The sequence below is a fragment of the Rhipicephalus microplus genome, chromosome 6, assembly GCF_043290135.1.
Source record: "Rhipicephalus microplus isolate Deutch F79 chromosome 6, USDA_Rmic, whole genome shotgun sequence".
Lineage (NCBI taxonomy): Eukaryota > Metazoa > Arthropoda > Arachnida > Ixodida > Ixodidae > Rhipicephalus > Rhipicephalus microplus.
Window position 1 is genome coordinate 145,728,520 of NC_134705.1, and position 72,089 is coordinate 145,800,608.

General features: G+C 46.9%; 1 protein-coding gene across 4 annotated transcripts; it reads right to left on the bottom strand.

Annotated features, from left to right (window-relative positions):
• Positions 1-6,676: 6,676 nt before the first annotated feature.
• LOC119168403 (glucoside xylosyltransferase 2) lies at positions 6,677-60,373 on the bottom strand. Of its 4 annotated transcripts, none has more exons than XM_075866810.1 (7): positions 60,048-60,373; positions 27,294-27,490; positions 21,779-21,926; positions 18,940-19,059; positions 15,646-15,838; positions 12,449-12,759; positions 6,677-7,393 (listed from the first exon to the last, which is right to left on the bottom strand). In XM_075866810.1, exons 1-7 carry the CDS (start codon positions 60,048-60,050, stop codon positions 7,211-7,213), a joined length of 1,155 nt encoding a protein of 384 aa, XP_075722925.1. In that variant the 5' UTR covers positions 60,051-60,373; the 3' UTR covers positions 6,677-7,210. The 4 variants fall into 4 exon arrangements, with proteins under 4 accessions (XP_075722925.1, XP_075722927.1, XP_075722928.1 ...); XM_075866812.1 differs by lacking the exon at positions 60,048-60,373 and adding an exon at positions 27,583-27,683; XM_075866813.1 differs by lacking the exon at positions 27,294-27,490 and having other exon boundaries at positions 60,048-60,372.
• Positions 60,374-72,089: the final 11,716 nt, after the last annotated feature.

Genomic DNA, 72,089 nt, shown 5'->3' on the forward strand with positions numbered 1-72,089 from the left:
GCTGGGCTTGAACGTATACACCTCTGAAGAGTGGACTTTGCTGGCAGTGTCACAAGCCCCGAAGTGCGCGCATGATTATAGCCTCTTTGTAACAGAAAGCGGCATACCACACAACCCTTACAAAATCGTCTGGGTACGCTGAGTGTTTTCTTCCGTCACATTCTTTTTGATGCAAAAGAAACACGGCCTTTTTCTCTCGTGTCTTTGCATCTGCTGCGACTTTGTTAACGCATGCGTGGTGCTTGCTTTCGCATTGAAATTGGGACGCATTTATTTTTATTTTTTCAGCCATCACTGCACTTCTTCGCATTTAGAACGATAGTGCGACACTTGGGAGCGCAATCGTCCTATCATAATCTGGTATCGATCCGACCGATGAGCCTCGCTGTCTAATGTTTGCGTGCAAAATATTGTTTCTTCTTGTTCAGTGAAAGCGTCTTGTGAAGTTGTAACATCCAGATCTGTTTCGTTGGCCCCGATTTTCGCTTCCTTGATTTACATAGGGGCCAAAGTCGTGAAGCAGGATCTTTTCCGGGCTTTTATGCACTTGAAAGCATGTAAAAAAGAGAGTTCTCGATAAGAGTAGACCGCGCGTGGTGACAGGAATAAGCTTTCTGATGTGGAACGCAGGCACATAGTCTTCATCGAGCAAGTGTCTGCTGCATACGACGGTCGATGGAGACTTGTCATTGATGATAAGGTTGTCTCTGGTAATATTCTTTTGTCACTTGCTTCACAGCTCAGTATTGTTTGGTAATCGGTGAGAAGGAAGACCGGGTGTCTTTCCCGAACGGGACTTGCAGTACGGAACCACGGCGATCGAGCGGCCGTGGCAGAACACAGCAATACACCTTGACGCAGCTGCGCGAACTGAAGGTTGCGCGACTGCCTTATCGACCCAAAAAATTGCTGTAGACTGAACACTTACAAAGCAACGAATGAAATGCAGCCGTAGTGGGTAAATACTAAAATAAAACAAGCCACACTAGTGATAAAGACCGATTCCCAACAACCTGCTTGTAGCTATAAGCCACAACACAATTTATACAGATTTTTTTCGGAAAAACAGCTGTATACTTGCCAAAAAGTAGTAATGTTGTCGATTTCTATTTTTAAACACGTTGTTCTACAAACTAGAAAAATAGCGCAGAACTCATTTGCACTACAGTTTTAGTTCTGGGGCAAGTGGCTTGCGAGCATAAACAGCTGCGTACTTCTTTCGCATTCTTCATGAACGAGGCTTGCAGTACAAAGGAATTCAAAATGGCTTGGGGTCTCCGGAATCAATATTTCCAGGTGGTGTTAACACCTTGACAATGCACACCACCACTCTTTGTGTGTGCCGTCTGTAAACGTTATTCAGCAGCAAGGGCCATCTCTTCCTTTTTTTTACTTTCTTTTTCGTTATACGCAGTTTTTTAGCCATTACGTATACAACACACGTACGTGTCCAAATTAGTTGTCAGGCTGCAGACAGCTGCTGTTAGCCCTGAAAACACTCCAAATGTATTCGGAAAATAAAAAAAATAGAAATAGCTAGAAAAGAGAAGGTGCGTTCGTCATTCCGTGAGCGACCTCTCTTAAAGGCGACTTCGTTGTCCGACGAGACCAAGGGCCAAAGGTGTTTAGTGCTCTATAATTGCAGAATAGGTGCAACATTCTTCTTCTATCTCTGTGATCGTTGCCAGTGCTTTATGCATTCTGGCTTATGCCTCTCATTAGCCGACTCTTCCGCATTTTCAGTGAGTTTCAGCTTGTATTATCCACGAGACCATACATACCTACATTAAGCGGCAAGCTGTCTGGTAAATTAGTTTTCTTTTGGTAGACGATCCGCCCTCTGTCCTAGATTTTTTTTTAATAATCGCCCCTTCCCTCTTCGTAGAGAATTCTTATTTAACGGTTTCACATCGACAAGCTCACTTGTGTCATGTGCTCGTGGCAGAAGATGCAATGTCAGGTTCGCTGCGCCCCTACCACCGACAGGTGGCGAAACATACTCCGAAAGTCTCCCATTATATTCGCAACACGTGAGAAGGCCGTAAGGAAAGAAGCGGGCACAGGGGCAGTCTAGCCCGATCGTGCTCAAGGTTAACGCAGACGAGGAACATCCAACTCATTGCACAATTAATGATTTCCCCAATTCTACTTTGTTCAATAACCATCCTTCGCGGGGACGGCCCTACTCACTCCGTGTCAGGAGGCTCGCTGAGGGAACAGCCGTGCCACTTGTAGAGCACTGTTAGATGGCTGCAGCAGTATATCTGCCACCGTGGCAATGGCAGGTTATCGACTGCGATGATCTATCTTGCGTGGAGGTCACTAAATACGCACCTACTGCACATATACGCACGCACTTTCTCGAACTCCAACACAAGTATACTGGCCCGCAATTCCTTACAGATGCTTCTAAGTCTCACACTGACGTGGCCTATGCAGCTGTCGGCCCATACTATTCGAATTTCGGTATTCTGCACTCCGAAGCAAGCATCTTCACCGCAGAGGCTCACGTGGTAACTGTGGCCGTCAAGCATATTAAGAAACTGCAACTACAACGCGCGGTAATATACAAAGATTCGCTGAGCGTAGTGATGGCTCTGAAAACTCTGCGTAAACATAAAAATCCTGTCCTTGTGTCCTTGTATCTCTGTTAAGCAAGATCTATACTCTCAAACGAGATGTTGTAGTGTGCTGGGTGCCAGGACACCGCGATATCACTGGAAACGTGTTGGCAGATAAGCTTGCCGCATCTGCTCAAGACAACGCTGCCGCCAATAAATCCGTAGCTGTCCCTGCGCTTGATCGGAAACCTTTCCTACAATGGGAGCTTAAGACGTGCTGACAGCACATATGGGATAGGCAAACAGAAAACAAACTACACGTTATCAAACCGAAAATCGAAAATTGGCCAACAGTATCCAGATCACGCTACACACGTCACATTTACAAGACTACAGATAGGACACACACACTCGACACATTCATACCTGTTATCTGGTGGCGATGCACGATTGTGTGAGAGATGTGGAGAACCCCTAATGGTTCTCCACATCCTCGTACAGTGCAGCGATTTAGATGCTCTCAGAAAAAAAGCACTTTTTATTGCCATACCGACAACAGATACCTTTGCACCCATCAATGTTCATCGGTAGAGGACCCCTTTTCACACATAAATCATTGCTGACATTTTTAACAGACGTACGTATTTTTAACGTCATATACCCAGGAGATCCGTAGTGCGAGCTCTGAAGAGAAGTCGCTGCCGCGGTGGCTACATCTCCATCACTGTCTATCACATTTTGCCATTCACACTCACTGCACATATTTCACGTCAATGTCAGGGTTTTAAAGCTTCTATGTTTTACCCACGTCAGCGCGAGGAATTTCAAGGCCTTTTACAGCCACCTATCATAATCATTGTTCACATCACTTGTCCATTGACCTGGACCTCTTTGGCCATTTCATGGCCTTTGTGCCATAGAACACCACACATCATCATGAATGCCTCAATCATGTCGCGATTTTCGCACACGTATGTCAACAACTCTTTATCGCCGTTTGGACATGTAAAATTACAGCAATAATTGTTATTTGTTTGTTTTAGTCCTCTTAAAAGTGTGCCAGCACTTCATTGTCACGAGAACGAGTGAAGGTAAGCGAACGCTCGTTTATAATTTCAGACAGTTAAGCTAGCTAGTGTGCACTTTATGTACTGCGTGTGGCGCAAGGCATCGTGCTTAAAAGCTTCTTTATCCAACAGTGGTTGCTAACACAAAGTGTGCCTATCCTCTGTTTCTGACTTTGAAAATGCTGTTCACACATGACTACCATATCTTTTGACATATACGTAGCCATAAGATATAGGTTGAACGACCCTTCTACAACACAGGCAGCGTGAAAATGATCGAAAGTGTCAAGGAATGCTACGGAGACGTTTCGATAAGTTTATGCGTGTTAGTAATTGAGTGATTGATTGGTTGATTGATATGTGAAGTTTAACGCCCCAAAACCACCATATGATTATGAGACAAGCCGTAGTGGAGGGCTCCAGAAATTTCGACAATCTGGGGTTCTTTAACGTGCACCCAAATCTGAGTACACGGGCCTACAACATTTCGCCCTCCATTGGAAATGCAGCCGCCGCAGCCGGGATTCGATCCCGCGACCTGCGGGTCAGCAGCTGAGTACCTAAGCCACTAGACTACTGCGGCGGGGCTATGCGTGTTAGTAATTTTAAATATTAGGTAATTAGTAAAATATGTAAGCTGTGGGTTAATCTGCCCTGATGTGGCTGGGTACTCGATAACTCTCTTATCCTCAGGAACGAAGACGATGCTAATGACAGAAAAGACTTACCTAAGAGAGAAAGATAAGAAGTTTGCGGCCATTTCTTACGTACGTGGCATATCGCCCAAATTGAGAAAGATAGGCAACAAAAGTGGGATGCATGGTCTTTTTGCAGTTCCTGACCACTTGTCAAGAGTTTACAAACCAGTCAATCAGGTGGCTGGTACAAATGTGGGCTGCGCCACAAATCATCGCGATCAGTTCATGCTATGTACTGAGGGAATCGTTTATTCTGTTCCCCTGTCTTGCGGAAGCTCCTACGTCGGCCAAACGGGCCGACGCCTTAGTAAAAGATTGTGAGAGCATAAGTACGATGTGACCGTGCGATTTTTAGGTCAACCGGGCGTCCACTGTCGAAATTGTGAATGGTTGTCTCAATTCAACAGCACGGGGGTACTACGCAGGCCTGGTAAAAAATTGACTCGAGAAATCGTAGAAGCCCCAAACATTGGGAACGTACACAACAGTTACATCAGTATCCCATCCAGGACCCTTATAAATTAAGAGCTAGCCTACCTGTCGGGAGCTAGATAATCACGGTTCCTCTTCGTAAACTGCTTTGAGTGTTCATCTATCAAGCCTTGCTCCTTTTTTAGGCTTTTTCGTTGTTGATACGTGCTATTTATCATAGCGTACAAACAAGAAAGCTTCAGATGTTAGTCAGCGCCTTCGATTCATCCTCATCAAGTGCGCGTTGTTTTTGCCTCGGTATGAACAATCAGTTATAGCTCGAAACTTGCTATTACAGACACATTCAGTCTCTCCAATCAATCGTTGCCCCAATCAGTTCAGTGATTAAAAACCTATTCGGGTGCTTGTCCTGCGGTGCGTACAAGTCAGATGCATGCCTCGACGGTGCCATTTGTCATGGCGGAACTGCTACCGATTTAGGGCACCACCTGCATTTTCTTTTACGACCAAGGTCTGAGAACAGCTGCAGATGCCGGAAATTGTGAGAGAAAGCCGCAATAGCAGGCGGCTTTGATGAAATATTGGGGCTAACTTGTTTCCATGGAAGGCTCATATATGTTGAACGATGTTGTGGGATAACGTAAACGAAATGCGGAAATATTGATGTTTTATAGGACGCGACTTGCCGAAGAGGCGTTAAAGTAAGCGCCATACGCCTGAAATGTGTTTTGTGTGCTATGCTGCTAGCACGTGTGCGTATTTATGTTCAAAGTTTAAAACAAGAGAATCGCAGACACGAGAACGTATAATAAAGCCGTGAGAAGCAATGCCTTACGCACAAGAATTTATTACACAAAAATAACATAATACAACATCAAATATAACCTTCTTCATCCCCGTCAACGCACTATGTATAACTACGTACATTACAAAACTACAAGCCTTGAAATCAGCAAATTATGGCATACACACACGCCTACAAAAAGACAGCCACGGCAGCACACAAGCATCCCTCAGCAGTCTGGTTTTTTCCGGCTTCGTTGGTGAGCGGACTAACAATGGAAAATTTGAGTAAATGTGGGATCATCACAGGCAACCAGCCACATCGACATTGACTTACTAAACACACACACACACAAGTGTGCACAGACACGCAGGCATGACGCTGAGCGGTTGTAATTTACTCTTACGATGATGCTATGACGATCATGCGTTGGCAATTAAGTATGTTTTTCGATTTATTAGAAGCGAAACTCCTGAGGCCCACACTCCGCCACCGCCGTCGAAGCTCCATGGGCGAGGCAAGAGCGCCGAGGAATAGTATAACAGGTGCGCTCTCACTGCAGCGCAACGGGAGCGCAGGCTCGGTGGAAGATGGCTCGCGCTGCGCTGCGCGCACCGTACACTCACTCGTTCAGTCGTTTCCTCCACCGAACACAGCAGACGCTCTCCCCACCCGCTCCCCACTCTCGCCTTGATTAAAGCCAGCAGCGAGATAAGTCACATCATATGCAGAGTGTCATGCCCCTCCGGACTGCATCATAAAAGACACAGCCCCCCCCCCTTCCTGGCGCTGGCCCGGGCTATACTTTTTAAGAGCTTGGCTAATGCTCTCATTCACCGCCTCTCATCCAATTCTCATTCAATGCTCTCCTCCCATCTTGCCGTCATTTCACTTAGAGTCTGTTTATGCCCGTTCCTGTTCCTTTCAGGCTTTTGATAGACAGGTCATGAGGCAGCGACAAGTCTGGCGCCGTGGTCACATCAAGAAAGAAGTCACAGGATGACGAAAATGACGGCGTTGTCGTTGGGACAGCTCTTAAGCAAAAGTATATATATATATATATATATATATATATATATATATATATATATATATATATATATATATATATATATATATATATATATATATATATATATATATATATATATATAAAGATGTACGGAGAGAGAAAGATGTGGAAGAGCAAGTCGGCCGCACCAGCACCACCCCGAATATCAAAACTTTCCTTCTATGAGTAGCATTGTTGTATGCATCCCATTTCTAAGGAGCTTCGCTCAGCGGTTCTATTCGTACGAGGAACATCTGCTAGTTTTTTTAGACAAAGAGTATAACTGCCTCTGGCGATGCGGCAGAATATTTGCTTCCTGCAGCACGATTTCTCTGCTAGGACCCATCCTGCGTCCTTTCGCGCTGCCAGGCTAAGGCACTTAGGCGGTCGCTGGATCGGCAATGGCTGCAAGCGCAAACTTGGTGCGACAAAACGACTGCCCGTGCCTCTCCCCTGCTTTGTGTCTGCGGACCGAACATTGCGAGGAAAATGAAAAGTTTTCTGAAGAAGGCCCCACTAGCAAATCATCAATCCTCCTAGTGACGGCGAGATGGCCCACGTAGGACCAGCCGCAGATCAATTACTCAATGTCATACTCGACCACCATTGCGGGCACTTCAGTGTGCAGGTCCTTGTAAATGGCTTGTTCTGTTGGACACCCTGTCGACACGATCAGCTGAAAGCCTCCAGTATTCCAGGTGCCTCACGAATTCCACGTGGCAACCATCCCAGTTCCGCATTGCGAGGTTCTTCTTCAGTGGTTTTATGAACCCTTGAAGGAGGCTGTTGCCGAGTTTATACTGTAACGAAAGAAAAAGAAACAGATGCAGGGAATGGGGAAGAAAAGTTTGTTCAGGAATGCCAGCGCCTTATATTCACGCACGCATTTTTGCTTTTCTTAAGTGCGAAGCATATCTTTATCTATCTATCTATCTATCTATCCATCTATCTATCTATCTATCTATCTATCTATCTATCTATCTATCTATCTATCTATCTATCTATCTATCTATCTATCTATCTATCTATCTATCTATCTATCTATCTATCTATCTATCTATCTATCTATCTATCTATCTATCTATCTATCTATCTATCTATCTATCTATCTATCTATCTATCTATCTATCTATCTATCTATCTATCTATCTGTCTATCTATCTGTCTGTCTGTCTGTCTGTCTGTCTGTCTGTCTGTCTGTCTGTCTGTCTGTCTGTCTGTCTGTCTGTCTGTCTGTCTGTCTGTCTGTCTGTCTGTCTGTCTGTCTGTCTGTCTGTCTGTCTGTCTGTCTGTCTGTCTGTCTGTCTGTCTGTCTGTCTGTCTGTCTGTCTGTCTGTCTGTCTGTCTGTCTGTCTGTCTGTCTGTCTGTCTGTCTGTCTGTCTGTCTGTCTGTCTGTCTGTCTGTCTGTCTGTCTGTACAGCTGGGCGCACTTGTCGCGTACATCGTAAGACCCTTCCCTTCAGTCACACATAGCACGCACTCGTGCATTACGGGCCATAGGATGGGCGTACGAGCCACAGGTGATTCGTCCTTTTAATCAGACGAGTGATGTGGAAAATACTTTTAAACATCATTGAGAAATTGCGTTGTGGCGTTACTGTTTCAAAAAATGTGGGGCAGGGGTCCACATTGTTGTCGGTGAGGGAAATATCTGAGGGTTGGAAAGATTCGAAATCACGGTTACAGTCACAATAAAATTTTACGTGGCAACCAAGTATTCATGCACAGACGCATGTGACGCGAGTGACTGAAACGGTTTACGAAATGAACTCTATGATAGCGTCATATAGCGGCCACGTCAACTGGCAGTGTTCGCAATTAGTGTTTTGTAACAATGTAACAAGCATTGTGTATTAACTTTTATGACTTAATCACCAGGTTACGGTCAATCATTGCTAACCAGGAGGAATACGCGAAAACCGCTTATCATGATGCGTTCACCGTCGTACCGTATAGCGAGCCGTTCTTTTTCTATAAAACTTGCACCTGTGTTCCAAGACGAGTACTGACACCGCGTTCCACCACAGCATGACCATTAGGCATTAAGGTAGTCTAACTGTAAAGCCAAGTCATGATTTCACATGTGACGCGAGGTGGAAGAGGCACTAGCCCGTCAGTCAGGTACAATGAGCGACCTTCCTAAAGTCTTGTTTTGTGTTTGTCATTGCGTCAATTACTAAACAAAAAGGGGTGGGTTAGATATGGTTACCATACTTCTTACGCACACTACTGGGAACTTAAGACTGAGCCAGTCACTGCCCATGCAGTGCTTATGTCACATTGCCTTTGTCCCTCGTGATTTCATGCTGACTCATGCTATCGCAATACTAATCTCATTTGTAATCCCCAACAAGGCAACAATCAAACTATTGCATTCTTTAACTGTTTCCTGATCGAAGACAGGTTTGACGTATTGGAGTTTGCACGCTATGTTTAACAGCGGCAGGTAAGTTTGGCCAGTAGTACTTATACTAGAGCCGTATCTCACTCCCCCGTGGCGTGCCTCCCTACTTAGACTACATTCACATCGTAGCACATTGTAGCACATGAAACGACACGACGGACACATAGAACGAACCACTACAAGCGCTTCTTTGTGTCCGTCGAGTCGTTCTTTGCTCTAAATTATAAATTTGATACGGCACCAACTATGGCCCAGGAACAAGTCCCTGCTTAGCTTCCAGCGCACTCGTAGGCACGAGAGACGACAAAAAGCAATAGAGGAGTTACTAAAATTTTTTTTGTAGCGCCATCTGTGCAGAAAACAGTCAACTGCCTCCATTGTGCACAAGCAGTGCCGCTGATTTTGCGTAAATGCATACCGCCTAAATAGCACAAAATGGTCACAACGAAACGAAACGTCCATCTCGCTTTTACACCTCCTTCATTCACTCCAACGCCGCGTTCTTGCGTGTTCTTATTTACGTTCTCATGCACAAGATTGCCTCCACCCACTGTTGCTTGATCATTTTGGGACGTTGTTACAATGTTACTGGTATATATGCAACTACAGTTTCCGCGCGTACTTGATCAATTTCGTTCTACAGCAAAAAACTGTTATGAGATCACAAAGCGGGTCTCGCTCAGTGCCGTAGTTGTCCGCCGCCACCGCCAGTGTCTGTAACCTCATCGCGTGAAATTACAAAAAAAAAATCGGCAGATCCCACGTACCTGGGAATGGACGTTAAGCGAAGCATGCGAAGGGAAGGTGACCATGTTACAGTTTTTTTATTGAGCAAGACGTCATGAAATGGCGCTAAATATGTGTACAAATGTTGCACGCACAGACATATGCTTAAGAGTTGCAGATGTTTATATAACCAGTAATTTGCACTTGCGCAACGATGCCAACTATAACATGCCTTATAGCAACACCAGAAGCTTATATTGATCGCAGATGCTCACGAAGATGCTGGTCCTGGACACTGCTACACAAATACACTGACGCGCATGGCACCTAACCGCAATTGACGTTAACTCAACGTGACGGCTGTACCAAAGGAGTACATAGGTAATATTTATAAACTTGGGTTGGCCGCACTGCAACCACTATTGACGTTTTATGGAGATTAGCGTCTATTTGAAAAGCAGTTTCGAGACCTGGCGTAGCTCTGTGGTAAAATGCTTGACTGCCACGCAGAATGCAAGGGTTCGATTTCTGTTGGGACCCTGAAATTTATTATTTGCATTCATCGGGGGGTTAACGCTGCCTATGCCAAGTTTTTCTTGTCACTGACATTTATTCTATGCCTTCGTTGGGACGACGCCACCGATGTCGGGTATTGTTTAATGCTCACGTGCTAAAATTACCCACGTGTGTTCTCGTCGTTCCTCGGTAGATAGTAAGTGTCAATCACCTGTGGCACATACCCGCACACCAGTGGCACATACCCGCCAGTGGGAAAGTGCCACTGTCTGGTAAGTGCCGCTGTCTGGCGTGAAGCGTTTGACGACGTACGCGACGGAATTGTGACATTATTCATTTCTTGACAATCGCATCATATTCGTCAAACCATCTTACCCTCCCATGCTAATTTTGGTTCACGCCCAGTTAAGGAGGTGACCACGAGAACACCCAAACGTAAGCAGCTAGATATATATATAGATAGATAGGTCGCCGAAGGTCACTAAGAATTGCTTTGCATTAAAAAACAGTACCAATGATACAATGGGGCTCGAACCCTGGTTCTTTGGGTGCCCACCCAGTATTGTACAACGGAGCTACGCCGGTGCTCGGGACATTTCGCAAACTTGAGGCAGGTTTGATGTCTGGAAAGCAATCGCGTTAATCGACCTTCAAAGCATTTTAAAACAGCGAAAGAACAAGCAGTCATCGCACAATGCGAATAGCTTAACGACTAGGCCGTCCAATGCCTGAACCCATTGCAAAAGCTCGTTTTTGTGCAGCTAATAACTGCGGCGCATACCCACTTCAGGCATAATTCCTCGCCGTCGTCAGCCACTGCATGAACAATTGACACAAAATTCCTCGCAATAGCTTAGCGGATACCACGCTTCTCAGAAGAATGATGAAAAATAGCATAGCGAATGCCGGCCTACAACCCTAAAAAATTTGTTATTAATGCTGTAGTGGGCCTCAAGCTGCTTGCAGCAGTTGCCCAACGAGTGCTTAGAGAAGGCCATGAAAGGCCACTCTTCTAGCTTTTGCTGTGACTGTGCTGCGCCTTGCGCGCTGGCCTGTCGTTTTCTTTTAAATTACGTGATTGATTCATTAGGCAATTAACTCCTTTATAAAACACTCGGTGGTTAGATTAAAAAGCACAGCAGGGACCTTTTAAAAGCAGAATCACGGATACCATTGCATATATACTAAAATACGCATCATTTATCTGGTCACCTCACCAAGCCTATCTCATCGACTCACTAGAATCTGCGCGAAACCGCGCTGCACGTTTCATTGCACGTGACTACAATCGCTATTCCAGTGTGACTAATATGAAGGCTTCGTTATCACTGCCATCCCTGGAATTGCGCAAGAAGACAGCTACTCTACGTTTATTCCATAAAGTCATCTACAGCACGCACGTAAATACATTGCCACAAACAAAGCCCCATCGCAAATCTCGCAGGCTACATAATCAGCATAGTTTTGCTCATCATTTCGCCCGCACCAAAGAATCTAACGCATCCGCGCATGCACGTGCCATAGTACAATGGAATAACCTTCCTGATGATGTGGTATGCATTCGTGATCACGTGGCATTTAGAAATAAAATACTAACTATATATGACTGTGTTTCCTAAGCACGTATTTTATATTCGTGTTCATTCATTGTACATTGACATCTCGAAGCGTTCAAATAAGGTACTCGGCTGCTGACCCGCAGGTCGCGGGATCAAATCCCAGCTGCGGCGGCTGCATTTCCGATGGAGGCGGAAATGCAGCCGCCGCAATGGAGGCGGAAATATTGTAGGCCCATGTGCTCAGATTTGGGTGCACGTTAAAGAAGGCCACGTGGTCGAAATTTCCGGAGCCCTCCACTACGGCGTCTCTCATAGTCATATGGTGGTTTTGGGACGTTAAACCCCACATATCAATCGAACCGTTCAAAAATGTATAACGCATATTGTGTCATATTACTAAAGTGTATGTTATTGAACATTTTAGCAATTGTAAAATACGTGGCTTTTGAATTCTTTTTGTTTGTTTTCTGTTCTTTTCAAATAACTATTGTATAGTCCCCCTCACATAACGCTCCTACTTAGAGCCTGAGAGGTATTTGTAAATAAATAAATAAAATAAAGTGCAGTACAGCGCGGTATACACAGAAACTCCTTTAGGTCTCATTTTTCTGCTGACTAGCATTCTACGGTGATAAATATGGAAGCTCACCTGCCTCATGGAATTGTGTAGAGCCATAAATGCCGGGTTCCGATACATGAAATCATCGTATGCACCGTGGACTACGGCCACTGGCCCGTCCGTACATAACGCACTTTTGTAGCAGTGCTCGGGGCGGTAGTTCCAGCGGCATGTGAAGGTGAAGATGCCCTCGGGATTTCGCGCGAAGAAAATATTCAGCGCATCCTCGACTGGCGATATAGTTACATTTTTTAGCTCTCGTGCACTCTCGTTGAGGCTGCGCTCGAATCCGTTAGCTCGCATCCGTGTGAGGTTCATCAGCAGAAGATGAGAGTTGACACCTGGAAGAAGGTAGCATGGCTATTTAGCTGGTCAGGACAGGCGACCTACACGGCAACATCACAGTGACGTAGCGGAAACAATCTTGCAACTATTACCTGCGACCGAATCCGCTGGCGAGTTTATTGTTTGGCCGTGTTCTGCAAACTATAACTAAACGCATTAGACCTGTGATGGACTAAAGTTGGATTGTGATGGAATACTGTTGACCTACCAGGGCAGTAAATATAATTACTGAGATGACGGATTAACGGTATCACATTCCACGCATGACCTTTGACAGTTAAAAGAGCCGGATACGCAAACAGTTGAGTCATTCGCGCTCATAATTATTTATCATTTTAATCTTCACCCTTTAAAAGCATGAGGAGCTTCCAGTGTTCCAATAAAACAGGAGTATTTAAAGTTCACATTGTAATATTTCTAAATCATTGCTGCGTTGTTAGCAATGGTGTAACGCATACAATCGTATAGTAACACCTAACTTTATTTTCGCTCGAAAACGCGTTTATTTACGGGGCAGAGTTAAGGCAATTAGCTTAATATATTGCGACATTAAGGTTCGCAGCTGGCATAAATGCATGACGGTGCTTGTTTCAGGAGTATCACTGACCAATCTGCTAATTCGGTTCACTATTAGAGCCCCATGAACGTATTTATGAAATCTGCCGCCAAAAACGTGTAGTAACACCTGATTCGCCATAACGAGTTCTGAGATGGCTTCTTTGAATTTTGTCTGCACAGTGCGACGCAGCGTCGGTTCATTATAGCACCCACTCGCCGATTCGAAAAATTTTATAGTCCCCTTCTCGTTTGAACGAACGAGATTTTACTGCATGTAAGTACATAGCAAGCGCTCGCGCAGAGTGCGCGCAGCAAATGCAAATCATCGATAGGCGCTGACAATCGATCTGTCGCAGCGCACTGTGTGAGAATAAGCATTCAATTCTTTACAGATACAATAAACTAACAGTGGCGCCGCCATCTTGTTTCTTCTGTACGTGACAACCTTCAACGCTGACGTTTTCCTTCTCCTTTCTATCTCACGCGGCTTTCCTCCAAACAGTTGTGCGCAACCTAGCGAGGGGCGCCATACAGTCTTATTTGTTTTTCAAAGACGATAGTCTTTCATGGGGATCTTCGACGCAAAAATTTTGGTCTGTCTTTATATTGGTCTGTTTGTCCACCCTTAACGGTACCCCAAACGGCACCAAAGTGATCAAAGGATTCTCCGAACGACCGAGACCATCCGCAGCGCCCACCAATATTGCTCAAAGTTCAGTGTTCATACTTATGCGATTGTCAATTAAAAACAATAATTGCGCATATCTGAGGCAACATAACAACACGTCAATATAATGTACGTGTATCTTTTACTAGAAAAAGCATACATAAGAAATTTTAAGGATCGTATCTTTTATAACGCTGCGCTGGTCTTGCAACGCTTGCACGAAACGGCAAGTGTTTCCAACGCTCTGCTAAGACAACACGGTGGTGACACCTACCCATCACCTTCCGTTCTACACTTTGTCACCTCAGAAACAGGCGTGCACGGCGCGCGCCCCGTTTTCCAGAATAACTGACAGATAGCACTCATGTCTCACGTGTGACGTGACTTGATGAGCTCGTTCGTCTCCGCTGCAGGCTGGAGGCACACTATAACGGAGTGCCTCCAGAATACCGGTCACCAATTTTCTTGCACGAAACATCGAATAAACGGTTTGTTCACTCTCTCCAGACGCAAGACTATCGTCTTTCGACGGCATTTGCGCTGTAACATGCAGACGCGGGGCCGATTTTTTTCTTGCTTTTAGTCAGTGCCACAGTGATTTCGTTAATCAGCCAGAACAATATAGCGCTGCTACGCAAGTGTGTCTAACGGCATAAATATGGGAGGTGGGTATCTAGTTACACCGCAATATGATTGTGATTTATGGCGTACTGCATATCATGCCGCTGAAGCTAGGTTAGTTTCCCCAACAAAGTGCACCACAAGATTTCAAAAGGCTGTTTCTCCAGTTTTCGTTGCGACAATGCGACGCGTTCCACGCAGGTGTGTTGTTTCTTTTATTTTTTGTCTGATTTCGCTCAGTATAGTTACTAGGGGCAATGGCGGCAGTGGCAGCCGTCAAAATAATAACCTAAATCAGCTGTCGTGAGCTCCTAAGCACTCACGCTGTAGGACGCAAAAAACGTAACGCAAAAGAAATCATGAAGAGGGGGGCCACGACCGATTTTTACTAGAGGAGCCAGTTACGCAGTCTCTTTTAGTGCTACGTAGGGTGCATGCCCTCGGGGGCACTTAAAAAAAAAGAATGCGATCATCACGCGAACAATCTAGCAAAGGGGGAAATGGAAACCCTTGTATCTGCTGATGCAGTCACGCGCATATTCTCCTGCCCTTTTACAGATGATTTGCTGCGTGTGACAGAGGAAGTGGTCTGTCTGCTTCAGGCTTTACAATTACACCCACGATTTGTCAGGGTTTAGCATAACAAAGCTGGTTTCCACTTTTCGTAGTTTCCTTACTCCCAATCATTCACTTCCTAATCTTGGACATTCTCACTCGCATCTTCCTTTAGTGTGTTTTCATTGAAAATTACTAAACTCAGCTCAGTTGGTGCTTTATGCATCTGAGCACAACAGTACGTATAAAGCCACTTCTCGTAATTCATGCTGTGCTATTGATGCTAGTGTGTGATTGAAAATAACAATAGTGTACAGCGAGCGTCATCTACTGGAAGCTACGTGTCACGTAATGACCTCTCAAATATAGTATTTTGTCGATGATAACTTACAGCACTGCATAGTAATGGCGAAACTATCATGTAGCGCATGGTGTAAATACGTGATCACCTAACTACTGAATGATCACTTTCAAATCTTACCGAATGGTTCAACGAATGGCTGTAGGGACGTCGACAGGTACAAGTTACGGTCGATGCTCTCCATCTCCGGTGCCATGCCAACCATTTCCTGGTCGGTCATCGAGTAGAACATTCGCCAGATGTCTTCGACGGGATGAACGAAAACCATCTCTGTGCTCACGTAAAGGAGGGCGTCCACGTCAGGCAGCAGACTCTGAAAATGTTAAAATTACCCAGTAAAAACATGCTTAAGCTTCCCTTGCATTACTGAACGCCTATACAACAGCGACATTTTGGTTTGCCGTATTTTAAAACACCGTACAGATCCGCGCGTCAGGTCCACGAAAACTGTTAGCCCAACATTTCCATGAGTGTGATTTCGTCAACTTTTGGGTTTTGTGGTCTGGTCCAGTGCGCCAAATCAGCTCAATAAAAGACGATTGTTTATATGGAAGGTGTTTTTCAACTGGTTAGACTCGTTAGAGCTTATAAGACCATAGACACACAGGCGTCTTAGCGATTCACTATGCTCTGAATCTATTATTCGTTATTTAGCTTGACCTATACGCACTGAAGCCCTTTTTAACATATATTCGCTGTAAACAATATACCAATCAGTAAATTTCATTCTTTTATTGCGCCATAGTGAGGAGAGAAAAGACACTGCCTCCCCTCCCTACCCCACAACACAAGCTAACGTTGCTAGTCGGATACTGGCAACCTAACAGAACTATAGGGCAGGCATGTTCAATTTTTCAAGGCTATAGCTTTTTTTTCTTCACTCGAATACTCTGCACTTAAATGTTTGCTTGCACTTGTTTGAACTCTAAGTATGGTCCTGGACACTACATTTTGCAGAATTACACTAATGATGGCTGTTCAATAAGAGCTGCAGCCAAATGTCTGACTCTGTAAACATCGACGGTGACTCGGGATACACGGTATGACAAGAGCCTTAGTGTAACTAGCTACTATGCTTTGTGTTCTGATGTGTTTTAATTCTTGGTGTGTTCAAGAGTAAGGGCAAAGAAATTAATGCGATATCAACAAACTGGAACGTTATGCAAAATAAGAATAGCAGTTACCTCACTATCATTCTATCTCGCGAACTTCAACGAAATGCTATCTCGAGGAAACGCGGCCGCTGCAGTGAGCAAGGTGACCTTCCGTCTGTTTGTGCCTACAGAGCAAACACTGTGACGTTAAATGTATGAGCCCTATCTGATTCCCTCTAATGATACAGCTCGCGCGACCGCGGGCGACCACACCCGGCTGGTGGAAGCACGCATCATCTGCCGTGACCACGCAGACTCCCCCCACGCCCTCTGACACCCTTAAAAAGCTTCTCGCGTGACCCAGACCTCTGGCTCGTTTCACCACTCCTTAATCCGCGTTTGCCGGCAGCGCTTGCGCTATTACACTCGCAGAAAGAAAATGAGACACGAGTGGCGATGTTTTCGATTCGAACTTTGCACGGAACATGGCGGCAGCTGCGAAAATGGCTCTCGAGTGCCTATGTATACTGCTTTGATTCTGCTCGATTAGAGGACCTTACAACGGAATACACACTTGAAATATACTGAAATCGCCAATACTACTTCGGAAGAAGAGAATTTGCACCCCCTTAGCTTCAGAGTAAAGAAAGCACAAGTGGTCACATTTAGACAATTACGGACACACGCTTATTAGTCACCGGCACGGAGAAAACAATAATATAACATTTAAGATATGGATCCTGTTTGCAAGGCACGCAAGAGTGAAATATCTACGCTTGAACTCATGCTCTGGGAGTGTGGGACAGTTGGCCCGGGTATTTCCCGAGAACGGTTTACAACATTGCACGTATGATTAAACCACACGATGAAATCCCCTAAGTCCTGGCTCACCAGCACGCCCATGACAGAGCTAGGAGGCTTGACCTTTCCGTACCGAAGTGGGATTAGCCAGGGAGGTGGCGACCCCAGGTACAGGAGGATTTAAATAAAGCTCCTTCCATCCATCCATTATAATAAAAAACTACGCCTCTTTCTCAATCGAAGTATACTCTACGGCTGACGAGACCTTTCGATGGGCTCCAAAACGCCGAGATCATATCATTATATGTCTTCTGCTAGTTGAGCATCAAGCGTCGGGTTTAATATCTGGGACACTCGAACAACAGAGGATACATAACTTGTTTGTGACGTTAAGAATCAGATTGGTATGACAATTTCTCGCAGTCAGAGAACGCCGCAAGAGCTTGCAATGACTTCGGGGTTGATTGATGATTAATAGTATGATAAATGGGATTTAACGGTCCAAAACCACCGTATGATTATGTATTGGAGGGCTCCGGAAACTTCGACCACCTGGGGTTCATTAGCATGCACCCAAGTCTTGGCACACGGGCCTACAGCACTTTCGCCTCCATCGGAAATGCGGCCACCGCAGCCGTGATTCCATCCCGCGACCTGCGGATCAGCCACCGAGTACCTTAGCCACTAGACCACTGCGGCGGGGCACGCTGGCTTCATAGTTTCGGGGCCGTTGGAATATCCTAGATATAAACACTGCTCAAAGGGACACTACAGAGAAACAATCACTTACTTCAGAGTGACAAATTGCACTTTGAGAATTTTTATGACATTTGTTCCCCTCTTACAAGTTCATTATTACCGTAGAAAATAAAGGTTGAAGTTTCATTATTAAATTTCAGGTCCAATTTTCTGTACGTGACGTGACAAAATTCAAGGTATATTCAGGACAATGGCTGGACGCAATGTTATGAACCATCGTAGGCTAGGTCTACGGTACCCCACTTCAATTTTCTTGATTTCAAACTATACCTAGGGCCCACTAGGCGCATTCAAAATCTTATAATGTCACGGTAATTTGTGCGGAAACTTTAAGGTGGCGTCCTCACCCACATTTCCTTGTCACGCAGTTTTTCACTCACCAAGCGTCGTGTCGCGGCAAGAGTAGCGTGTTTCGAAATCGAAAATTGTACTTTACTACTATGCGCAAAATCGTTTTGCTCATTATTGTCCCTTTAAACCTTGATGAAGGTTCGCACTGCGGGTAGAAAAGAAAGTGTTATTTGAATGTGCAGAACGTCTGGCCTGATCGATACGCTCAATGTGAAGGAAATTTCTGATTTCTGGATATATCTTTTTTTGTGGAAATGTTCCTTTGGAAAATGCGTGTTTTTAACCAGGCGTAATTCTTGGTAAAACATACTCTTAAGTAGGTTATGCCATTTTGTCGAAAAGATGAAACAGCTTGCTCGAACGTTCAAGGCCCGTTCATAACAACGTAACAAACTGAACTGTTACCTACAGGCAAGTAGAGCTGCTGCGCTGCGCATTCTTGGAGCGCCAGGTCGGGGTTGACTGGTGGTGGCACAGGCTTCAGTTGTGCATGGACCCGTTTTTTGATGCTCGATGGCCAAGATTCCACCTTGCAAGCAAACGACGTAATTCAGTACAGAAGCGCTGGTTGGCAATGCAGGATGTCCACGTTAACATAGACCATGCATATTGCGCGAGGAAGCAATATTAATGCAACAGAGATGCAAGAGACGGTACTTAATGTCGCTAGGTCACTTACACGAGCATGGAAAAGGCACAAAACATGGTAATTGCCACCTAAAATCTAGAGGGAACTGTATTTTCCTCGCGCTATAATTTACTACAAATGCAATAGAAATACCTGAGGTTTTACGCCTCGAAACCACTACATAACTAGGAGGACCACCGTAGAGAACGGCTTCAAGTAACGTCATCTGGGGTAATTTAAAGTGCACTCAAATCACCCATTACGCGGGCCGGTAGCAGTTTGCCTTCATGAAAATGCGGCTGCCAGGGTCGAACCCATGACCTTCGGGTCGACAGCTGACTACTGTAACGGCTACACCACCGCGGCGGGGTATTGAATTCTAAGCTAAAAATTCTTTCAAGGAGACAGGCTCCGAAAATTTTAACTCCGGTGCAAACGTATCTTTAGTGTTCAAAGTACCTTTGCCACTTTTCAGCCCAGATATGAATGAGTTTTTATTACTCAGCCTAACTTCGTTCACACTCTCTGGACCAAAATATAAGAGGAGGAGAAGGCATTTGCACCCTTCCACTCTTTTTCTACTTTCCCTCTTTCTCTTCTACTTGGTTCAGAGAGTTCGTAAGCAGCATACACACGCCCCTAAAAAGGACAGCCGCTGCCTTGCAGCAAATCGTTCATGGAAGCGTTGGCTCCAGCGACACCCTACATGTGTTCGACGATATCGCCACGGGGTCGTAAAAGGACGAAGGGAGCAGACTCGATGTTCAGATGAAACTTTATTCGGCGGCCGAAGTTGTGGTAACTGGGAAATCAGATTACAGCGACACACTGGCACTCATAGCGGCGAACAGGGCGTCGGCCGTTGAGCAGCTGATATAGCGGCAAAGCGCGTCGGCATTTATACATGCACCGTCGAACATTCCAATTTTAGGTCGTCGCGCAATATCTGGATTAATCCCGAGTGTTCGCGTTTGCGCGAAATCTAACAGAGTGATGCACAATGATCGCGAACTTTTCCCAACTCGCCCTCAGTATTCCAGCCCGGTTTTATGCGCGAAAAACGAAACAAAAATAAAAATAAGAAACACGGGTGGCAATAATATTTAAATTCGTGCAGAACCACAAATTTTAGCATGCTGATGTACTTGGTCCTGTTGAATTTTATCCTGATACCTGGCCATAGCTCGGTTCAGTAATAAATGGAAATTTTAAAGTAACCGCAAACCTGATACCGGGTAGAGAGAGAGAGAAAAAAAATGTTTATTTCGAAACAGCTGCTCGAGAGATGCACGGTATCACACAAGGTGGGAGGGTGCCTATAGTCCACCAACAGTTTCGACTGCCCTCTTGGCCCTGGTGACGAGTTGTCGCTGGTCTTCCAGGTCCTCGAGGACGAGCTTGGACCCCACGTTTTTTTTTCTAATTTCCCTCAAAGACTTTTGACTCTGATGTCGATATCCTTGAGCCCGTTGTGCAAATCATGCGGTCCGCTAAGAGACTGATTTAACGCTTTGCATAGAGGGTTCGATTTATTCACTCCTACAATGAAACCGTTTTGCGTCCGCCACGGAAGGATGGCCTCTCCCATTGATCTCCAATTTACCCCATATAATAAACGAGCTGATTCTATTTTTTTTCTGCGAACTTCTAATTATGGTGTACTCACCTAACAGGACCATTTTTATTCTCTTGGTGCTTACTCTGTTGTCGTGACCGTCTTGGTGTTGTCCTAGAGGTATGTCGCACATACCAGCAGTCATACAGCGCATAGTTTGAGATCTCGTCTCAACAGATCACATCAAAGAGAATGAGCATGAAAAATTCAATTCCACAAGGTGCGATCATAAAAAAGCACAATCACCGTACAAACAGTGAATTGGTATTGACTACGACGAACTGCACACGAAAAAAAAAAAGTAAAGTGTCTCAGCGAGCTGTCACGTATAAGAAAATTTGAAACAAAAACTGCAGTGAAAGTTAAGCGAGTCGGTTATTTCCAGCCAATTAGGTGCACATATATAAACCAGCAAGGCAACCGCGCAAGCCATCCTTCGTAGCATCTGTGTCTGTTGTTGCACACATGAGAATACGCAAAAGTCACGCAGGTTTAGCGTATTCAGCTTTCAATGAACGCGTGTTGCAAATGCACGTGATTCTGGAGGCGGACTACTTACCGCTACTTTACTTGTCTTACTCGCGACCCACTTCGTCTTGATGCAAGTGAAATGGTGGTGCTGAAAATGGTACGCCCTCGTTGCAGCCAAAAACCAACGAGTGAAAACGAACAACCAGGCAACAAAACACCACACTATGTCTCTTCACTTTTCTTTTTTGCCGAACGTGTTTAGAACACAAGAAATAAATCGCTATTGCATATGACATACTTACATACGGTGCTTAACAGGAAGTACATTTTGTTTAGTGCAATCCTTGCTGAGAATACAGACACAGCAGCTAATGAATAACATTTAGTAGGATGCACTGCAATGCGGCGGATACAAGTTCCCTTGATGCATCGGAGGGTTCGTCAACATGCCCAAAAGGGCAAGGAACACATATCGAATATTCACTCTTATCGGTGCGCCACGTGACGTTTCACAAGGTGTATTCCACGACGTACCTGTTTCTTCATATCCACCTCGCTCTCCTTGTCAGCAAGGATAATGAGATGCAGCGGTGACGTTGAGTAAGCAATCACGGACTTGATAGCGACCAATGCAAGGTCAGCCTGCATCCCACAGACGACAAACGCCACCGTAATCGTTTCGCTGCAACAAAATGTATTTATCTATTCATTTACAAGTACTTTACAGGCCTTGCAGAAGCATTGTGTAAGGGGGTCGATACAAAGTAATAACAACGTGGGTTAACAAGTCAGTAAGAACAATTTAGTACGTCAACAACAGCAAAAATATGTCCAACACAGAAGAAGTGTTATGTATTCCACATGAATAGTCAAGTTTAAAACATGTAAAAGAAATGCAATAGCGTGTTGGACAGATCAAAATGATGCGTAGTGAAACAGACTACGCTGTTTACCGTGCTGGTTTGGTTAATTAACGAAACTTTAAACAAGAGCTTCACTGTGATCATGAAAATAAAAATAAAAAAGGGACACATGAATCCCGGGAGTACGTGGACCAGTTAAGCATTATCAGTGCGAGCATATGTCAAAGGTGGTTAGTGTTAGGTGGGCTGCAGATGAGATTAGGAAGTTTGCGGGTATAAAGGTGGCACTATAGCAAGCACAGGACCAAGTTGCCTGGCGGAACACGAGACAGGCCTTCGTCCTGTAGTGTGCGTAGTCAGGCTGATGATGTTGATGATGTGTGGGCGTCTGCAAGGGGGTGCAAGGCCTCCACATGTCAAGCCACGCATGTATATTTGCCTCCACAAAAGTCAGACGCTGCACCGTGCTCCCTAATGGGCTGCAGAAATTAGGCGTCAGATTCTTCCTCAAACTACCATCACCTACTCCACATCAGCTGCACCAACGCTAAGACTCTCCCCTATGGAGCGATATGAGACGTATTCGCATCACCCAAAACGAAATATTGCCGACACTCATGCGTCAAAGTGAATACATTATACGATGCGGCTTTAAACTCCTATATTGACAAGATGCGATACCAACGCATATGTCTTAGCAAAATGCTAATGATTACCACGACAAGGGTTAGCTGTGCAAAATGAACGGCTCTACCATTTTGTTTGATTTCCGGATCTTCATATTTTGCGGAACGCGCGTTTGTGCCTGACGCACGTTGACAGTCAGACGAGATCACTAACAGCAAACGTCACAGAGTTTTTCTCATTTATTTCACGTAAGAGATATTTATACTATTTATACATCTTAAGGAAAACCGCATTTCTCGAGTAGTGTTTTAAGTACTGGGCGATTCTGAACAAATTTTAATGTAGTATGTCGACCAAAGCAGGCTGGCATATTCTACTCAGGCTCGTTTGTGACGCATTACGAAGTTTATAACTTTAAAAATTTACTGAGAGCAAATGCTTTAACGTCATTGTAAACAAAAGTTTCAAACGAAGTCGGCTTTTTCAAACGGAAGACCTTCATGCATGTACATCGGAGAGTGAGCGGTGTGATTAACAGGGCGCTAGGCAGAGCGAGCAGAAACTGCAGCTTGTCATCGCACGCTTTCTTCCACCATTCCTTGCGGCACTCGTCATGCGTGGTCATCGTTCGCTTCTCAACTCCATTCTGTAACACAGTGTCCGCCGCAAAACAAAAGAACCCGGCTGTTTTGAGAAAAGGTAGCCATACGCTAGCGGTCATTTTTGTCGACTGTCAAAATGTAGTTAAAATGATTTATTAATTGCAATAATGCCGGTCCCTACTGAGATCATTAAAATTATTTTTTATGGGACGAAAGCATGCTCGTTGCGCGCCAATGTAATGAATGATCTTCTCACTTATGCCACAATCTGAAAAAAAAAAAGCTTTTGCCGAGCGGTAGACAGTCCCTATAAAAGATGAATCCCTTAAGTTCTCGCTTCCATTCTCTCTACTATGCATGCGAAACAGAGACGCGTGGCTCGTCGGTCATAAAGGTGAAACACGGTGACGCACAGCGCAGCGTCAGCTTCTGTAAAGCGTGGCTTTTTCGAGGGGCGACCTTACCCGGTTTCTACCTAATCATCTACAGCGGTCAAGAACCGCCCTTTCCTTGCATAAAGGTCGCATTCACATTTAAGGGGCGAAGCCGGGTTTCAGCGTGTCGGTGTGCTCGTTTTCTGCTGCTTGACGCTGCTGTCGGCAGCTGTCGCGAAGGCACTGCCGTCGGCGCTCAAAAGTGGACACGGCCGTCTTAGCGCTCACAGCGAGAGCAAACGTAACGTCTTTCTGCGACGAACGCTGAACTTTCTCCCTCGTAAGACGGGAGCGCAAAGCACTGGATCTTGACCTGCGATGTAGTGTCGGTGGGAGATTTCTAATGTGTGCAGTTGGACAACAGAAAGAAAAAAAAGAAATCTCAGCGTGTGCGTTAACTAAGTGAACTGCGGGTGTGTCTGGTGGCTCCGATTAGATCCGTGAACACTGCATTATTCGCCCGCCCCAGTAAAGTCCCTAGACTTTCCCTTCTTTTGTCTTAAATACCGGAATTCATTGAAGCGCCGCAAACGAATGTAATTGGCTGTACTTTCAACAATGTACATTCTATTACAAATCCAGCAGCTGGCGAAACGCCTCCACCGCTTAATAATAACGGTGGATTGGTCCCCATTCCCCGTGCGGTGTTGTTGAGGTGACCTGCAAAGCGAGAGGCAGCTACGACGCCGCACTTATTTCTTCACTTTTCTTCCTGCAAAACCTCTCCGATTGGTGGAAGGAGAAAGTCGCGCTCCGTTAGCATATCGTCCTTTGAAAGGTGCGCAGCCAATGCACTTAGACACACGTGTATTGGTAAATATTCCAGTGAGGATTGTATATCTTCAAGCCACTATAGTTATAGTGGCCAGAAATGTTTTCCTAGTGTCGTGAACGATGAATTATAGACTGATAAATATGTGAGGTTTAACGTCTCAAAACCACCATTATGAGATACGCCGATGTGGAGGGCTCCGGAAATTTTGACCACCTGCGGTTCTCCAGAGTGCGCCCAAATCTGAGCACACGGGCCCACACCATTCCCGCCTCCATCAGCAATGCAGCCGCCGCAGTCGGGATTTAATCCCACGACCTGCGGGTCAGCAGCAGAGTACCTAAGCCACTACTAGACCACAGCGGCGGGGCCTACCCCTGTATTCACAAACGCTCCTCGACTCAAATTTCGTCCTTCACTTGACTGACCCCCGTATTCAGAAACGCTCCTCGATTCGACTTTCGTCCTTCACTTGACTGAGTTGAGCACTGCGCCACTGCTCGACTGAAAGTGGCGCTGTGCTTGTCAAGAATCACTGCAGAATATTGCCGATATGCGGTGACTTGGTCCCCCTAGAGACGGCGCTCCCATCGACTTTTTCTAGTCAAGGTGAAGCATTCAGTGAGGGAACGTTCTGGAATACGGCGGTATAAGTACATCCCTGCGTGCTGCTCGACTGATATTGACGCTGCACTTCTCAAGAATCGCTGTATATTATAGCCGATATGCGGTAACTTGGTCTGCCAAGAGACGGCGTTTTCGAGTCAAGGTGAAGCGTTGAGGGAAAGGCGTTCTAGAATATGGCGGCTAGTGTCGTGAACGAGGTGGCGAGGCTGAAGGAGTTTACGATAGCGCCTCCAGAGGGCACAGATGCTCGTTGGCGCTTGTTCGCGCGTCAGCCCGTGCCCTCACGAGTTCCCCACATGGTGGCCATAAATTTTAAACGCGAAAAAAAAAAGAGGTCTGGGGACCAGTCTTGAGAACGCCGATAGTTATAGCGCGAGAACAAAACAACGACAAAGAGACAAGAAGGACACGAAGGACACGAGCGCTATACATATGTCATAGCAACTAGCCCAAGCTGCCACGCTTCAGAACGCCACGTGCACACAGCCGTCAACCTCCCCTCCCCAACGTGCCAGCGACGGACAGCACCGGCGTCTCGTGCGATGCACTGAACCCGGTTTCTCCGCCGCTGGGGAAAGCGCACGTTCACGACACTACGAAAACCATCGAAAACTATGGCGCTCACACTCCGGCGCGTTTCGATCTATTAAGAGAGAGGGAGGTTCAGGAATGGAAAAGACGCCACTTTTGCAGCCCCAAGAGAACAGGGAGCACGGCTCAGCGCCTCCGACCTATTCAGGAGCTGGGGTAACCTTACGCTCCCTCAGCTATCGTATGATAGTGCCAAGGAACGAGATACTGCTGGGGCACGCTGAACCAACGCATCGTATCCTAGACAGAGCGCGCTGGCGCGCGATAGCGAATTCGGGCCCACGTAAGTGTCTGTGTAAGAGGCTGTGGCTTCTCTCCCTTGCGCTCTCTCAGCAATCACCTGATGGCGTCGGGGAACAATGTCCTGCAGACAAGCGGTGAGGGCACGTGCTCCCGTGTGGCGTGGCGATAAACCCGCTTGACGTGCTACAACAAGAGTTCGGGACAAGTAACAGCAACATTTGAATTCATGGTGTGCTCCAAATGCAGAGCTGCGTTAACATCGGACAAGGTGCCCGCCATGAACGGAAATTTAAGACAACACATGCGCTGCTTCGCATGCTATGCTCATAGTTCCATTTAGTGGGAGATGGCGTAACTTTTTTTTCTTCCAATGTACAGCTTGCTTTTAGTGCGATCGAGAGCGAGTACGCAGGCACGTCACAGGATCCAAAGTAACTATGCAGCTCATTTTAATCAAATCAGCCAATGATCGCGGAGCTCTGCTTTATGGCATCATTGGTCGAGAGAATACACAGACCGATTTCTAGCCGACTCTGAGAAATTGTTTGTTAGGCTACGTACTGCGTTGTATAGTGCTTCGTTCATGTTGTATGAAGCCTCAACTACCGAACGGAAGCGTATTTTTTTGTGCAAAGGGTGTTCTACATTTTGTCCGGATCCGTGACAGACATCCGCGCTTCATGTTTGCAGATACGCTCAGCGTACAGCAGCCTAGACACCGCGTTTGCAATACTTTCGATCTTCAAACTGGAACGGACTACTTTGTTGGTGGGCTGTGTATATGCGTATTTGAAGTGCTTCCGAAAATACATTTTATGCGTTCGCGACGTCCTCACAAAAGATTATGTCAGTCACTCATAACATATTTGAAAAAAGATGTGCAACGTAGAAAAAATCCGAAGTTTAACTTGCAAAAAAAAAATTAAGCGACGATCGCCACGTAGGGGTTTTACGCATCAAACGCTTAAAAAGTTTTTCGTTGGGTTAGGATAATCACCGACACGATAACAATGAGCAAACGATCCCCTCATTCCGAATGACGGGGCCGAGTGTCATGTCTTGAACATTCATTGCTTCACAGTTGCCATGGCTTATACGACCCGGTTAGTGACTATTTCTTTCAGGAGAGCAGTCTTTTTTTCTGCAACGGAAACTACATAGCTAGAGCCTGATAATTGTTCTAGGTACTGCAGGAAAGTACAGGTAAGTTGCTTATGTTATGATGCTCTTCCGGCATGTATTAGAGTTGAACCTTGTTTTTCGAAATACATGTTGCAGCGCCGGGCTTACCTTTTACTGCCTGAAGTCCAAGTGCTGTGTACAGCTCTCACTTGAGCTCCTCGGAGCGACACCAAGTCTTTCTGGCGGTACTTCTGGCCGATGAGAATACGCAACTTTGGTGCATACGTAATGAACAACGATCCTACAGCAACGCCAACAAACAGGCAAACTATTGTCTTCAGCGATATTCGAGACTTCATTAGTTTCTGTATAAAGGAAAAAATACTGCTTACAAAGACTGACTCTATCTTGTAACGTGCAATGAATGAGTTTTGCTTCGTAGCAGAAAAGTTCATACCACTCGCTTCTCTCAAAATGATCGATAGTGTTAGGAATTCTTCATATTAGTCGTGCTTTTGAGTTCACAGCGGTAATGCATAGCGATCCACCCTTTGCATCCATCGGAATTCGTCGTGCGCCAGCATCGCCCGGATCAAATTTTCAGTAACGCAGGTTGCTGAACGTCATTGTGATGACATTTAAAAGTCTATTCTCGCCGTTCCTGGTTCACCACTTGCCATTTTTACTACAATATAAGCCATTACGCTGGTTCCTCTGAAGCATTTAGCAACGATAAATAATGCCATCACTCACACGGGCTTGGTTTCGCGTAAACTGTGTATGACGTGATAACTCGGAAAAGACAGCTTCTGTTGAACAGCGAGAGTTTACGCTTCGTCACTGCGCCGTCGTTTCAAGGAACGATCACGAAGTGAAAGTAAACGTTTGGGCTGTAAGCCTTGGAAAATTTGGCGGCGATGGCAGCCACCAACCACAACAATGGAACTGTGCTAGGTTGAACACTTGAAGACGCCAGCCATGCGTCGCCGCGATACCATAACTATCGAAAGTTGCATAACTATTGTAACTTACAACTGAAGAGTAAATACAATGTCAGCCCACAACAATGTCTGTCCCACTGCGAGAAAAGTAGCATATATTGCGTACAATCAGCTGCGAAGATTATCGAGACATCAAGCACTTTCCGAGTGTTTCATATGACTGGTGTTCGCTTCGCTAATTTGAAGTAGTGGCTACTTTTATCAGATATTGTAATATCACTGCTTCGTCAAAATATTTTGGGTGGGAACGACCAGCCTTTATTTTGCGCCATGCAAAATACGTGACTACGAAGAGGTGCTTCCCTTGCGAAAGGAAGTCAGCTTATGTGACTCCCTTATGCGGGATATTGATAAAAGAGACGCCGTAACGAACGTACAGCTCCAGCCCGTCACAGTGGTTTATTGGTTACGTAGGCTTGACAGCTGACCCGCAGGTAGCGGAATTCAGCCGCGGTGGTCGCATTTTCGATGGAGGCGAAAATGCTTGAGTTCCGTGTATTTAGATTTAGGTAGACGTTACAGAACCTCAGGTAGTGTGCCTGAGTTCAATCGGGGATGTGGGCCAGCCGCCAATGTTTCGGTGAACTCCTGGCTCCTACACCAATGCCATACTCTACGGTTCCGGTGAACAAGTCGGCAAGCTCACGAAAGCTTGACCACCCTGCAGGTCCATCTTGAACAGTTCAGAGTAGTGTCGTAAAGGCCTCACCACGATCGGTCAACAACTTACCAGCGTCGGAGGACGTGCTAAAGTAGGTGGACACTGTGCACATCGCCCCAAGCGCCAAAGAGAGGGCAGAACACAATGGGCTGATGCCTCATTCAAGACCGTGGCGGTCTCTTGTTAGAAGTTTTGCTCCAGCCGACCTTTCAGTGCTGGGAGGCTTTAGAGGAACCGACGGTTTCCACAATATCAGAGGAGTGAGATCACTCCTCGGATGAAAAGATTGTCCGTCACACTGACGCGAGCTAACCCTGCTTTTTTTTGTAAAAGGTGCATCATTTTTATTCCTTCATTCAAGTTTCAAAAAAAAAAGGTCACAGCTTTGCCGCAGAGGCGCAGCAATGAACGCGATAGCAACAAATTGGAAGGTCACGCCTAGAATCGCAAGCAGATGGAAACGTGCTCCGCATTTCTCACTCACAAAAGACGCACGAAAACGCATTAACAGGGACAGATTAACGTGAATAAGCGTCTCAGTTGTTCTGTGGCTGAAAAGCGCGCCCTTTTCGCAAACGGAGGCTGTGCAACGACTGCAGTGACTTTTGTGCGCCCGGTAACTACAACAGAATCGTTCCGGCAAAATTCAAACCAAGACATACGATTCTCCCCACTGCAAGATAAGGGCACGCGATTTAGCGAACACCCTTTTATTTTCTACGCGGGTCAAAGCACGCGTGAGAGATGAAAGCAACCGCACTCTCACTGCGCAAACTTGCTGACAATGCTAAAAAGACAATAGCCCCCCCCCCCCCATAGATGCCCGCCAACAGCGGTAAGTGGTAGATATGAATAGCCCGCGTTTAAACGTTGATGGAGGTACCTCTCAGTGGCTCAGTGGTTAACGCCTCGCATTCACGACGCGGAAATCTCCCGTTCGATTCCGTGCACCAGAGCCCTTTTTTTCTGAGATTGTTTTCTTTCTTGCGTTTTCATATTGTTAGATACATATACATATACGGTGCATGACACCGACGTCAACGTCAACGCCGACGGCGAAATCCAGACGATGGTGCCCTTAATAATGCTATCGCAATATAATAACCTGTGGCGCCTCTCGTGACAAAAACATATACGATGTACCTAGCCACGTGACCACTGATTGCTGTACGCGGTCGACGATATTTTAAGGTGTTGAAATACTCTTCGTTTCTTTATAATAAAGAAACTAATCCATAAAAAGGTACATATAGGCCTGCTTTAGTAGTAAAGGAGGGTTGCACAAGGGCATAGCCCACGAGATGGCACCAGCGTCGAAGAGGCAGTGCATACATCTTTGTGGTTTCAATCGCCCGCCTCTCCCAGCCGCTGCCGGCAAGCGGTCGCAGAACGTACATTCATGGATGAGCGTCTGTGCGAGATTGCCGTTGTCATAATGGTGAACTGTACCGTCTTTGGTTGCTACAACCACTCGAGTACGCCTGGTGGTGACAATGCGTCAGATGTCGGCTTTCTTTTTCATACCTAAAGTGATTGCAAACCAATGCAAGCACACAAAAGACGCTATTCAGCGGCGAAGACCTGAGTGGCTCCGAGGCGTCAACCGAAAAGGTTTGGATGACTCCATCATATACTACGATTGATTTGATTGATTTGTGGGGTTTAACGTCCCAAAACCACCATTTAATTATGAGAGACGCCGTAGTGGAGGGCTCCGAAAATTTTGACCACCTGGGGTTCTTTAACGTGCACCCAAATCTGAGCACACGGGCCTACAACATTTCCGCCTCCATCGGAAATGCAGCCGCCGCAGCCGGGAATTGAACCCACGACCTGCGGGTCAGCAACCGAGTACCTTAGCCACTAGACCACTGCGGCGGGGCATCACCATACACTACCGCGTGAGCGGTGAACATTTCCTTTTCTGTATGTGTTCAAAACCTAAGCAACATCATAAAGGTTTGCTTTTGTGGTGAAAAACTGAAGTTTTCGCGAAGTGTTATGAAGCTCTATTTACGCAGCAGGAGGCGAACGCACGCACTACGCCACAATCGCTGCTTACGAAGCAGTCAGTTAATCACATCAGCAGTAAACGTTGCTTGACAACTGCACGCTTGAATAGCTCTGCATATGACTGTCACTTTCATGGCAAGTACTTTGTTCGTGTCTTGTCTGCAGAACATTAGCATCTTTTAAAGCAGAGGTATCATTCAGGTAGATGCGGTGTATTACTGATTTCAGTGTGCTACTAAACAGTCAGCAATGCAGCGCTTCCGTTTACCCATGCTTTAACGCCACTCGTTTTCTTTCGCAGGACGTCCGTCTTACGCAATGGTTGAAGCCGTTCCGGACTGGGCACCATCTCTTCGTTTTGGGCATGGCAAGCCAAAAACAGTAACAGTTCAGCGCCCCGGTAGGATTGCTAAAGCAGTCTGATTTGTGTGTGTGTGCAGGCGGTAGGTAATGACCGAATTCCACTCTTTACAGACACACAAGGCATTTGAAAAGAAAAGAAGCACAATCCGTTCCGCCCCTTAAGGTCTCCTCACATGATGACAGCATACCTCCCACGCCACTTGAAAGTGAAGACAACAGTGAAGAGTCCTAGAAGCCCATCCATGACGAATGCAGCATTGGTGATCAATTTTATGCAATTTCATTCACATCATCACTCGGGCAGTATCATCTTTGGAGGACAACCTCTCAACGCTAATAACTGGTACATCTCTCGGGGAGGACTTACTTTGAGCAAGCTACAGATTTGACAATGCCGCAAGTCAATATGCTTGAAGAAGAAAATAACCGTCTTGTCTCCGAATTGGTTAACACCTAAGTCAAAGTTAACAGTCGCATGCTGTCTGAAGATTGCTTCAAAGAGAAGCCCAACACGCCGCAGTTTTATACTTGAATGCCAAACTTTAACCTCGTACCGGCAGGTACCAGAAAAAAAAAAACGTACATGGAAGACACGTCCCCTGAATGAAGGGCCCCGAAAATAATGTCCGCATTTGCGTTGTCGCGAAAAACGACCCCACACGGACATCGTCATAAGTACGTTGTGGCTTCTGACACGAATTATTTAATTCTAAAAGTAAAGGACGCATTCGCAAACGTTGCAGTTTACTGAAAGATTACTGACGAAGCACGATAATGACATACCCACTGTCCCAACTTATCAGTATAAGAAATTTCAGATGCAATATTGCGTACTAAGTGCATGTCAAATACATCTCATCTAGTTATGCACGTGCCTGAAAAAACAGAGGGAGGGTCAGTTCAGTGCCCATCCATTTTATTCAGAGGCAGCAGTTTAGTCGGACCAGCACTCTCAAAGTAAGTATGCGCTTCCGAGAGCTCATTCGATACTTGTTCAGTGGTTGACTTAACGGTACTTATTTGCAGAATGGAGACAATGGAATCTAACCATGAAGGCACAAAGATGTGCCTGGGCGGTTACTTGTACACGATAAAAAATACTGCATCGGGCACCCGCCGGCGATGCGTGAAACGTAATGGATGCAAAGGTGCTTTATTACAGAAAAATCTTCAAGCGACTACTACATAAGTGTTCACCACAACCACCCTGCAGATAATACTGCGATTAATGTCGCAAGAACAAGGCAGCAAATGAAAGAGACCGCACTTGTCTCAAGAAAAAAAAAACCCACCACCATTGTTGTAGGTGCTGTCAAAACATTGATGACGACGAAAAATGCCGCATAAACAGTGAGCAGAGCCTGAAACGCGGCATTCGCCAGTAGCGGTGCAAGATGTACCCACCGAATCTCGTCGATCTCAGGGACCTTGTTAATCCGGCACCTTGAACTATGACTATGGGCGACCACGCGGAGTGCTTTCTGTGTACGATACTGGCCCAGAGGTAGAGAACAGAGTGCCTGTAATTGTCAGCGCAACGTGTTAGCCGAGAGCAGCACCTGGTTTATGAACGAAAACTTCACTCTCGCTTCTAAGGATTTCTGCAATTATACTATGTTCTTGGACCACTAGGTGGGAGCATTGTATCAGTTGGTTATGCCTTCATGACAAAGAAGAACCAGGAAGCGTACGAGGATTTGTTCAAGTCATTACGGAACCAGTGTGATCTCCTTGAACTCATTGACTATCAAAAGGCGGCCTTGAGTGGTGTAAAGGCAATTTTCGGAGACGTCATGACAAAGGCTTGCATCTTCCATTTTTGGCAAAGACCCTAGCAAAGAATTAAAGAGCTCGGACTGGTCACCCTTTACAGGCAGAGTCGGGAGTTTTGAACTTCCGTGGGAATGCTGGATGCCCTCAATTCTTGTTCCTCGACAACGTACAAAAGGGAATGACCGCATTGCTAGATTATATGCCAAAAGCTGGCCGATAAATACTAGAGTATTTTGATTGAACGTATATTTCAGGTACTTATAGGCGGGCAAAGAGAGCTGACAACATAGTTCGTCTGCGACGCACACCTCCCACTTTCGCCCCTCCCCCAGCTATGTGAAACGTCTACTCAGCCACTCTTGATGAAGGGCGCATGACTAGCGATCATGCAGATGCATGGAACTCAAGGCTGGACAGCATCGTAGGCCACAGCCGCCCAACGGTGTGGAGGGCCATTGACGCCTTGCGCTTGGAAGAAGCCACTGTGACGATGAAGATGACCCAGTCTGGAGTTGGTGCACCCGCAAAGAAGAGGAGGAAATCAGCAGTCATGGTGATTTTAGAGGGAGTACACCCGGCAGTACAGTCCTCACAACTTATGTGAGGACTGTACTGCCGGGAGGACAAAAGTTCCTGAAAGTTACTGGACACACGATTCGATTTCGACTAAACTCTCGAAGCGTCGAATAAAGATTAGTTTTTGCCGAATGAGTTCACACTTGCTTCATTTCTCGGTTGATTTTCATCTGGGGACATTTGTTTCCTAGGCAACGATGCCAAAGGGGAAGTTTCTTCCGGGGACGTATCTCCCCGGGTTTTACATTCTGCGAACGTTTTTCCTACACCTGTTATGAGCTCTCTTCCTGGTTTTAGATCGAGGCTTATAACATACAAGCCTGAACTGCTTGACGACGTTCCAGGAGACGTTCCAAGAGTTTCAGGTTATTTCACTTTACATTGCTTTCAACTTTGTTTTTATTCTGTTGTCTTCCTAAATACACGACTTTCTTACAGGTTCCATGTGTCCCGGCCAGAATCTCGAGAGTGTTGAACAAGTGGCTAGACGCGGCTTTTGTCCGTCTTGAAAGGGCAGTAGTATGTCCTTAACGAGACATCTTGCGCAAAACAATCCCAACGGTATTTCGAAAAGCATTCGGGACAGATGTAGATTAACACCTCAAATCAGTGATATTCGACTGTTTTGAGTTGTTCATTTAACGACCTTCATCAATCATCTCTCGCTCACGGATGTGGTTTACCTATAAAAACCACAAAACAGTGAAATGTCTGTGGCATTGCTCCTCAAGAGAACATATACAACGTTCATGTCACGTGGCTGGCGCGACCACATGATTGGCAAAGCCATAACGGAAGGAAGTCTTCGACAATCTATAGTTCTAGCCGACAGGGGCTTCAAAATATCAGACTCTGTGGAAATACGTTCCGCTAGGTTAATGACGCCTGCATTCACAGAAGGCTAACCGCAGCTTTTGGCTTTCCAAGTTGAAAGAACACGCAGGGTGGCCAATGTACGTATACATGTCGAAAGGTTTATTGGGCTGCTTCGGAACAAGTTTCGCATACTGAAGCAAACTTTACCAGTTGAAGCGCTCACTGTTAATAAGAACAGACCAACAGCGCTTGACGAAATAGCAGTTGTATGTGCAGCGCTAGCCAATCTCTGTGATTCTCTGGTACCCTTTGGTCAACTGGCCAAAGCCTTGACATGTGCTGGACCGCCTTTCACTTCCCGTTCTGTTCTCTGAATTTTTTTTATCAACCTTATTCTTTTTTTTTGGTTCACTTTTTCTACCGTTTCGTTCATGTTGCTGTCATGTGCGTTATTTATATGTTGTGTATAACCCATCACCCTAAATAAAGGTCCCTGCTTTCCTTTTCACTGCACTTCGAGCTACTCAATTTTACCATATGTCGAAGACGTGGAACTTCAACTGCTTGTACTCTGAACCCGTTCTGTGTGATTTTAATGGCTTTCTATAGGTCCTGCAATAAAACTACTGCTATTAAGACATATCAAAAAACGTCTTCAACTACAATCTCAAAGTAGTGCGAAACAAATTATATTTTACTTTTGCAGAGCTTTGATAAAGAGGTGAAATGCTTCTGACATGAATGAACACTTTGCAAATTTTATTACAGCTGCATTCAGTCACACCTTATTAAGCAACTTTTTGCATTCTACACAATACGACTTGTTTGCTTGTGGAGCCCACTGCGCGGCCACACGCTCAAAAAGAAGCCATTTGAACTTGCATGAGCCACTGCCACACCTAACCATTTTGCCTAATCCTGGCTTTTGGCACGTGCGGCGCAGGAAGGCACTAGATATTTTAGTGTCCTGAACCTCTCCCTCTGATGCGTCAACATTGACTTCCTTCGTCCAATAATTAAAAAAAAATCCAGGAAGCTCAACACGCTAAAAGGACACCTGACAGTGCTCTTTCATTGATTTACACATGTTGGGTTCTTCGTACACTCAGTGTGGGAAATATTTTCGTGCTCGAAACGACGACGTCGCAGTAATGTTTCTTGCATACAAGCATTTGTAGCTGGACTTGGCAGTAATAAGCATGGTCTGTGCGAAGTCTCAGAGGTGTAGGGTAACACTTGAAAAGCTGGCAGATGTCTAACTTGCCAAGTGTTAGCAGACATTTGTCACGTTGTGGCTTCGTTTCCTGCCTTTCCTCTCCCTTTCTCATCCCCCTTCCAAGTCCCATCTAGAGAGGCTTGGGAGAAGTACCTGCTCAGCTTCTCTACCTTGTATGCACAACGCTCCTTGGTGGCGCGCGCCTGGGCAGAGGCGATCTCCAATGGCGTCCCGGACTAGGAACTGCCACTCAGGCGCGCAAGAACTCTCTAATTCATGTGAAAATACAAAGTTTACCACCACCCCTATGCAATATAATGCATGACGATGGAGAGGTAGCCAACTCTTTGACTGTTCCGTCACACCCATTGTATGAACACTTTAACTCGAGCTCCCTGTTACCACAACATGTGCAACTGACAAGGTCTTCGGGGGTAGCAGCCAAGAATGGTTGCTCTTGGGAAATCGGTAGTCCTGAAGCGTCACAGTAGACGTCCAAATTCATGCTGGCTGAGGCACCTGGGTACGCTTTTTGTGCTACCTCTTCATGGCCCTTACCCCACGGAGTTTGTGGGGACCATACCTGTGTTTCGCGAGGATAACAAACCTACTGCAGAAGGATGATTGAAGGGCTAGGTATGGACGTCATACATACAGCTTTAGCATTGAATGCCATGATGCGGCTTGCCCTGAAAGTAAGCAATTTAGTAGATTTCACCTTTTTTCTAGTCTGAGCTTCAATCAGGGTAGCAACCTGCAATCGCAATAAAGTGTATTCTTATGGGTTTAGAGAATAAAACTACTTTGTGTAGGCTTATATGACGCGCACATTTTGAACAGAAAATAAACGCCCAGTAACAATACCCGAGATTCAATGTTAAGGGTCTTATTTACTTCCACACAGCGCACGCTAAAAGCGGCGTGTCTGTTCTTGGAGCTTTATCTTTTGACAACTGAATCAATATTGCCTGGGGACATATCATTGAAACAGGAACAAATTCTGTAGCATATGTGTCGTGCACAGAAAATAAAACTGGCCGGCTGCAGCGCTCATGACAGGCTGCCAAAAATGATGACCATTCTGCATCTGTAGTTATTTCAACAGCCTTGCGTCCATACGCATGGTTTAATTTGCCAGCAATTATGCAAAGTTTCTTGGTACGTGCCGATGTTGAAATCGGAGCACCGCTTGTTCTCAAGGTGCCTCGCGTAAGGTGGGAGCCACGCATTGTCTCCATCAGTGCATGCCTTATCATTGCTCTTCCTCAGCACAACTATTATGCAAAATCGTAGCGCTGCTAGGTGCGAGCATGCCTACCCTAGGCCTGCTTTGCAAATGCAATGCGTATTCAAGAGTTCTCCGTCCTCCTTGGTGAGCAGCCACTCTTCCACCGGCTTCTCGGAGATCGCCAGCGAGTGTCTAACCTGAAAAAGCGATGCAACACCTTGAAAACAAGACTAGAAAAATCTGGGACCCATAAAATCAAGTATCGTCCTAATAGTTGGTGACAGTAATATATACTGAGTTTTAAGAGTTTTATCGATAGAAATTATATGTACAGTCTCGGCTGGTTTTTTCGCTTTCGCCGCCACCGTCATTCACCGTATATGTATACACATCTATATATATATATGAAAACACGAGAAAAAAAAAGCCGCCTCCGCATGGCGCCCTGCTCTTCACAGTCCAGAGATGCACGCTCATCTCGCACGCGTACTTTGCCCCGCGAATTAAGAGGGGGACTACATAATTGTGCGTGCGCTTAGCCTTCCGTGCAGAAAATCGTGTGCCTTCAGCTTTCATCGCAACGATTGCTTGTAGCCGGGCTGACCAACGTAACTTCCCTCGACACACAGGCCCCGTTTGCAAAAAAGCACGCTTTTCATACACAGCGAAGTATAACTACAGGGACACGTGTTAGTTTGTACTCATATGTACTTGTCATTACGTTTCGTGCATCGTTTTTGTTTAAACAGGGCGTTAGGTGTCGAGCGGTAAACGTTGTTAGTTCACTCTCGTCCTTTGTAGTTTTCGAGCGTCACTTGTGCGTGAGCAGCGCGCTGTGTGCTTCAATTTGCTACCAGTTCCAGTTCCAACAGCATTTCAAGTTGTAGCTATCGTATTCATTGCTTCACCCTTGCGGCGAAACTGTGACTTTTTCAGGTTAAAAAAAGAATTCTTGCTTGCACGCTCCGAAACACGATAGCTAGTTCTTTCTTGTTGCTAGGACACGGTAACATTTTGAGATCAGGATCGAGTGCGAGTACACGGCTGCTTTGGTCGATCCGCTAAAATTTAATCAATCGAGACCTTAGGTGATCTCTGGATGCGCAAACGCCAGACGCACGTAGGTGGACCCTGCAGAGAAGAGCACTTTTATTCGCGAGCAGCTTGGGTTCTACCACAAACAAACTATGCCAACTGTATCACCCCATTAGCCCTTGCACCAAAAAGAATTTATAAAGCGACACCTCGGCAGTGAAAAAAAAATTATTCGTCCGAGCACTGAGAAAATGGAATATGAAGCATGCACACCACTCACGTTTAGGACGACGCGGCGGCCGTCTACGAGGTCTCTAAGTTGTGGCTGTTGGAGCCATCTGCTTGTCATATAGTAGAAGGCGTCCATCGAATTATAGGCTTTAAGCTCGTCCCTTGTTACGAAGCTTGTGCCGCCAAGAAGAAAGTTTGCTTGGCCGTGGGCTCCATGCGGGGATAACACTTCACATCATACCCAGCTTCTTCACTGCTGAAGTCGAATGGGTCCATGACACCGCAAAGGTGAACCTTGTGTTTGTAGCGAAGTTTCACAAGACCTCGAAGGTCACGTGATTAACCATTCTGTCGCAAATGACCACGTTGGTACCGTACGTAGCGGCACACACACAACCTTTCGCCGCCGCTCGCCTCTTCAAAAAGGGCACGCCCGGAGGCAAACGCCACTAGCGCACCAAGCGGATGACATCACGTGCAAGCCTTCTACACATTATGTGGCGCCGCCTTCGCGTGACGTGTAGATTTCATATTCATCAGCGCATATTGAGCATCTTTTCATCGTGCTCATGCAACGGTGCACGTAGTTCACAGGCGGCTTAGATATTGAAGCGATATAGTTTTTTTTACCTTTACTTCTTCTCATAAATGACACGCACGTGCTATTAGGCGTGGTCGTGCATACGCGTAGTGACGTTTTTGATGACTTGACTTGACTCGGGTACAGTGCACTAGAAGGAGGCAGTGGAGTGAACGAGGCGGCTGATCCTTCGACGGGTGACAGCAGCGGCGGCACTGGAGTCGCATGGTACTGAAGATCTCAGAAGAGTCTGCATTGGGAGCGCGCGCGAGTAGCCCGCGAAAGCGTGTATTTGCTTGTTTTTAGCACGTTCAATGCCTTTAAGAGCCTTTATCAGTGTATGCACACCTGCTAAGCGCAATAGTGCACGAGTAAATATGCAGACACGCAGAAATTGCGTCGGAACATTCACTGTTTCAAGGACCTGTCGACAAAAAAAAAACATGTAGTACAATCAGAATTTGCACAGATCCGCTTAGCTCTTCACTCAAGGAGCGCCTTGGGCGGCGCTACATCATATGTGGCTACTGGCGAGCTACAAAGAGGGAAGTATCAAAACCGCGAATAAATCGTACGCTCATTTTGTCGGCAGTTTCTATATCCAGAGCACTCTTCCTCATATAAGTCCCCACGTCCTCGATTGTTTCGTGAGAAACCCGATTATAAGTAATGTTGCCACCACATTTGTATCGCTGACGACTTAGATTTATCATTCCAATTTTTGCGAAAGATAATAATTATTGCTTAGGGAAAGGCTTTTTTTCTTTTAACCGCCTGCTTTCGAGCTCACTTTGCTTCCTTTATGCAAGCTCCAGGAAGCCGAGCCAGGGAGCCGAGTGGAAAGAACGCCCGTACCTCCTAGTCAAGAACTCTATGTGAAAGGGGTTATCTTGAACATATTAAAGAGTGCCAGTTGTATAGTATACATAGTCCGTCTGTTACTGTGCCTAAATTCACTGTAACCATGGAGTTCTCATTTTGTATCGACAGCCTGAATTACACTGCTTTCCTAATGTTATATTGGCGTAACGCCGTTGCAAGCGAGAAAATTTGTGACGATGTTTACAATTCCACTCGCGTCTCGGCTCCCTCTGCGGTGCGTTGCTCTGCGGTCCCGGCTCGAATCTCGGCTCGTTCTCCCTCTCTGGCGATGCGCTGCTATGCGGTCTCGCTCGAAGGCTCACTTTTTGTTTTGTTTTTTTTAATGTTCGTTGAACCAATGGGCAACCGGGTCGAGTGGACGCGCTCAGGGCTCGGAGTCCACGTTAACGCAGTGCAGCGTTTCCCGAGCAAGCACGGAGACGCTGCCGGAGAAGGAGGCGCTGCCGGAGAATAAAACGCTGCCGGAGAATTCAGCTGTGCGAACTCGAGTGCCGCTGACACGGCCCTCCCGAAAATTGCGCCTGTCCTCAGGCATGCGTGTCGTTAGATGGCGATGATTCCGTAACTTCTAGCAGCGGCTCCTTATATCTACGAAGCTGCTCCACGTTGACGATTTTTTGGTTGATCATGCCCGGTGTGTGGGGTACTCTTTGGATCTCGGCCCTGTTTCCTCCGACGAGGGCCGTTATCTCGAACGGACCTTCATAGCGAGGGTCTAATGTGCCTCGAGCGCTCAACTCAAGCAGGACGAGGTCCCCCGTTATGAACCTTGGAGTTCGCCGCTTCTTGTCGTATCGGACCGTTGTTTTGCGCTGACTCTGCAGTAGCCTCTCTCTTGTCTCCGCACGTCCCCTTGCCAAGTCGTGTAGTCTATGAGACTCGTCGATGTCTCCCTCGACTGAGGCGAGGTTGAGCTCTCCTGGCAGTTTTGGGTCGTAGCCGTGCATGAGTCGAAATGGGCTGTGGCCACTGTGACGATGCTTCGTGGCGTTGATTGCTAGCGTTGCTCGGGGTAGTTCCTTCTGCCATTTGTCCTTGTTGTTTAGCATTTTGCGTAGCACCTGTTCTCGGATGAACTTGCGATCAGCCGGTGAGCACCTGTACGGCCTCGATGACACTGGTATATTGTCTCTGAGTTCGATGCTGTGCTCGGTGTGAGGACACACGCCCCAAGTGTCGCCTTTGGAAGTGAACGCTTGGTGATGGCTTAACAGAATTGCGTGAAGTTGTTGCCTCTCTGCCTCGGTGGCATCCTTCGTTATCTTCCGTGTGGCGTCTTCGACTAGACTCGTGAAATCTTCGTCGGGTGCGGGACATTTCGTGTTGAGGCGCACGCACCCTTCGTCTTCGGAAACACTCTCGTCCGATTGCCGGCAGAACGTCGCAATAAGCGTTTCCCCGGTGCGGTGTGGTGTGCCTTGTTTCGGGGGTGGCACTTCTAATGATGAAAAATTTTCCGGAGGGCTCGACTGGAACGATTGTCACATCGTTTGACGTGTGAAACGTTACGTCGACGTTCGCGACTCGTCGCCAGTCTGATCCCAGAATCAGGTCGATGCCGCTGGGCAGTTCCGTTACCACGACGTCTTCGAGTCGCACATTCGTGGTGCCCAGTGTCACATCAAGCGTTGCAGCGAGAGTTGGGCATATGCTGCGGTTGAGAACTTCAATGTTCTCGCGCGATACCCATGCGTGCGTGGGAATGTCGTCCGTCAAGGCATTGGCACTCATGATGGATAAGTTGGCGCCACTGTCAATGCACACGCGGACGGGTCGGTTGTTAGCAGTACCGGACACTATTGGTAATGTGCCGCCCGTCGAATGCAAAAAACAGTTCGCTTGCCTAGGTGACGTAGTCCCTGTTTCGTGGCTGCTATTGTCCCTCTTCGCTCGTTTCTCGTCCGCTCTGATCGTTGCTGGCGTTTTCGGCTTTCTACAATCACGGGACAGGTGACCGATGTCACCGCAGTTGAAGCACGAACGAGCAGAGATGGGCCGCGGGTGTGGAGCTCCCGAGAAATCGCTGCGCGGGTTGGCCTTCGGCAAGTTGGCCGAGCTGCTGGCTGGCACCCGCTGGTTCGAACCCTGACCACGGCTCGCTGTAGACGATGACGGTTTCTTGTCGTTCTCGGCACACACGGTCGTGCGACGCCTCGCGTCGAGCAAAGCCGCTCTGTCAATGAGTTCGGTTACTGTGCCACACAGCTGCGCTGCGAGTGGGTTGGCCCATGTGTCGTCCTCGATGCCGCTGAGAATGAGGGAAATACGTTCTTCCTCTGCTAAACGGTACGGCGCCTCGTTCAGAATGGCGTTCTTCGAGTACATGTACTCGACGATGGTCTCGTGGCTCTGAAGGCGTCGCTTCGTCTGCAGTTCGAGGAACTCCTGCATCGTCAGCTTTCGTTTGAATCGGAGAATGAGCGCTTCCTTCCATTGCTTCCAGGTGTCATACTGTGAGCCGTAGGCGCTGTGCCAATCCTTGGCAGATCCCGTCAAGCGGCTTGCTGCTGTCACCAACGTCAGCGATGGCGTCCAGTGGGCGAGCGTTGCGATTCTCTCCACTTGCGTAATCCATTCGTGAGTACTTTGTTGCGGCGTCCCATCGAACATGGGGATTGAGGATGACGTGTCGCTTGTAGAATGAATCTGGATCGGGCTCGTCGTCGGTGGACCTCTCGACAGCGTGTTGGCGAGCAGGGCTTGTGTGTTCACGAGCGCGGCGAGGATCTGGGCCATGGAAGGTTCTCCCTCGTGCGTTGAAACGGTCGGCGCGTCGGGGCATGCCGCGTCTTGGTTGGTGCCGTCGTTCAGTGACGGTGGCCGCGTCGAACGCGAGGACATCGTTATGTCAGCAGGGACGGAATGGTGCAGCCCGAGGGTTGGAGTCGTCACCCGTTCCGTTGGCAGTGAAGCGTTCTGATGGGCTTCGTGCAATGTCTCACGTTCACTCGTGGTCGCACGGTTAAGCTGGGCTCGCAGGCTGCTAAGTTCAGCGCAAAGCGTCGCGTTGTCGGCGGACAGCGTCTCCAGGTGCGCCTGCCTGTCGTCGTCGTAGGCAGCCTGGTCATTCGTTGACGAGTCCGTCGGCTCTAGGGCTTGGCGAGTGATGTTGTCGCGGATGATTCTTGCGATGAGCTCGTCCTTTCGTCCGGAGCACCGTAGACCTCGTGCTCTCAGCTCGTCGACGAGTTGCTTTTTCGTTACATTGGCCATCCTGCTGTGGTCGAGGGTCCTGAACACACTTTCGACGATGGTCGTTTCAGAGTCCCGAGACGATGTACGGCGTGGCGTCGCTCCTTCTCGTGGCGTCGTTTCCTCCTCCGCATGCAGCTCGGTCGATTCACATCCTGTCGACTGCGCCATGTCAGCGAATGTCCGAATTAATGTAGTCAAGGCAAGGTTCAAAAAAAAAACTGTATTGTGCTAAGTTACAGGTGAATCGGCAGTGGTTACATGTAAAGGAAACTGGACTCGGTGCAGGAGCTCGATCGGATACGTCCGACGCCACTCGCGTCTCGGCTCCCTCTGCGGTGCGTTGCTCTGCGGTCCCGGCTCGAATCTCGGCTCGTTCTCCCTCTCTGGCGATGCGCTGCTACGCGGACTCACTCGAAGGCTCACTTTTAGTTTTTTTGAATGTTCGTTGAACCAATGGGCAACCGCGTCGAGTGGACGCGCTCAGGGCTCGGAGTCCACGTTAACGCAGTGCAGCGTTTCCCGAGCAAGCACGGAGACGCTGCCGGAGAAGGAGGCACTGCCGGAGAAGGAGGCGCTGCCGGAGAATGAAACGCTGCCGGAGAATTCAGCTGTGCGAACTCGAGTGCCACTGACACACACACACACACACACACACACACACACACACACACACACACACACACACACACACACACACACACACACACACACACACACATATATATATATATATATATATATATATATATATATATATATATATATATAGTTATAAACTTCGAAAATAGTGCAATATAGCAAACAAAACAATAAAATATTTATTTAATCCTAACAGTTTCGGTTGGTGGACAAGCCTTCTTCGGAGGATCTAAGCGCTTAGATCCTTCGAAGAAGGCTGGTCCACCAACCGAAACTGTTAGGACTAAATAAATATTTTATTGTTTTGTTTCCTATATTGCACGATTCTCGAAGTTTATAACTTTTATTACGGTAGCCGGAAGAAATGATGATGTTTGATGTTTTATGGCGCAAGGGCCGATTCACGGCCAAAGAGCGCCAGTTCATCTTACTAAAAATATGGACAATGATTGTGATAAGTGGCTGTATAAGGGCCATAAAATTCCTCGCAGTAAGGCGGGTAAAAACATACAAGTAATAAAATGATGACCATGCCGTGAAAGGTGTGTGTGGTGTGAATAGATGACAAAAGTTGGTGATAATAAAAGACGATGGTGGATATGTATGGCATTAGCACAAGTACCTCACTCGTTCAAACCCTTGCGTCCAAGGGCCGTGAGGCATGTGCTTTCTTGTGTAGCCACCGCAGCAAAAACCTCTCTGGAGAGGTCATGCTACGGTATGCCCGGGTATATGACATGAAAGCTGTGAATTTCTTTTAAAAACGCTAACAATGATTTATGACTAAAAAGTGGTTCCCTACCGACAAACATTGCAGGGTGTGAAGGTATATGTTGTCGGTAGAGTAATGGAAAATGTTGTTTTCTTAGAGTTTCTAAATGTTTACACTGGATTAGTATGTGAAGGACTGTTAATGTTTCACCACATTTGTCGCACAATGGTGGATCGTCACTAGACAAAAGATGTGTGTGTGTTGCGTATGTGTGTCCTATCCTGAGTCTCGTTAGTATTACCTCTGTATAACGCGATTTTGATACTGGCAGCCAATGACCAAGGTGTGGCTTAATAATGTGTAGTTTGTTTTGTGTGTGTGTATCCCACTTGCTCTGCCAGAAGTCTCTGATGTTTCGTTTGAGAGACGGCTTAAGATCAAGGGCCGGGATTAATGTGGGTGTAGTGGCGGTGCCCTCGTGGACGGATGCAGCAAGCTGATCCGCCATCACGTTGCCTTGAATTTCACGATGCCCTGGCACCCAGCACACTACAACATGTTGGTTGAGTGTGTAAAGTGTGCACAAAATAGAGTAAAGTGAGATGAGGACAGGGTTTTTTTGTTTTTTAAGACTGTGCAGAGCCGTTACCACACTAAGGGAGTCTGTATAAATTACTGCTTTTTGTATTTGTAATTGTTTGATGTGTTTAGCTGCCACAAGTATCGCGTAAGCTTCCGCCGTGAAGATACTTGTGTCTGGATGTAGAGGGCCAGCATCCGAAAAGGAAGGGCCAACAGCAGCGTAGGATACAGAGGAGTTAGACTTAGAGGCATCTGTAAAAAACTCAGGACGTGTGTATTTGTGTTGAAGTTCCAAGAAGTATGTTCGAATATGGGCAATAGGCGCATGTTTAGTAACTTCTAAAAAAGACACATCGCAATCTATAGTCTGCCACTGCCACGGTGGCGGGTATGCTACAGGAGCCATTAAATTGTGTTCGAGTGACACTCCAGTGTCCTCGGCTAGACCCTTCAGGCGAACTGAGAAGGGCTGCCTCATTGAAGGCCTGTTTTGAAAAAGAATGGAGCTCGACATGTCATTTATAGTAGAGTATGAGGGGTGCCTCTTGTCTGCTTTCACCTTAAGGAAATAAACAAAGGACATGTAGGTTCTTTGCAGGTGAAGCGACCACTCATTTGACTCAACGTAAAGGCTTTCTACGGGGCTGGTGTGAAAAGCACCCGTAGAAAGGCGGATGCCCAAATGGTGCACGGGGTCCAGCATCTTCAAGGCACTTTGAGTAGCAGACTGATAGACAACGGCCCCATAATCTAAGCGGGTGCGAATGAGGCTTCTATAGAGGTTCATGAGGCATTGCCTATCACTACCCCAAGTAGTACGTGACAACACTTTTAAAACATTCATGGCTTTTAAACATTTTGTTTTTAGATACTTGATGTACGGCACGAAGGTCAACTTGTTGTCCAAGATTAGGCCTAAGAATTTATGCTCGGCTTTGACGGACAGACGTTGCCCGTTCAGTCGAATGTCAGGTTCCGAGTGCATGCCTCTCTTTCGAGAGAACAAAACACACGTGCTTTTTTGTGGGTTAAGTCGAAATCCGTTTTCATCTGCCCATTTGGAGATCTTATTTAAACCCAGCTGAACCTGCCGCTCACATATGGCCAAGTTGCATGACTGAAGCCAAGCTGAACGTCGTCGACATATGTACAATAGAACATATTGCGGGGAATGGACAAGTGCAAAGAGTTCATTTTGATAATAAAAAGTGTGCAACTAAGCACGCCACCTTGTGGCACGCCTGTTTCCTGGACAAATGTTTGGGAAAGCACACTGCCCAGACGGACACGGAAAGTCCGCTTTGACAGGTAACTTTCGATTATATGAAACATTCTTCCGCGCACACCAAGGTGAGACAGGTCTCTTAGAATGCCGAACCGCCATGTTGTATCATACGCCTTTTCGATATCTAGGAACACAGAGAGAAAATATTGTTTATGGACGAAGGCGTCTCTGATCTGTGCCTCGATACGAACAAGGTGGTCTGTGGTGGATCTACCTTCTCGAAACCCGCACTGAAATGGGTCGAGCAAATTATTTGTTTCAAGGAAATGTACAAGTCGGCAGTTTATCATTTTTTCGAAGACTTTGCACAAGCAGCTTGTAAGTGCTATAGGCCTATAACTCGAGGGTAAAGAAGGGTCCTTGCCCTCTTTCAAAATGGGAATAACAAGAGCCTCTTTCCAGGAGGTAGGAATAGTGCCAGAAGACCAAATAGCATTGTACAAACAGAGTAAGGTTTTACGGGTTTCGTTTGGTAGGTTTTTTTAACATTTCATACATCACACGGTCAGAACCTGGGGCAGAAGTACTGCAGGAGTTTAGAGACATTTGCAGCTCAGCTAGACTGAAAGCTTGGTTATATGCCTCGGATCTAGTGCATTTGTGTTCGAGTTTCTGCTTTTCTATTCTTGTTCTGTATTTTTGGAAAGTGTCAGTATAGTGGGACGAGCTGGATACCCGTTCAAAGTGTGCCCCGAGGAAGTTTGCCTGATCTTCCAAGGTATCACCTTGAGTGTTTACTAGTGGAAGTGTGTGTACTTGTTTCCCTGCTATCCTACCGACCATGTTCCAGACTTTTGCCTCCTGTGTGTATGAATTAATCCCTGACAAAAACTTCTGCCAGCTTTCTCTTCTGGCCTGCCGACGCGTTCTCCTTCCTTTAGACTTTATTTTCTTGAACGTGTCAAGATTTTCCGCTGTTGGCGAGTTGCGCAGCAATCTCCATGCCCTGTTCTGTTCCTTTCGCGCATTACGACACTCCGTGTTCCACCATGGGACGTGTCGTTTGCCGGGCATTCCAGATGTTTGCGGTATGCACCTGGCTGCTGCGTCAGTTAGAAAAGCTGTGAAGTACTTCACAGCTTCATCTATGTTTAACCTACATATGTCTGTCCAACTCAAACGTGTAGTGTTGTGGAACTGTTCCCAGTCTGCTTTGTTTATCAGCCATTTGGGAACATGTAGAGGACATTCATATGTTGTTTGTGAACTCAACACTACAGGAAAGTGGTCACTTCCATATGGATTGTATATGATTTTCCATTTCAATAGGGGTAGAAGTGAAGGTGATACGATGCTGAGGTCTATAGACGAGTAAGTTTTGTTGGCAACGTTATAGTAGGTTGGCTCTTTTCTATTCAACAAACAGGCGCCGGAAGAGAAGAGAAATTGTTCAATGAGACGACCTTGTGCATCACAGCGAGAATCGCCCCACAGTCCACTATGTGCATTTAGGTCCCCAAGAAGCAAATAAGGTTCCGGTAGTTCGTCTATTAGGGACTGAAATTCACGTTTTTCAAGACGTTGGTGGGGAGGTACATACAAAGAGCAGATGGTGACGAGTTTGTTTAAGAGTACCGCTCGAACAGCCACCGCCTCAAGGGATGTCTGGAGTGGTAAATGTGTACACGCTACTCCTTGGTTAATAATAATGGCTACGCCACCGGATGACGCCACAGCATCATCTCGGTCCTTTCGGTATATGACGTAAGCACGTAAAAAATTTGTATTGGAGGATTTAAGATGTGTTTCCTGTACACACAGCACTTGAGGTGAGTGTTTGTATAAAAGCTCTTGGACGTCGTCGAGGTTTTTAAGCAGGCCTCTGACGTTCCAATGTATAATTTGTGTTTTCATATTGGAAGTAAAGTAGTGCTGTGTGTACGTTAAGGGAGTGACTTGTTTAAACTGAAAGGTCGAGCTCAAGTAGCAGGGCTATTATCAGGCCCTGTTATGAGCTTTTTAGTTTTCTTGGCGCGCTCCAGAGAGCCGCGCCGCTCTTTTGGCACCAGAGGTGCCGCCGTATGTATCCATTGCCTCCTCGGAGGCACTGGATGCCCGCTCATGCGAGCTGGTTTTTCGAAGCTTGGGCCTCGCCTGGCGAGGTGAGGCCTTGAGACCCGAGGACCCTGGAGTCCCTGGTCTCTGTCCAATAGTAGGCGGAGTAGACTCAACTACTGCCGCCTTGGGGGCAGGCGCCACAGCCAATGGCTCGCTCTGCGCAGGCCGAAGGAGTGGCGAGGGCTGGTGCGACACTGCCCCCTGGCGCGCCGCATCAGCATATGTAGGGCCATAAAATGGCGAGACTCTTTTTCTTGCTTCTTTAAATGTAATGTTTTCTTTTATCTTTAAAGTGATGATTTCTTTTTCTTTTTTCCAGAAAGAACAAGAACGTGAGTACGCGGCATGATTACCGCCACAGTTTACACAGTGTGCAGGTGCTTCGCAGTTGTCGGACGCATGGCCCACGACTCCACACATAGCACAAGTTTTCTGGCCACGACAGCTTTGCGAGCCGTGGCCATATCTCTGACAATGGAAGCAACGGCGGGGGTTGGGAATATATGGCCTCACAGATGTTTTTGTGTACCCAGTCTGAATTGTTTCCGGCAAATCGCTCGAAGCAAAGGTCAGTACTAAGTGTTTTGTTGGTATTTCCTTTTGATCTTTTCTTATCTTAATGCGCTGTACGTTTGTCACGTTCTCGCTCTTCCATCCTTCAAGAAGTTCAGCTTCGGTCAGGTCAAGCAAATCTGCGTCCGAAACGACCCCGCGAGATGAGTTCATAGACCTGTGTGGCGTAATACTGATGGGTGTGTCTCCAAACGTTGTGAGGGTGTTCAGTTTATCAAATTGGTCTTTGTCACGTACTTCGAGGAGTAGATCTCCACTGGCCATTTTGGTAACCTTGTACCCGGCACCGAGAGTTTCGGTTAAGGACCTAGCCACTACGAAGGGGGATACTGTTCTGGCTTGCTTGTTAGTTTTTTCGCAGTGTATAACGTGGAAATGAGGAAAGGTTTGTCTTGGCCGGAGGAAAAAATTGATATCTTCGGTGCGTACCCGCTTTGAGGAGGCACGATCACTTAATAGGGGAAATGCTTTATGCATGCCAGTTTAATTTTCTTCAGAAGCGTTGGCGGCCACCCACCACGGAGCCCAACAAGGGGACGCTACAAGTTTGTGGATGCTAAAACCTGCAGACGCCAGCCGTACAACGCAACTATAACCCAATGCGCCTAGACCAAGGTAGGCTATTTGCACAGGGTTAACCCTCGCCGCCAGGAAGTTTGGAAGTAAACAGAAGAGAGTAGAAGACAGGACAGATAAACAGTAAGAGATAAAGACGAAGATGTAGGGAGAGAGAGATAGGAAAAGGCGACTGCCGATTTCCCCTGGGTGGGTCAGCCCAGGGGTGCCGTCTACGTGAAGCCGGGGCCAAAGGGGTGTGTTGCCTCTTCCGGGGGGCCTTAAAGGTCCAATCACCCAGCGTCAGCTCAACCCCCAGGATCCCCTTTTCCCCGGACACGGCAAAGCCACGCACGGCTAGGCGTGGGAGGGAGCCGAAACTCCCCCGTTAGCTCGGGTCCGTGGTGTCGCTACACACCAAACGCCTACTTGCGCAGGCGCCCCTGCGGGGATATATATATATATATATATATATATATATATATATATATATATATATATATATATATATATATATCGACAAGTACACGCATTCAAGTCACACGTCTCCGGCCCCTTAACAATATCCATGCAATGCCCCTTAGAACAGCCGCTATTTTTATGCCGTGCATTTTTTGTCCAACTACGTGAGACTTGAACTAGTTCTGAGACCTGATACTGTCGAAAAGGTGAAATATACAGTGCGCATTAGTAGAGAGGCACGCTCTATTCAGCTTCGCCAACTGTGAACGTTTGGCGCTGAGCTACCCAAGATTTCTTTTTCTGAGGGGGGGGGGGGTTGCAGCAGAACGACCAACTTTGGCAATCAGTGGTCGCTGCGAATACGCGTAAATATTTTAGTACACCCTGAAAAGTTGAATTACGAAAACATTTTGTGGTGTAGGGGGTTCAGATTTCCTTCCTCGCCCCTCTACTCCAGGCCTCCTGGTTCTGCGTGCGTTTGACACGGTACACTTTTTTTATCCCATAGCTTTCTGAGCGCAGCTAACTTCCAATAAATTGACTCAGTTAGTCTTAATATTGTAGACGCCTGCCCAACGAAGAAGGGGTTGAGAGAAGAAATCAGAATTAGACACGCCCTTTCTAAATATTTTTGATCTATCACAAGGACTTTTATGGAGCTCAAATTCAGTAGATTGGCGCGTCATACTTCAAGGGTTATGACATCATGTGCTAGACAATAATGATGGGCAGGTACGAAAAAATGGGCATCAAAAAAGCGCACCGGGGAAGATGGAGCACTTAGTAGTTCCCGCGCCCGGGGCGCGGCTCTTTCAGTACTATTCGACTGCAGCGCCGCCGCTACGGGCAACGCGGAAGGCATCAGGCGGTGAGGCGCGGTCACGCCACTCAACACTTCTGGTACACTCTAACTCGGTTATCCAGAGAGTAAGAAAGCAGGGACAAGCCACCCATGACGCAGGCGTCGACAACTTTGGGTGCAAGCACACACGACGCGGTACAAATACAGCGAATGCGTAAAATGCCACATTAGCTCATTGTAAGAGCATCTTGGGTTCAAAAATAATTGAAAAAGCTAAATATAAAGGTGTTTAGGCATAGGTACAGGAACTCTTGTGAATTCATAACGACGACAGCTTTGGCGAATCGCGAGATGAACTGGCGGCCTTGCTATCAATTTCCAGTGTTTGAGAAAAGTTAACTGTGTTTAAAGCCTTTCACATTGAAAAATATTCTAGTATATTACATCGTGGTTACTTCACGCAGCAGTCTGACTAGTTGTGATTACATGAAGCACCAAAACACATATATAGCAGCTTTCGCGTCGCCTTCTAGATCACCTGCTCGCGCCGTGCGGTCACTGTCATCCAGCGTACCTGTGAAGCAAGCTAGCTGAGTCAGGATTGGTGTACGAACATGCGAATGCAAGGTATGCGCTTACCAGTAGGTAAATGAATCGTTTGATTTTTAGTTTGTCCTCGTGACGCGAATATTTTGCCCTGTGAAATATTGTGCCAGTGAAACGGGGGACAACAAGTGCAAGTTTCACCGATTCCTGTCCGATACGGCGTTAAGACAAAGGAAGAAGCGACGCCCGATTGATGATACGTCGCGAATTTTTGCCCGCGTACATACTACCGCCAGGTGACGCAACGTATACTATGGGAGCTCTCTCCAATGGACTGGATTTGGCTCGCATGATAGCCGACATTGTACAGCACTACATAAGGCAACAGCATCCTCAATAATTTGCCGCCCCCCCCCTGCGGAGCAGGGTATGAACAGGAGGGCTTTCGCGGAGGTGGGTATGACATTCGGACACGCCGATCAAACAGCCGTAGACGCTGGACGAAGTGGCAATGCTTACGACTAGGTTTTCTACACCTGCATGGTGCCCGCGGGTAACAAAAGAGGGGAGAGCTGTATAATGTCCTAAAGGAGAGGAAGAGTTCTCGTTATATACAATGGCAGAGACCCACTTACGAAATCTGGACGAGCCACCATTTAATCTGGACTGCCACTTGACGTGTCAGAACAGGTCTGGCCAGAGTCGCAAAGGGGAGGAGTCGGCGTGCTATGGTGTCGTGAGCTTCAGTGGCAACGTTTAGATGGGGACTGCAGTGATTACTTGCGGTTAACAGGATGATGTTTGGTGTTTTGTGGCGCAAGGGACATTTGATGGCCAAAGAACGCCAGTTCATGGGACAAGAGATGTGGACAATGATTGTGATTAGCAGCTGTATCAGGACCTTAAAATTCTTCGCGCTGAGCTGGGTAAAAACACAGAAGCAATAAAATTGTAGCGCCCTCGTTCGGGCGGCGCGCAAACCGGAGAGCGCGCGATGGCGACAGAGGAAAATAAAGAAGGCGCTAGGCCGTGGCACGTGAAGCCACGGCTCGCGTTCCTGGCTGGCATCGGTTATCGTTCAGGCGTGTCTTTCTTTCGCTCCTGTGGCATAAGCCTACAAGTGGTGACCTCGGACGAAGACAATGACTGACTCGAATGCACCCTCAACCGAACAAGCCTCACGTCCGCAGGACGTCTCCGCCGTGCAACTGCGTCTCCCATCTTTCTGGTCACAGGACCCGCAAGTTTGGTTTCATCAGGTCGAGGCGCAATTCTCCCTGTACCGCATCGCCTCGGAAACGACACGCTACTACCACGTAGCCTCCGTCCTTCCTCCTGACGTTGCCAGCGAGCTCTCCGACGTCCTCTTCAACCCCTCGAACACCACAAACGGCATGTCACATTCCGACTTCCAGTCTACACGGGGGGCCATGTAGCGCCCTCGTTCGGGCGGCGCGCAAACCGGAGAGCGCGCGATGGCGACAGAGGAAAATAAAGAAGGCGCTAGGCCGTGGCACGTGAAGCCACGGCTCGCGTTCCTGGCTGGCATCAGTTATCGTTCAGGCGTGTCTTTCTTTCGCTCCTGTGGCATAAGCCTACAAAATCATGACCATGCTGTGAAAACTGTGTGCTGTTAATGAATTACAAATGTTTGCGATAATAAAAACTATGGTGGACATGTATGGCATTAGCACAAGGACCTCGATCGTTCACACCCTTGCGCCCAAGGGCCGTGAGGCAAGTGCTTTGTTCCCTGTAGCCACCGCAGCGGAGATCTCTCTGGAGAGGTCATGCTAAGGAATGCCTGGGTATATGACGTGAAAAGTATGGACATTTCTCAAGAAAGCCAACAATGATTTAAGTCTGAAAAGAAGTTTTCTACCGACAAACATTGCAGGGTGGTGCTATCTGTTGTCTGTAGGGTAACAGATAGTGTTGTCTTCTCAGCGTGTCTAATTCTCTGTGGGTAACAGGAAATGTGCTTGGTGTGAACACGCAGTGTGTGTTGTGTACCTGTCTGCGAAGCCTGTACGAAGAAAATGTAAAGCTTGTCGAACGTCTCCGTCAAGATGCATGACGGCTGTCGGCAGAGAAAGAGCTCATCGTCATTGTTGACTTTAACGGACACATGAGTGGGCTGGACGGGCACCTGGTGCAAATTGGAAGCTGCTCCTTCAGTTGGCTGATGACTTCTACCTCGTCATCGCGAACCTCGAGACACACTAGGAAAGAACAGTCCCATGGTGTGCTCGTGGCAGTTCCACCAGTATTGATTACGCCGTGGTTTCTCTGTGTTTGCATTCAATGTTGCAGAGATGCGGTGCGGACGAATAGGGAATGTGGAGCATCAGCAGCGACCATAACCACTTCAGGCTCAATTTTGGACGTTCTTGTCATGAAGGAAAAATAAATTCCAGACGGGAGAAGACGAATCGGTACCTACCAAACCATTCTATTCAGTCAGTAGTTGGGGACTTCGAGAATCGTGCTGAAATGCACGAGGCTACCCTCTATCACGAATAAATGTCGGCCTGGCGACGGGGGGTGGAGCAACACATGGTCCCAGACAGACGGTCGGCACGAGCACTTTAGAGTCTATGGTGAGATGGCGAAGTTAAAGAAGCTTGGAAAAGGCATCGAAAGGCAAACAGGAAGCATAGAAGGATGGTGAAATTGTCATACACAGAGGAATGCACAGCCACCTGGCAGAGGTACCTTGAACTGAAGCACGTAGTACATGCATTGGTACAGGCGAAAATTGCCGAGTACAACAAGGAGATATTTCAGTCTCTGCGCGTAGATGGCAAGAACGCCACCCAGAAGTTTTGGCAATATGTACAGTATGGTCCACTGTTAGAGAAAACACGCGAAAGGGTGGCCGGCGGTCCGCGGGGCGCCAACTGCTGGCGAGATTTGGAAATGCGTAGCATGCGCGCTGAATCGCAAGGGTGGTACTTGCCCGTGTCGTCTGCTACTTTCCCGCCCTATACGCTCGGTGCGCACTAGCGACAAGCTTGCTGTGCTCACTTCATCAACCATTGATTTATATGTCTGTTATCAAAAGTGGCTGGCTGGGTCGAAGAGCGTTTGGAAAGCTTACCATTGCATTTTTTGTGAGCAAGAACACCAGGCTGCGCGAGTGATGGGCTTCGTTATCACTTTCACAGAATTCCACAGCCGAGGGCGTATTTACTCCCTGATCGCATTTTCGGCAGAACTAGTTCTTAAAATCGACATGGCTAGAGCACCTGAGGATGAAAGGCTTCGAATAGTCGACCTGTACACTAAAAAATAGAGCCAGCATGCTGTCACTGCCATCACAAAAAGGCCACTTTCTCGTTACCAACGTAATCAACAGCATTACGAACGTAATTCTTTGAGTGTCTAGTTCTGTGACGCGTAGTCCTATTTTGCTTACACAGATCTACATTTTATTTTGTGTTTCGCCAGGCATAGGTGTGTTTCATTACCTTTGCACTATTCATTTGTTTCGAGGCTACAGATCTGACCTCACTCGACCTGTCTGTCACAAAGTTTTTAGGAATAAATTTTTCTTTGTTTACTCCGTAGTGTTCTACGAACACAGTTTTTCAGCACGTGTATTGGTGAAACGTAATGATTTTCGGAAAAGTGAACGCTATCGCAAATTCCAAATAAGGAGCTTCTACCGTTTTCACTTCAACGAAGAAAACACGAGTTATAACATTTGCTGGGTATTGCAATCGGCAATAATTACTTAATTTTGTGTACCGCCGTAGTGCAATACATTGAAGTATATTCAAACACGTGTTTTTTCTTTCATTTTCTTCAAGGTACTTTAGGCACATAGCTTTTTTTGCATTTCGCCTGTATTCTGAAATCGGATGCTGTGGCAATGAGTGGAATGACAACAAAACTGCCAAGAAAGTACAAAAACAAACAAACGGCACTTTTTTTTTCTGAGCGCTGATTAAGCGGGGAAGAGCAGGGAGAGTGGCGGAGACACAAATCGCACAACGGAAAAGCGAACGCGCTATCCAGCGAACTGCAAGCAGCGGACTTAAAATTAGCAGACGAAACGCGGCAAGCCCCACCTTTTTGCGTCTATGCGCATGTGCTGTGTTTACGAATCTCGCCGCCAGTTTGCGCCACGCGGGCCGCCAGCCACGCATTGCCGTGTTCCCTCTAAGAGTGGACCATACTGTACAATCACTGGGAAGGCAACAGAATTCACGCCAACTAAGGGATGCTGACACCAACCAGCCAGTGGCACAGGTCAGGCAGCGCCTGACACGATACGTCATTGGACTGTTAGGCTCGGCGGGAAATGACAGCGACAGAGATGCCCCAGCTGCGCCACAGCACCCAGCCTTCAGTGAAAGGCAAGACGAATTGCGCTGGGCTAGGAGCAGTGCGACAGTGAACCGTGCCATAGCGCGAATGAGCACTCGAACTGCGATAGCACCTGATGCCGTTTCGGCACGCCTGGTAAAGTGTTTCCGCCCACAGGCTAGAGAGAGCCTTGCGGACCAGCTTTCCAGCATCCTTGGTGGCCAGGGTCAGATAACGCTGGTATTAAAGCAAGGTGGCGCGGAAGACCTGCTGTGAAGGTGCCGCCCTACCACGGTCTCTAGCGTGATGTACCGCCTGGTCCCCGGTATCCTGAGGGAATGGCTAAGTGGCTGGGCTGAGACGAAGAACTTGCTGACGGAGCTGGAAAATGGGTTTCGTCCCGATCGTAGATTAGAGGATAACCTTTTCACTCTGGCCTAATGTGCTGAAATAGCAAAGTGTGAATGGACATTATAGCTGCGCTGTTTCCTGTATGTGCAAAAAGCCTGCGGTAAGGTCCCACAGGTGGCATTGTTTGATTGCTTGATACACTTCGGACTTCCAGAAGCCCTCATCTCGACTGTGTGACATATGTGATAGCGCACTTCGGGGATGTTTAGTCAAACCCTGTTGTAGTACTGAGGGGCCTGTGCCAGGGTTGCCCACTGTCACAATTACTGTACATACACCACGTCTCAAGCCTCGAGAGAAGGTTTATCAACTCCAGCCTTCCTTTTCGACTCCGCTACACGACCAGTGGTATCGATGAAAATCGTCGTCTCCAGGGCTTAACGTTCACAGACGACATCATGCTCATGACAGAAAGCACACAGGAAATGCAGGCACTGCGGGACATCTAGCTGCCAGACAGAGATCACTCGCCTGGGGCTTTGCTTCAACGTTAAGATGACAGCCACTTTAAGACTTGCGGGCGAGTGCGCCAAGGAAGGAGGTGTGAGTGTGCGCGATGCCAAAGTAAGCAGCTGCACCGAGTACAAGTGCCTGGGTGTGAAATTGTCGTTATGGACGGAAATGTACAGCATACACTAGGCATAGACACGCGATAACGGGCTCCGTGCATCCTCCGGCGTCGGTGTTTGTGAGGCTGCAACCGATATTGAATGATTCGTGACCTGTGGAAGCTCGCCCACGTGCCTGGACTGACGTTTGCGAACGCAGTCGTGAGCATGTCAGCGGCCACTCATGAATGCTTGCAGCACAGACAGCGGAAAGTGGGACGCATCGCTCTGGGATTTCATGGCATGGTGGCAAACGAGGCTATCCAGTGACTCATCGACTGGTCGAGCTTCGAAGCGCGTGAAGCGGCCAACAAACTGACGTTCCACTGCCGCTTGTTGTACATGGCTCGCCAGAGGTAGTCTCGAAGAGTATTTGACTACTTCATGACGACATGTATGACCACCAAACGGATACAGCAAGTATACGATTTACAAAAAAGTATGGCTTTTTGCAGGCACCGCTTGCGGCTGATAACAAGCGTAAGCGCACTAAAAAAATTTGCCAACGTGTAAAGGAGGCCGAGGAGGCCGGTGCAGGCGAACAACTCTACTCTTTTACCGTCAGCACGAGGACACCATCGCTCCAGTCCCACTTTATGATATCTGCTTGGGAAATGTGCTTTTGTTTGAGGCGAGAGCAGGGGCCCTGCGTACGCTCGTCCGTAAACAAGCATACTACAGTGAATTCATAAGTGTGGTGTGTCACGCGTGTGGTGGGGCTGATGAGACCATCGCACAAATTGTGACAGAGTGCACGCAACTTTGCCCTCCTAATGTGAACACAGATTTCGCTGCCACGCTGGTTTTTGTTGGCACAGATGGCGTGGTAAACTACGCCGCAGTGAGGCGCACAGCGAGACTCATCTAGAATAATGGAGGCCGGACTTCGTGAGGGTTTTCTTCACCCACCAGCCTGCCCAGTCTGCCTGCGCTTTTTCCGCTCTTTTTTTGTGTCTTTTTATTGTACTATTTATTTATTTATCATTGGCTAGGATGCCCGCCTGCTACAAATGAAACAGCCTCACTATCGTCATCATCATCATCATCATCATCGTGACGTCAGGGTACAGTATGAACCGAAACTAGCTTAAAAAACGTTGTAAGTAATTGTTCCAGGCGCACTCACGCTTATTGATGCATCGCTTGGCCTATCATTTAAAGGAGAAAAAAGCGATGAATGAAATTTTTCATGTGTCACTTTAACTGCTGTACCCAGACACTATGAACGGCAAGCTTTTCGTCGCACCATAAAAAATGGATCGAGAAAAATCAGTTGTGCGTCCCTTCAAAGGGACACTCTACCCTCCTTCATCACTCTTCTGTTTTGTATCGAAATAAAAAGCGTGCAATCTGAAAAACCCAACCTTGCAGCGATTTCTCTGGAAAGTGAGTAGAAGTTCTAAGACAAATTTTTTCTCTACCCGTGTTAGGTCTTGCTGCTTTGTGTGATGAAAGTTCACAACACTAGCTGGTAGGGCCGATGGCAATTGTAGTGTCCGTACAAGCCTAAAACTTAAACCCTGCGCAATTTTTGTAGGCTTCGTCAAGTTTTGTTTTCTAGTAAAACGAATGCAGTAGTGCTTATCTAAGCACACAAACCGCGAAATACCACACTGTTACAGCAGCTTCCCCTCCTATAATTATACAGCCTGAAGGATTGCCCCGAAAGATTGCCCCAGTCGGGCGGAAAAGCTTATTTGTCCCGGAAACACCGACAAGCTTTTGTTGTGAAACTAAATGTAGTGTTGCATTCATGCCAAAGGTGCTACCGAAACAAACATCAGACGTGCTTGTCAAAGAAACAGAAGGCCGGTGCCTGCTTTATTGCAGTTATGTTCAGGTGTTCCGTGTTGCATATGGGATGCGAGAGCCAGCATGGACGTCTTGGTGAAGCGGAACATGAAGACAAAATCTTCAATGAACCACAGTGAATTCTAGTGTGCTCTTTACGCGCGCAGTGTCACTAGACTACGTTGTATTCACAGGCATGGTTAGAAAATTCTCCCAAGTCAGTCACGTTGCTCTTCGCCGAAAACGTTGTTTTTGTTTGTTTGCTCCTATTAGCGCCAGTGGACGCAATCTCCACGTTTCTTCACCGTAGACAGGCAAGAGAACGCACCGCCAGCAGTTCCACCTAGCGACTCTTTGAATACGCGAGATAAAACGCAAAGATTACTCATTGGTGCCACGTTTGGCTTCCGCAAGTGCCTAAAATGTAAACAAGCTATACATATTCATTTTAGGCAGAATGAGCCTACCTTCGTGTATTTCCTGTCTTGATAGTAGATTGACAACATCGCTGTCGGGTGACGCTAGCAGTAATTTTTTATCTACTTGTAACATCAAATTAAAATTGTGATTCACTTTTTATGGTAAAAAAGCATGCTCATTGCCGCCGATATGATGAACTATCTCCTAGTTTTGGTCACAATCAGAGAGAGAAACAATTTTTCGGTGAAGCCCGTGAGTAAAGGTGGGAAGGTCCCTGTTTCCAGGAACCCTCTGACCTGGACAGCCCACCGGGGTCGAGCTACGAGTTGATGATGGTCGACCAGGTCCGGCTGGGAGATCGTAGCCTCCCACGCTTCACTGAGGAGGTCCTGATACGCATCTGGTACTACTGCTTGTATCCTTAGGATGCTTACTTTGCACTGCAGTAGGAGGTGCGCCAGAGTGTCTGCCACATCGCAGTGAGGAAAGCTGTATCTATGTAACGCTGGCCTAACATGGCGTCATAGTGCGCCGCAAGTGAACGTGTTGCTTTAAAGGCGTCTGTAGTCGGTGCCCTAGTCTCTTGCGAGTTTAGGATGTGACGGAGGGTATGACCTGCGTTCGAGCCAATAATGCAGTAATTTATCATACGTTAGCGGTACGGGTTTTCTTGCTTCTGCTTCTGTTGTTGAGTGGGAGGTTGCCTCGGATCTCTTACGGCGATGCCCGGTTGACGCAATCGCAGGCTCCGGTGTGTGCCGCTTCATTTCACTCGAGACCTTCGTGACCTGGAACCCCCACGATGCATGTGTAAGGGGGAGCATTTTAGTATGCGTTTTAGTATCTTAATCACCACCGTGGAGACCCTGCCTTTCACGCAGCTTCGCGCCACTGGGAATTTTTTTCCCGAGCGGTAGACTCTTCCTTTGAGCGTATGAGCGTTGTTTCCTTTTTCTAAAAGCTGACTTTATGATTGAGTGCCTGAGTGAAGGTACGAATTCAGCGACGTCGACTTGTGAGCCTTGCAGAGCTTTACGACACGCTACCATCGCTACCTAGGGAAGTTTGTAACAGTACGTGGTCGAAAACTCTGTAGTCTTCCTGCGGCTTTCATAACATTACTGCAACCACCTGTGGTGTTCCTTAACGAGCACCTAAATCCAAGTACACGGTCCTCAAGCATTTTCGCCTCCATCGCAAATGCGTCTGCCGCAACCTGCGGCTTTTCGCCAGCAGCTGAGCACCGTAGTCACTGTACCACCGCAGCGACCTTCACGACACTTCCATTAACTAGTGGTATTGGCACAACAACGAAAGATGCGAGAGCTTTGGAGTGTACGACCATACGCCCATGTAACCAGTCCTTACGTCATTGTTTACTCCTGTTGATGACACAGCTCCTCGAAACTTCCCCATCCAACGAGGCATTTGTTTTCGTATCACAAAACGGGGCGAACAGCAAAAAAATTGCTGACAATTTCACATTCACTCTTTTCCTGACCCGTTATGTGTTGTATGACTTTCTCAAACAAGGCGCGCAAAACGTACACTAGAGATTTTAGTAGAAATATATGGTTCTTTTCGTCTTTGTACTCACCATTAGCCTTTGGCAAACAACGGAAAAGGAAAAGCGCTCTGCTGGTCGACTAACCCAAACAATTTATCACGCTGAACACAGACGGAATTTTCGTGAGGAGCTTGCGTCTTTCGTAAATGCTCGTAGCGGTGCAAATTACAGCTGGCTCCTTTGTCGCGTAGACATGCGAATCTCATGCTTTACGTTGAGGAGAGTGGAGAGAAGTCGTGAGCTGCACTTCGCGCGTTTGTTATGCGAATGAAGCCATCGATGACACGAGAGCTCCGACATTTTGGCGGCTTTTCGAAACTCAACGGTAGCACACCTAACGTCGCAACATTCACAGCATTTGTTCTTCTGTCGAATTCGTGGGAACGCACGCACGAGATGAAAATGAAAGATTGAGCGTTTAAGCGAAAGGTTACGATAGAGCCTTCGTGTCATAGCAACCTGCACGCGCACCGCCGTAGCAGCTTGCAGCTGGTCAAATGCTTCGCTTTTTTTTCTGCATTGTTCAAGTGAGCAAGGTCTCTCCGCACGGTAAGCACTTTGATAGATGCCCGAATTGCGCCAGCAGCAGTGGCAACAGCCTCTCGCTACACAGGTAGCGAATGGTCAGCGGTTGCTAAATGAGCAGTGACGTAATTGTTACAATAAAACAATAACCAGATGTGTTACCCGTTCGCTCAAGAAAAATGAACGCGCTAACACTCTGTGTTACTCATAAAAATGTTACCGAGTTAACATTAGTTACCGCAAAATAGCCACAGCTTTGCCACAGAGACGAAGCAATGAACGCAATAGCAACAAATTGAAAGGTCACGCGCAGAATGGCAAGCAGATCGAAACATGTCCCTCGTTTCTCAGGCACAAATTACGCACAAAATGTACTCACAGGTACACAAGAACGCGAATAAGTATCTCAGTTGTTACTTCGGTGTGTCTGAAAAGTGCACCCTTTTCGCAAACGAAGGCTGTGCAACGATTGCAGTGATCTTCGTGCGCCCCGTAACTGCAACAGAATCGTTCCGGTGCAAGCCTAACGCCAGCCAAGGCGTATGATCCTCCCCGCCGGGAGATAAGAGCACGCGAGAGATCGTGCACTCCCCTCCTCTCCATAGGCCAAAGTAGGCGTGAGAGATGAAAGCCACCACGCGCTCGTTGAGCCATCTTGCTGATATCGGACAGTTATAGTGTACCGAACTTACCGGGATACCGGGCTTACCGTGATAGTGGGATCAAAGTGCACGTGCAAAGATACGTGCGTTACCCGTACTGCCTACCGTACGAACGCTATTTTTCAGATTTAAAGTTACCGTTGATGATGATGATGATGTTTGGTGCTCTGTGGCGCAAGGGCCACTTCATGGCCCAACAGCGCCAGTTCATGAACAAGAGATGTGAACAATGGTTGAAATTAGCGGCTGTATAGGGGCTTTAAAATTCCTCGCCCTAAGGCGGGTAAAAACGCAGAAGTAATAAAATCATGACCATGCTGTGAAAAGAGTGTAGTGTCGATGTATGACAAAAGTTTGTGATAATAATGATGATATATGGTGTTTTTTGGCGCAAGGGCCATTTGGTGCCCAAAGAGCGCCAGTTCATGGGACAAGAGATGTGGACAATGATTGTGATTAGCGGCTGTATAAGGGCCATAAAATTCCTCGCAGTAATGCGGGTAAAGACATACAAGTAATGAAATCATGACCATGCCATGAAAGGTGTGTGTGGTGCGAATAGATAACAAAAGTTGGTGATAATAAAAACGATGGTGGACAAGTATGGCATTAGCACAAGTGCCTCACTCGTTCATACCCTTGCGTCCAAGGGTCGTGAGGCAAGTGCTTTATTTTGTAGCCACCGCAGTGAAAATCTCTCTGGAGAGGTCGTGCTACGGAATGCCCGGGTATATGATATGAAAACTATGAATTTCTTTTAAAAAAGCCAACAATGATTTGTGACTAAAAAGCGGTTCCCTACCGATGAACATTGCAATGTGTAAAGGTATATGTTGTCGGTAGAGGGATGGGAAGTGTTATTTTCTTAGAGTGTTCAATTGTTTGCACTGAATTAAAATGTGAAGAACTATTCGTGCTTCACCACATCTGTCACACGATGGTGGATCGCCACCGGACAAAAGATATGAGTGTGTCGTGTATGTGTGTCCTATTCTGAGCCTCGTTAATGTTACCTCTGTATGACCTGATTTTGATACTGGTGGCCAATGGCCAATGTGTGGCTTGATAACGTGTAGTTCGTTTTGTGTGTGTGTATCCCACTTGCTCTGCCAGTAGTTCCTGAGCTTTTGTTTGAGAGACGGCTTAAGATCAAGGGCCGGGATTGATATGGGTGTAATAGCGGCGCTTTCATGGACGGATGCAGCGAGCTGATCCGCCATCACGTTGCTTTGAATCTCACGGTGCCCTGGCAACCAGCACACAGCAACATGTTGGTTGACTGTGTAGAGTGTGCATAAAATGGAGAAAAGTGGGACGAGGACAGGGTTTTTTTTGTTTTTTAAGACTGTGCAGAGCCGTTACCACACTGAGGGAGTCTGTATAAATTACTGCTTTTTGTATTTGCAATTGTTTGATGTGTTTAGCTGCCACAAGTATCGCGTAAGCGTCCGCTGTGAAGATACTTGTGCCTGGATGTAGAGGGCCAGCATCCGAAAAGGAAGGGCCAACAGCAGCGTAGGACACAGAGGAGTTAGACTTAGAGGCATCTGTAAAGAACTCAGGACATGTGTATTTGTGTTGAAGTTCCAGGAAGTATGTTCGGATATGGGCAATAGGCGCATGTTTAGTAACTTCTAGGAAAGACTCATCGCAATCTATAGTCTGCCACTGCCACGGTGGCAGGTATGCTACAGGTGCCATTAAACTGTGTTCGAGTGACACTCCAGTGTCTTCAGCTAGACCCTTCAGGCGAACTGAGAATGGCTGCCTCATTGCAGGCCTGTTTTGAAACAGAATGGAGCTCGACAAATCATTAATAGTAAAGTCTGTGGGGTGCCTCTTGTTTGCTTTCACCTTAAGGAAATATACAAAGGACATGTAAGTTCTTTGCAGATGAAGCGACGACTCATTTGACTCAACGTAAAGGCTTTCTACGGGGCTGGTGCGAAAAGCGGATGCCCAAATGGTGCGCGGGATCAAGCATCTTCAAAGCACTTTGAGTCGCAGACTGATATACAACGGCCCCATAATCTAAGCGGGTGCTAATGAGGCTTCTATAAAGGTTCATGAGGCATTTCCTGTCGCTACCCCACGTAGTACGTGACAACACTTTTATAACATTCATGGCTTTTAAACATTTTGTTTTTAAATACTTTATATGTGGTACGAAGGTCAACTTGTTGTCCAAAGTTAAGCCTAGGAATTTATGCTCCGCATTGACAGACAGACGTTGGCCGTTCAGTTCAATGTCGGGTTCTGAGTGCATGCCTCTCTTTTGGGAGAACAAGACACACCTGCTTTTTCCTGGGTTCAGCCGGAATCCGTTTTCCTCTGCCCATTTGGAGACCTTGTTTAAACCTAACTGAATCTGCCGCTCAGACATTGCTAGGTTGCATGACTTAAAGCCAAGCTAGACGTCATCGACATATGTGGAATAGAACATGTTGCGGGGGATGGACAGGTGCAAGGAATTCAATTTAATAATAAAAAAGTGTACAACTAAGTACACCACATTGCGGTACTCCCGTTTCTTGCACAAATGTTTGCGAGAGAATACTGCCCACACGGACACGGAATTTCCGATGGGACAAGTAACTCTCGTTTAAGGAAAACATTCTACCACGCACACCCAGGTGAGACAAGTCTTTTAATATGCCAAAACGCCATGTTGTGTCGTTCGCCTTCTCGATATCGAGAAACACTGAGAGGAAGTATTGTTTGTGGACGAAAGCGTCTCGGATCTGTGCCTCGATACGCACCAGATGGTCAGTGGTGGATCTACCCTCTCGAAACCGACACTGAAAGTGGTCGAGCAGATTGTGTGTTTCAAGAAAATGTAAAAGTCGGCGGTTTATCATTTTTTCAAAAAGTTTACAGAGGCAGCTGGTTAGTTCAATGGGCCTATAGCTTGAAACTGAGGAAGGGTCCTAGCCTTGTTTCAAAATAGGAATAACAATAGTTTCTTTTCAGAAAGCAAGGATGGTGCCAAAAAGCCAGATAGCATTGCATAGAGAGAGTAAAGTTTTTCGCATTTTAGGCGGCAGGTTTTTCAACATTTTATACGTGACACGGTCGTAGCCTACTGCAGAAGTACTGCTAAAGTTTAGTGATGTTTGTAGCTCAGCTATGTTGAAAGGTTGGTTGTATGCCTCGTGTTTTGTGCACTTATATTCTAGTTTCTGCTTTTCTATTCTAGCTTTATATCTTTGGAAAGCTTCAGTATAGTGTGACAAGCAAGACACTTGCTCGTAGTGTGCACCGAGGAAGTTTGCCTCATCTTCCAGGCTGTCACCCTGTGTGTTTACGAGTGGAAGTGAGTGTACTTGTCTTCCTGCTACCCTACGAACCATGTTCAAGACTTTAGCCTCTTGTGTATATGAATTTATTCCTGATAAAAACTTGTGCAAGCTTTCTCTTCTGGCTTGCCGACGCGTTTTCCTGCCTCGGGATTTTATTTTCCTAAAGCTCTCAAGGTTTTCCGCCGTCGGCGAGTTGCGCAGCAACCTCCGTGACCTGTTCTGTTCCTTTAGCGCATTCTGACATTCAGTGTTCCACCACGGGACGTGTCGTTTGCCGGGCAGTTCAGATGTTTGTGGAATGGACTTGGCTGCTGCGTCAGTAATAAAAGCCGTGAAGTACTGCACAGCTTCATCTATGCCTAATCCGCATATGTCAGTCCAACTTAGGTGTGTTCTCTTTTGAAATTGTTCCCAGTCGGCTTTGTTTACCAGCCATTTTGGAACATGTGGCGGACATTCATATATTATTGGTGTACTCAAAACTAAAGGAAAATGGTCACTTCTGTATGTATTATTTATGACTTTCCACTGAAGTAATGGCACAAGTGAAGGTGATGCGATACTGAGGTCTATGGAGGAGTAAGTATTGTTTGCAAGGTTATAATATGTTGCCTCTTTCCCATTCAACAGACAAGCACCTGATGAAAACAGGAACTGTTCGATGAGACGACCTCGTGCATCACATCTACAGTCACACCATAAACCGCTGTGCGCATTCAGGTCCCGTAGAACCAAATAAGGTTCTGGTGACTCATCTATTAAAGACTGGAAATCATGCTTTTCCAGGCGGTGTTGCGGCGGTATGTATAGAGAGCAGATAGTGACGAGCCTATTCAATAGAACTGCTCGAACAGCCACTGCCTCTAGGGATGTTAGTAGTGGTAGATGACTACATGCTACTCCTCGATTAACAATAATGGCTACACTACCAGATGACGCCACAGCATCATCTCTGTCCTTTCGGAAGACAACATATTGACGCAAAAAATTTGTATTCTTGGATTTTAAGTGTGTTTCCTGTACACACAGCACTTTTGGAAAATGTGTAGAAGTTCTTGGACATCGTCGAGGTTTCGAAGTAGCCCACTGACGTTCCATTGAATAATTTATGTCTCCATTATGGGGGTAAAGAACTGCTGTGTGTACGAAATGAGTGTGGCTGGTGTCTAAAGAGAGAAGTGACTTATCTTACAGAGCCTTTAGAAGGCCCTGTAATTACCGTTTTGTCTTTTTTAGAGCGGTCGAGGAAACCCCGCCGCTCCTTTGGCGCCGTCTGCGCCGGTGCAGTTGATGTGTCCATCGCCTCAGGAGAGGCGACAGATAATCTTGTTTTCGTTGTAGGGTTCGTCGTGACAGACGGAGCCTGAAACACCACCGGGCTGGAGGTCCAGGGGACCTCTTTAGTTTGTGTGGTGCCCTGGCTGCTGCCAAGGTTCACAGGGGCCTCCGGTGGGGCTGTATTCAAGGAGGGTGGGGCAGCCTAGGCTGCTCCCACCATGGGGGCCTGTGGCGTTTGCCTCGGCACGCTGGGCGTGGTCCAAGGCATTGCCGAAAACCGAAGTGGTGCTGACCCCCCGTCGCACCACTTCGGCATACGATGTTTTCCCAGGAAAATGCGGGGAAACGCGCTGCCGTGCTTCAGGGAAGCTTATGTTCAATTTAAACTTTGTATTAATAATTTCTTTTTCCATTTTCCAGGCCACGCATGACCTGGAATACGCAGGATGGTCCCCCTCATAGTTTGCGCAGTGGACTTGTAGCTGACAGTCATCGTCAGCGGTATGACCTTTGGTGCCGCATTTCGCGCAGGTAAGCTGTCCTCGGCAGCTCTGGGAGCCGTGCCCGAACCTCTGACACTTAAGACCGCGCCGCGGGATGGGTATGTATGGTCTAACTGGCAGTTTAAGATATCCTGTTGCTATTTCAGTGGAGAGGGTGCTAGATGCGAAAGTGAGTATGATGTGCTTCATTCGAATTTCCTTATTTTCTCTTCTTATTTTGATACGCTGCACCTGAATGACATTTTCCTCTTTCCAGCCTGTTAGAAGTTCATCATCAGAGAGATCCATCAGGTCTTCATCTGATACAACACCCTTCACGGTGTTCATGGTTCGATGCGGTGTGATTGTGGTAGGCTGATCCCCAAATGCTGTGAGTTTATGTAGTCTTTGGTACTGTGCGTTGTCTTTTATTTCAAGTAACAGGTCACCACTGGCGGTCTTTGTGGCCTTGTAGCCTGCGCCCAACGTTTCTATAAGGCATTTGGACAAAAGGAAAAGAGAAATGCTTCTAGCTTTCTTTTCTGTACTTTCACAGTGGATAATGTGGTATTTTGGGAAGTTATCTTTCTTCTTTGGGAGAAACTCGAAAATTGCTTCGGTGCGCCACCTCTTGGAGCGGCGATTGATTGTGAGAGGGCTAGGGGTTCCCATAAATTTGGTAGATTATTCGGCGGCCATGCCAGCCACCCACCGCCGAGCCCAACTAGGGGACGCTGCGAGACGCGAAGGAGACGCAGGCGCCAGCCGTACATGGACGCTATAACCTAATATATCTACCCAAGGTTGAATATTTACACCAGGTTAACCCTTGCCGCCGGGAAAATTTGGAAGTAAAATGAAGTGAGGAGAATACAGGAAAGATGTAAAGTGAGAACAAAAGACGAAGATGTAGGGAGAGAGAGATAGGAAAAGGCGACTGCCGATTTCCCCTGGATGGGTCAGCCCAGGGGTGCCGTCTACGTGAAGCCGGGGCCAAAGGGGTGTGTTGCCTCTGCCGGGGGGCCTTAAAGGTCCAATCACCCAGCGTCGGCTGAACCCCCAGGATCCCCTTTGCCCCGGACACGGCAAAGCCACGCACGGCTAGGCGTGGGAGGGAGTAGAAACTCCCCCGTTAGCTCGGGTCCGTGGTGTCGCTACACACCAAACACCTACTTGCGCAGGCGCCCCTGCGGGGAGTTTGTGATAAAAAAATCCGTGGTGAACGTGTATGGCATTAGCAAAAGTGCCTCGATAGTTCACAACCTTGCGTCCATGGGCCGTGAGGCAAGTGCTCTGTTGAGTGTAGCCACCGCAACGGAGACCTCTCTGGAGAGGTCGTGCTACGGAATATCTTGGTATATCAGATGAAAGGTACGGAGTTCTCTCAAAAAAGTCAACAATAATTTGTTTGTGAAGACTGATGCCCTACTGACGAATATTGCAGGATGAAGTGGTATCTGCTGTCGGTAGGGTAATGAAAAGTGTTGTCTTCTTAGCGTGTCTAATTCTTTACATTGGATTAAACTGTGATGTGCGGTGAGCGCTTCTCCACATCTATCATACGAAGGTGGATCGCCACCAGAATAAAGAAATGAATGTGTAGTGTATGTATGTTCTGTTCTTAGCCTTGTAAGTATTACTTCTGATGATGATGATGATGATGTGTGGTGTTTTATGGCGCAAGGGCCAATTGATGGCCAAAGAGCGCCATTTCAATGAGTATAGAGATGCGGACAATGATATGTTGCGTGGCTGTATAGGGGCCTTAAAATTCCTCGCGATAATGCGGGTAAAAACATAAGTATTAAAGACATGACAGTGGCGTGATATGCATATTAAAAAGGGTGACAAAGGTTTTGATAATAAAAACATGTAAAAATATTTGGCACTAGCACACTTGTCTCATCAGTGCCCTTGTGTCCAAGGGCTGCGAGGCAAGTGCTTTTAAATGTAATCACAGCAGCAGCGACCTCTCTTGAGAGGTCACGCTACGCAATCCCTGGGTATAATACATGGTAAAAATTAACATCTCTTAAAAAAGCTAACAATGATTTATGGGTGAAAAGTGGTTCCCTACCGACAAACATTGCAGGGTGTAAAGGTATATGTTGTCGGTAGGGTAATGGGAAGTGTTGTCTTCTTAGAGTGTCTAAATCTTTACTTTGGATTAAAACGTGAAGAACTGTTAAAACCTCACCACATTTATCACACAATGGTGGATCACCACCGGATAAAAGATGTGTGTGTGTCGTGTATGTGTGCCCTATCCTGAGTCTTGTTAGTGTTACCTCTGTTAGACGTGATTTTGATACTGGTGGCCAATGGCCAAGGTGTGCCTTGATAACGTGTAGTTTGTTTTGTGTGTGTGTATCCCACTTGCTCTGCCAGTAGTCCCTGAGGTTTAGTTTGAGAGACGGCTTAAGATCAAGGGCCGGGATTGATATGGATGTAATGGCGGTGCTCTTATGGACGGATGCAGCGAGCTGATCCGCCCTCACGTTGCCTTGGATCTCACGGTGCCCTGGCACCCAGCACACTACAACATGTTGTTTGTGTGTGTAGAGTGTGCACAAAATGGAGTAAAGTGAGACAAGGACTCGGTTTTTTTGTTTTTTAAGACTGTGCCGAGCCGTTACCACACTGAGGGAGTCTGTATAAATTACTGCTTTTTGTATTTGTAATTGTTTGATGTGTTTAGCTGCCACCAGTATCGCGTAAGCTTCCGCTGTGAATATACTTGTGCGTGGATGTAGAGGGCCAGCATCCGAAAAGGATGGGCCGACAGCAGCGTAGGACACAGAGGAGTTAGTCTTGGAGGCATCTGTGAAGAACTCAGGACATGTGTATTTGTGTTGAAGTTCGAGAAAGTATGTTCGGATATGGGCAATAGGTGCATAATTTGTAACCTCTAGGAAAGACACATCGCAGTCTATAGTCTGCCACTGCCACGGTGGCGGGTATGCTACAGGAGCCATTAAACTATGTTCAAGTGACACTTCAGTTTCTTCAGCTAGACACTTCAGGCGAACTGAGAAGGGCTGCCTCATCGAAGGCCTGTTTTGAAACAGTGTTGAGCTCGACAAATCATTAATTGTAGAGTATGAGGGGTGCTTCTTGTCTGCTTTCACTTTAAGGAAATAAACAAAGGACATGTAAGTTCTCTGCAGATGAAGCGACCACTCATTTGACTCAACATAAAGGCTTTCTACGGGGCTGGTGCGAAAAGCACCCGTAGAAAGGCGGATGCCCAAATGGTGCACGGGGTCAAGCATCTTCAAGGCACTTTGAGTGGCAGACTGATAGACAACGGCCCCATAATCTAAGCGCGTACGAATAAGGCTTCTATAGAGGTTCATGAGGCATTGCCTATCACTACCCCACGTAGTACGTGACAACATTTTTATAACATTCATGGCTTTTAAACATTTTGTTTTTAAATACTTGATGTGCGATACGAAGGTCAACTTGTTGTCCAAGATTAAGCCTAAGAATTTATGCTCGGCTTTGACGGACAGACGTTGCCCGTTCAGCCGAATGTCAGGTTCAGAGTGCATGCCTCTCTTTCGAGAGAACAAGACACACGTGCTTTTTTGTGGGTTAAGTCGAAATCCGTTTTCGTCTGCCCATTTGGAGACCTTATTTAAACCCATCTGAACCTGCCGCTCACACATGGCTAAGTTGCATGACTTGAAGCCAAGCTGAACGTCGTCGACATATGTACAATAGAACATCATGCGGGGAATGGACAAGTGCAAAGAATTCATTTTTGATGATAAAAAGTGTGCAACTAAGCACACCACCTTGTGGCACGCCTGTTTCCTGGACAAATGTTTGGGAGAGCACACTGCCTAGACGGACACGGAATGTCCGGTTTGACAGGTAACTTTCCATTATATGAAACATTCTTCCGCGCACACCAAGGTGGAACAGGTCTCTTAGAATTCCGAAACGCCATGTTGTATCATACGCCTTTTCGATATCGAGGAACACAGAGAGAAAATATTGTCTATGGACGAAGGCGTCTCTTATCTGTGCCTCGATGCGAACGAGGTGGTCTGTGGTGGATCTACTTTCTCGAAACCCGCACTGAAATGGGTCGAGCAAATTGTTTGTTTCAAGAATATGTAGAAGTCGGCAGTTTATCATTTTTTCGAATACTTTGGACAAGCAGCTTGTAAGTGCAATAGGCCTATAACTTGAAGCTAAAGAAGGGTCCTTGCCCTCTTTCAAAATGGGAATAATAATCGCCTCTTTCCAGGAGGTAGGGATAGTGCCAGAAAACCAGATAGCATTGTATAAACAAAGTAAGGTTTTTTGTGTTTCGGCTGGTAGGTTTTTTTAACATTTCATACACCACACGGTCAGAACCTGGGGCAGAAGTACTGCAGGAGTTTAGAGATGTTCGGAGCTCAGCTAGGCTGAAAGCTTGGTTATATGCCTCGTATCTAGTGGATTTGTGTTCTAGTTTCTGCTTTTCTATTCTTGTTCTGTATTTTTGGAAAGTGTCAGTATAGTGGGACGAGCTGGATACCCGTTCAAAGTGTGCACCGAGGAAGTTTGCCTGATCTTCCAAGGCAAGGAGGATCAGGTTTGCCTGATCTTCCTGAGTGTTTACGAGTGGAAGTGTGTGTACTTGTTTTCCTGCTATCCTACCGACCATGTTCCAGACTTTAGCCTCCTGTGTGTATGAAGTGATCCCTGACAAAAACTTCTGCCAGCTTTCTCTTCTGGCCTGCCGACGCGTTCTCCTGCCTTGAGACTTTATTTTCTTAAAGCTCGCGAGGTTTTCCGCTGTCGGCGAGTTGCGCAGCAACCTCCATGCCCGGTTCTGTTTCTTTCGCGCATTACGACACTCTGTGTTCCACCATGGGACGTGTCGCTTGCCGGGCTGTCCAGATGTTTGTGGGATGCATTTGGCTGCTGTGTTAATAAGGAGAGCTGTGAAGTACTGCACAGCTTCATCTATGCTTAGCGTACATATGTCAGTCCAAGATAAGTGAGCTTTGTTATGGAACTGTTCCCAGTCGGCTTTGTGTATAAGCCATTTGGGAACTCGTGGAGGATATTCGTATGATGTTTGTGTACTCAAAACGACAGGAAAATGGTCGCTTCCGTAGGGATTATTTAGAACTTTCTATTGGAGTAATGGCACAAGTGATGGAGATGCGATGCTGAGATCTATGGAAGAGTAGGTTTTGTTGGCAAGGTTATAATATGTTGCCTGTTTCCAATTCAAAAGACAGGCGCCGGAGGAAAAAAGGAACTGTTCAATAAGACGACCTCGTGCGTCGCAGCGAGAATCACCCCATAGACTGCTATGAGCATTCAGGTCACCAAGGACCAGATAAGGTTCGGGTAGTTGGTCTATTAAGGACTCGAATTCTCGTTTTCCAAGACGGTGTTGTGGGGGTATGTACAGAGAGCAGATGGTGACGAGCTTGTTGAAAAGAACTGCCCGAACAGCCACTGCCTCTAGTGTTGTTTGCAGTGGTAAATGTGCGCATGCTACTTTTTGATTAACAATAATGACTACACCGCCGGATGATGCCGCAGCATCATCTCTGTCCTTTCGGAAGAGAACATACCGACGCAAAAAATTCGTGTTTTTAGATTTTAAATGAGTTTCCTGTACACACAGCACTTTCGGCGAATGTTTGCAAAAGAGCTCTTGAACATCATCGAGGTTTCTGAGGAGTCCTCTGACGTTCCAATGTATTATTTGTGTTGCCATATTGGAGGTAACGTAGTGCTGTGTGTAAGGAGCAATGGGTGTGTCTGCTTCTTAAGCTAAGCGTTAAGACTCAAAGAACAGGGCCGTCGCCGGGC

Excerpts from the sequence above, each read along its gene's own strand:
- LOC119168403 (XM_075866810.1), bottom strand. Across the intron at positions 21,927-27,293 it reads TGGACTTCAGGCAGTAAAAG|CGAAACGATTACGGTGGCGT; the intron begins GTAAGCCCGGCG and ends ATTTTGTTGCAG. Across the intron at positions 12,760-15,645 it reads GCCATTCGTTGAACCATTCG|GTGTCAACTCTCATCTTCTG; the intron begins GTAAGATTTGAA and ends ACCTTCTTCCAG.